Source organism: Periophthalmus magnuspinnatus, chromosome 12 (assembly GCF_009829125.3).
Source record: "Periophthalmus magnuspinnatus isolate fPerMag1 chromosome 12, fPerMag1.2.pri, whole genome shotgun sequence".
Lineage (NCBI taxonomy): Eukaryota > Metazoa > Chordata > Actinopteri > Gobiiformes > Gobiidae > Periophthalmus > Periophthalmus magnuspinnatus.
This window is the reverse complement of record NC_047137.1, coordinates 12,746,147-12,802,441: the sequence shown is the minus strand read 5'-3', so window position 1 is coordinate 12,802,441 and position 56,295 is coordinate 12,746,147. Positions and strand designations below refer to the sequence as shown.

Sequence of the window (56,295 nt, the reverse complement as noted above, 5' to 3'; positions counted from 1 at the left end):
CTACTGCTACTACAAACTACTACTATGACAACAAACTGCTAATATTACTACTACTGCTATTACAAACTACCCCTACTGGCCACATACTGATGTCTAAATCAGTTGTACTTTGTATTAGTTAGTACTTTTTCAGTATTACTTCTCTATAAGCACACTTTTCAAACCTTATTAAGATATTTCTTTATATACTGTGTACAATGGTATTCCTTGCTCATAATGCAGCACAAAAATTAAAGAGGCCTCTACTGCACCATAAATTTTTTAAAAAGGTGCATTACGTAGTTTTTCTGGCTCAGGGTACACTACCTGCTATTACTTTGACAAAATACATCAATTATAATTCATGTTTAGTGTCTTAATAAGTAACACAACAACCTATGGCAGTATGTCTTTACTCAGGCAGGGCTTAGACTGGGTAACTTCTGGTTGGTGGGCGAACACATAAACCACTACACCACACCACACCACTCTAATACCAAGTACCGTAACCACTCTGTACTTCTTTTTGTAATAGCAACTGCGTAATACAAGCTGAATTAACAGACCTACGTATTCCATTATGACATATTAAGTCATTAAGTCATTAAAACAATTATTTTTATGTCTTTTAAATGAGCCTGGGCCTGAAGAGCACACTGCATTCTTGCTTAAGACGCAGATGAGTAATCCAAATGAGTTAAATTAAATAGTAGTTATGAGTTTTAATAATGATGTGGGCGTATTTTTACCTTAAAAACCAAAATAAAGATGGCGTCAGGGATAAACATGAACAGCGCTGCTTTCGTCACGTCCTCATAAGAAAACTGGACCGACTGCATTCCCCTGTCAGCGCTGGTGTCCCGGAGAGGCAGCATTCCTCTAAATAAGACACAAATACATGAATACGCAACAAAATACCAGGGGTCAGCGCTTTAAAAGTCCTGTGGAAAGTAACAAAGTCAAAATGAAAAGCTTTTATGGCGTTTTGTGAAGCTGTTTTGGCCTTAACCTATTCACGAGTTCAGCTTCTTGATATACGTGACATTTTAAGGATTTTTCACCAAACGAAATATATACTACGGTATTTCATTATAAATTGTTAACTGCCATGGCAACAGTAACAGTTCTAATTCTGATCATTCTGCCAACCATGGATATGATTGACAATTGCTTCATAAATAAACGCTAGTGTCCCCTCCCTAATCGCTCTGAGTGAAATTGTACTGCGCATTTTCTGAATTTTACTCAGGCCCGATTAGAAAAAAGTACAAAATTAAGTGCACTTAAGGCCATGTGTAATGTGGATATGTGTAATGCCCTTTTCCAAGTTCTCATCAGTGTAACATTTTCAGTTCTGTACTTTGTATGAACTTTTGTTTCAACTCTTATTTTCATTTTGCCTCTGACGTCCAAGACAACTATACCCACATGGAGACAACAAAGGCTTATCTCATCTCATTTTACAATATATCACTACACTATTGTTGTCGCAACATTGGCTGATGCAATAATCACTATAGCAACAAACAATAAGACCAAAGTGCTCCATCTGAGAGAAATGTTCTGTTTTTTAATGAGGTGTGTTTTTAAATGAAAAATCCTAATCCTTAATCCTAATTTTGGTTTAATTTGATAAAATTTGATCTTTAATCTTTAATCTCGGTTTTGTCTATGTTAAGTTTTTATTTCTGGCAAAGTCTGATTTGTTAAACAATTCACAATAGTTTTGCGATACCTTGTGCAGTCCAATCACCAACAGCGTTCATTTCTGATTCATTCACAACGGCAGCACTGGATGATGCAATCGATGTCACAGCTGAATATTTCACAGTAACACCAAAGCTCTGACAGAAATGTGCAGTTTTTGAATAAAAACGTGTTTTTAATATAAAAAGGGAGATTTTATTTATTATTCTCCTTACTAATCTTGATTTTGTCTCAAACCTGAAATGATTATGTCAAAACTATACCTAAATATTGCATTCCTATCAAGATCACAGCACTTAACAGCCATATCACAATCTTTTCCAGTATCGTGCAGCCATAACTGATGCTGAAATGGTGAATAAAGGAGAATGGAGTTGTTTACGTACATAAGAGGACGGGGAAAGTGAGTGGAAAAGGTGCAGAGACTTTTAGACTGTTGTGCTCGTCTTTAAACATTTGGCCATTTTAAAGATTTAGTATTTACTGTTGAATTAATTTGATGAAGTAATGCTGAATGTTTAATCAGTTTGTCTATTATTTTGTCAAAACATGCAGATAATACAGTTTAAGTATTCAGTTTTATTGGTTAGATTAAAATAACAGTTTCATGGATAGTGATAGTTCATTAAGTCAGCATTTATCTCCACACTGAGGGATTGTAGTGGGTCTGTTTTTGGTACTTTCTTATCGGGATTCTTTTTCTGTGCGTCCAATCAAATGGTAAATGGTCAAAGGTCACATTTTTATATAACGCTTTTCCACCTTCAAGACACTCAAAGCACTTTACACCAACGAACCATTCACCCATTCACACACACATTCACACACCAGTGCACACAGACACTGGGGGCGAGAAGGGTTAAGTGTCTTGCCCAAGAACACAACTACAGCATTCATTTGTGGGAGCTGGAATCACACCGCCAGCCTGACTGCTCAACTCATGTTTACAATCGAGAGCGGGATTCAAACTGCCAACCTCCGGACCAGTGGACAAACCCTCTACTCTAAATACTGTAAAATGAAACTAAACACCTTGGGACATGCATTTCACATTTTCTAACTTAAAGCTGCACTATGTAACTTTTCGGTTGGAAGGTCCACCACCTACTTGACTCATGAAGATGTTACTGCATTGCCAGGTATGTTTCACAGTACGGCATTAAACTAATATATTTTGCATGTTGTTCTTATCTTCAAAAATATGACGCATTCTTACTGTGAGCGGTGACGTCTCTCCACAGATCTGACCTGTAATTTGGCTTAATGACATCACCGTCTTATCTTGTCTCTATGGAGAAAGATCAGTTTAATGTCTTAATGTGACAAAGTTCTAGAAAAGCAATAGGAGACAATAGGAGACCATCTGCTATAAAAAAAAAATACACAGTGAGCCTTTAAAATAATGTGGAAAATATATTTTAGAGAAGCGAAGACGACTTTGGATTAATGGATTAAAAAAACAAGCGTGAATGAAGCAAAAATACACCTCCAGGTATGTTTTTAATGAGGGGACAACAGTAGAACATGACTAAAAGCTCAAATTGTGACCGTTCAAACACAGTCCCAGCCAAAACTCCCTGAACAGGAACTGATCCTCCACAAGAAACACAAGTAAAACCAAAATACACAACATACTTTTAAAAATGCTTTACTAATGCGCTTTTAATTAACTTCACTCACGTTACTAGCAGTTATTTGCTTTCAAGTAAAAGTAGAAGTAGAGTTACATGGTTAAAAATGTACTGAAATGTTAATACTGCTGCCAGATTTGTACTTAAGTAAAAGTGTAAATACTACTCAAAGTACTAGTTACTTTTCATACCATTTTAATTGAGCTTTACCTCCTATGAGTTTATCTAATTACTATTACATGTCAGAATTATAGTCAAGTACAAGCACATGTTTAAAAATGTACTCAGTTGAAGTGACATAAGTATTTGTAATGTTGCGTTCCATCCTTGGTATCTGCTCTACCGGTCAAATGTTTGGACACACCTTCTCGTTTTTTTTAACATTTTAGATTCAGATTCCTCAAAGTAGTCACCCTTTGCTTTGTCTCCTCCTGGTTTTCACTTCAAAGCTGCAAACAGTGTACAAAGCAGTGAGCAAAGCCAAAGATTGGACATTTTTACGTAGTGGATTAGTCCCGGTTCAGACTCCAACAGTAAACATTCACATACTAGAAAACATGAGCGCGTCCGTGAAAAAAATCTGAAAAAAGCTGTGAAAGGGATTTGTCCAACAGATTGTCCAAAAGTGTGAGACTCTCCCTTGTACCTGGTGTGACAGACTGATTCAGATCGACCCTGGAGCAAATACAGAGCTCCAGTCCAGATAAGAGCTTTTAAAATGTCCTGTCCTCTTCAGACTTGTTTGTTCAGGCCTTCCTCACGATGCGACCGCTCTTCCTCAGCTCTCTGGCCCGGTCCGAGCGCTGTGATTGGCTGCTGGCTCTCCACACTCCTGGACACGCCCGCGCCCTGTACAAAACACGGACACACAGTTTTATTAAATGGTATGTGTTTAGATATTTCTAAAGCAAAATAGATACTTTTAGAACTCCATGAAATGTTTAACAAACTCAAATATTCTCTGACCATTAAAAATAAATTATAATTTTACTTAATAATCAATTTAACTCATTTTATTTGACAGGAGATTTCAGTTTTTGCCTTTACTTTACTTTACATATTTGAACTGTGGTCCATTCAGTTGTAATGGTTCAAACTCAATTAATACGTTTGTCTGATTTTAAAGCGGCACTACGTAATTTCTGATGTAGAGTCCGCTACCCGCTTGTCTTAAAAATGTTATTATTATGTCTGGAATATTCCACAGTACCGCTTTAAACATATCTATCTTGCATTATTCAACTGCAGGTCTTTTTATTCCCCAAAATGATCTTGAAAAAAGAGAATTCTTACTGAGAGCATTGTCACCTCTCCACAGATCTGACCTGTAACTTGTAGCTTTGGTGTTACCTGCTTGTTTCTATGGAGATATGGTTAATGCTGGGCGAGCAGGTGTGAGTCCCTTCACTAGAAAAAAGCTTTTAATGCCATTTAGACTCCAAAAAACACGGTCAATCACTAGGGAAAGACAGGAAATATTAGAAGGTGAGCTTTGCCTTCTTTTGTTGTCATTTTGGCTCCAGGCTCAACATTGATGTGACTAAGCGCTTAAACTCCTCCCACAATCACATTTCAAATCGAGCTGGGAGGGGGAGGAGGGGGGCGTGGTCTGGTTATATGAGGAACAGTGTGATTGGTCTAACAGGTATCCTCTCTTCAAACTTTGTCCCTGCAGCCAGTTGTTTGTAATCAGAAACACCTGGCAGTTCTGTGTGACGTCACATTGCACTTGAAATTATACTGGCGACAGACAGCACAGCACACACTAGGTTTCGACCAGAAAGCTAGTTTGAACTAAAATTGCTCAAACATGACTAAAAACATTAAATAGTGCTAGTAAAACAACATATACACAGTTTAGTTGATTTACAGTAACGTATTTCCACTAAGTAACACTTTTACAGCAGCAGGATGAGCTGGAGACGAGGTTCAAACCCCAGTTCAGCACATACTGTACACTGTTTTCTTTAGTTGCAGCGCCACACATGGAGCATTAGTGTAACTGCACCTTTAAACTGATCACACTGTACTGATTATGACAATAACATAACAGCTGGTCATTGTTTGGCTGCAGTGAGCACAATCTGATCAGATCATACAATCATGTGGTCACTGTTTCTATTTTTAAACTGAAAGGAAACAGGCATATAATGTTTTCCTTCTGGCTAAATAAGGTTTGTGGAGATGCAAGCCTGCTCAGAGTAAGAATGCACGTTTTTTTTAGTGTAATAAACGCAACCAAAATGCAAAAAACAAACAAACAAAACAAAAATATGTTCTTATTTTAGCCTATATTTGTGGACAAGAAAGTTACATAATGAGGATTTAATTAATACTCTAACCCCTTAATTAATCATTTGAATAAACTATATGTTCATTATGAATTAAGTCTTTGCTCATAGTTTATTAAAGGTCCTATATTACACAAAATTGACTTTTGTAAGCATTAAGCCATCTTATAATGTTGGTACCTCATCAAAAACATACCTGGCGTTGTGTTTTGTTTTTACACATGTTTGAATAACCCTTTATCATTAGTCTGTCTGTATCTCCAAAGCTCAAAATGCTCTGTTCCACCTTGTGATGTCATGAAGAGGTAGTTTTCAAGTTAGCATCTAGCTTTTACCTTTTGTTCTGTACATTTCAACCCTAGAAACCCAATTTCTATTGTTGAAATAATCCAAATGATTCTAGTGAAGGTGTATGGAGTTTAAAAACACACAGGAGTACTTCTTGTATTACGACATGACATCACAAGGTGGAATAGAGTGAGAAAAGAAACATGCAGGAGTTATTATAAAGTGGTACCAAAATTCCAAGTACATTTTTTTTGCAAATACGGTGGAAAATATGAGCTCTCACACTCTAACATCTCCATACATCCCCACACATTGTCCATTAACCCCTCACTGTTACCTGCTCCTGGGCGGGAGTCCGGTCCGTGCACGTGCCCTTCCGCTCTGCTTCCTGTACTGCACCCAGCCACACACCAGCTCGTGCGCGATCATCACATACAGGAGGAATATCAGCACCCCAGGGTCCATGTGCCAATCTGCCCCAGGGCGAGTCCAGCCACCGAGCAGAGTCACGACTCCTCTGCCTCTCCCTGTGTGCTCCGAGCTCTGGTCTCTGTGGCGAAAGATGAGAGAGACAGAGAGAAAGAGAGAGAGAGAGAGAGAGAGAGAGAGAGAGAGAGAGGGGAGAACATGTTGCCGTAGAGACGCCTCGGTTGCTAAGGGCGACTCCTCAGCATCTCCTGAACTGTGAAGGCGGCCAATCAAGAGACTCGAATCAAAGCTCATTGTTAAAAAAATCTATCTTTATCAGCTTTTTGTTGTCTATACTTGGGTTTCAGAATAATGAAAAATTTGGACTGTTGCCATAGCGATTGACAATAGCAAAGTATTATGTCTAAGCTGAAATGCATTAAACATGACACATGTTAGACACAGTGTACAATATCCATAAAACAAATGTATTAAATCTAAAATAACATTAGGTTTTTTTCTTTAAACTGCACCATTTGCCAGTTGTATGATGACTACCTAGATTTTTATGCCAGATGCCCTTCCGGTCGCAAATGGACAGTGTGTGTGAAGTGTCTTGCACAAGGACAGGATTTGAACCAACAAATTGCAAGTTTCCAGTTGGACGCTTGAACCATTGCTTCCCCAAAAGTCATTTATAAAAGACCTACCTTTGCAAATAAATTAAAAATAGCAAACGACGAAGTTTAAATCTGTCAACTGGACAAATCGTTGTATGAGTGAAGACGTTTTGCTGCTCATCCAAGCCGCTTCTTCAGTTCTGGTCAGATTGCTGGTGGCTACTGCCTTAAATCTATCTGAACCACACTGAAACTCTAAACAGCTTTTTGTTTCCAGTTTCAGCTGAAACTACCCTATTCAGCCCTTAACGACCCTGCTATTGTTCTCATTGTTCTGGGTCTGAGGATGGAGTTGTAGATCGGGGAGAGATTATGTCTCAGGCCCCCATTCCTGTTTAAGGAAGGATTCTCTTTCCTAACAAAAATAGCTTCCTTAACTCCTCTCTCAAACCATTTTTCTCTGGCTAAGATCTGAACTTCACTATCTTCAAAGGAGTGGTTAGTGGCTTTAAGATGGAGTAGCTGTTTAGTTTCTCCAGTGTAACGCTCACTGCACTCTTCACTACACTGAATGGAGTCGACTACATTACTTTGTTTATGGCTCGGGGTTTTGTCCTTAGGGTGAACCAATTTCTGCCTTAAAGTGTTTGTAAAAAACAGGAATCTCATACTGTCTGAAGATTCTCTGAAGTTTTTCAGACACACCCGCAGTGTAAGGGATGGTAACACCTCTCCTTCTGGGTTCAGATTCCCTGTTTTTTTTAGCTATCTTCGATTTATTGAAGGCCCATTTTGGATATCCACAAGCAGAGAGGGCTTTCTCCACATGCTGCTCCTCCTTTACTTTTCCCTCTGTGTTTGTAGGGACCACTTGAGCTCTGTGTTGTAATGTCCGGATCACTCTGAGTTTGTGCTGCAGTGGATGGTGTGAGTCAAACAACAAGTATTGGTCCGTGTGTGTAGGCTTCCTGTAAACTTCTAGCTGGAGTCGCCGGTCCTCTCCTATTGTTACTGCACAATCTAAAAAGGCCAGTTTGTTCTCCTTGGCTTCTTCCCGTGTGAACTTGATGTTTGGATCCACAGCATAAATATGTGCAGTAAAAGGCTCAAGATCCTGAATTTTGATTTTTGTCCAGTTGTCATCCACATATCGAAACCAATGTGTGGGCGGAGTACCTGGAAATGATGCCTGTAGAAGTTTCCTCTAAATTGGAAATATGTGGTATTAAGACAAATGTTTCTTAATACCACAAATTACATATACATACACACATTTAATTTAAAAAGTTTATTGATTTTAGTTTTATTATACAAGATATGATCATTTATAAGGGATAGGGTCTTGCACCTTTATATTGCACTTTACATCATTACTATTACTACTCATACTTTGCAGCTGATGTCATCAACATTCCCTGGGGATGTGTAGCTAACAGTAGGCACTGCTCTGTCTGAAGCTCTGTTACTCAAGTTAGAGTTTTAATCTGACCTTTGTTTTAACACAATCTGACCATAAAGAGTCGATTTAGCTGGAACTACAACAAGTGAGCTGATTTTGTGCTGTTTAATAAGTCCCTCTCAAATAACAGTCACAAGCTAGCTAGCATTAGCCGACGGTTTTTCAGTTAGTCACTCTCACTTTTTTGTTGAAAATCAAACACCTAAACATGACCATGAACGCTCACACTGATCACAGGCTACTAAATATGAAATGTGTTGTTTAAATCCATTTAGTCTTTTTCTGTATTTTAACTGCTGAACATTCCACCATAGACACACATGCGGTACACCCAGCTCCTTGAAGGATCCACTCCAAGTCTTGCCGACAGGGTTTCCGTAATACTCTCCTGGTTTACATGGCACAAGTAGTTCTGCTACTGTGGTACCACGTCCAGACCCACACACGGACCAGCTCAGACCAGCTCAGTCCACATTCCCCATGTCCCCATAGTCCTGCAACAAACCAGCAAGCATAAGTATAGAAAGAGAACCTTTAAAGAACAAGTTTTACACATAATTTATATTGTTATTGGCATTTAAACATGTTTGAGTATCTTTGCTTTTTCATTTCATGATTTACAACTTATAATCATGGTTAATTAAATAAAAGACATCACTTCATAGCTTCAGTGCTCTCCATACCCTGATCTGGTGCAGCCATCTGCTGGCAGCAGGGGAAATTACCACAGCAAAACAATTAAACTAGGTAATGAGGAACATGTCCAGACATGCTAATGCAAGTATGCAGCAGTAATGAGCTCGATTTCACAACAAAAATGCTTTGAATGAGTCTGGTGATGATTTATGAACTTAAAAAGAGAGCAGTGTCTCTATCTGTGCTGCAACAATCCAGGGAAAATTCAAGCCACGTGTTTGGTGACCGTTTAGAGGCAGGACTTTTTACAGAGGATTACTGAACTATTCTGGTTAAGTGTCTGCTACATGCTTGTCTCCATGGAGATGTTCCACAGTATGACAATAAATAACCTGTACCTGATTTTTCCTGATTTTGAGTAAAATGTGTCTTCCCTCAGTATTGTATAAGCAGCTCTTGGAATCAAAATAACCGTCTGCACCTTATTATAAAACGTTTTATAGTCTGAGAATCAGGAGGTGTGCTGTTAACACTCTTGTTGTTAAGCGAAACTCTTGTTAGTGAGTAAAAAGATGTTTGGAAAACATAAGGTAAGAGAGGAATAACTCTGAACCACTGCACCCCATTTAAAATAAACTGTTTTTCCACATTTTAAGACAGTAGAAATCAGGTACAGTGCCTTTAAACGTATCCATCTTGCATTTATTTATATTTTCTTGAAGACTGGTGGTCTCCATGGATAACTGTGTCTAGAATGCTCCACAGTATCAAACTTATTTATGTCTACGGAGACGAGCAGGAGATGCCATCAAGCCAAGTTAGATCTGAGGAGAGGCGATCCCACTCATGTTTTAAAGCAACACCAGTATTTGAATATATAAATAGAGAAGTATAATGCCAAACTGTAGAGCATTTCAGGAAAAGTAAGGAAATCTCCATGGAGACAAGTGGGTGATGGACCAGAAAAGTTACATAATGCACCTTTATAATTAATATATATTGTGAGTGGGCTTGCTTTTCCACAGATCTGAAACTTGGCCTGGTGGTGTCCATGGAAAAAGATCAATTCAATGTCATACTGTGTAACATTCCAGGCCAAGCGATAACATCTCCATGGAGATAAACAAGCTGGGTATCAATACATAAATATATACATCAAAATGTTTAATATCTGTGGGTCTGGGCAGACACTCACTGAGAAATGATTGAACCCAGCTGCCATCGGGTGGTTCTGAGCAGGAGGGACACTTATGTGATCCTCCTGCAAAGATACAAACATTTGAATAATGGTGTGTTTAAATATGGCTGTGAAATTAATTTAATTTTAATCAATTCAGTGAGTCTGTTCTAATGATCAGCTTGGGTCTTTTTAATGGAGAGGGCTACAGCCAATCCTCTGTCAGTGAAAGCACGTGGTTTGGAGCAGATGCAAGAATTTGGAGGAAACATGGAACAATTTTTTTGTGTTAAATGTCAGTTAATAAAATCTGTATTCTTTAAAAGTCCTACATTACACAAAACGGACTCATATGAGCTTTGAGCCATAAAGCTGTGACCTCCTCAAAACCATAGCCAGAGCTGTGTTTTGTTTCATTCACACATGTTTGAGTGATCCTGGATTATTAGACTGTCTACATTAAGTTGTTGCTTCTATTTTGGAATATTTTAATTTGACCTTTTGTACAGCTGAGCTTGTCAATGCCGCTGCACAGAGGAGTGAAGCAGTTTCAATGAGGCTAAAACAACAGCTGCAGCTCTAAAGTTAAGCAAATCCAGGGATGAAATGATCAAATGATTCTAGTGAAGGTGTATGGAGTTTAAAAACACATTGGAGCATTTTCTGTATCACCACATGATGACATCACAAGGTGGAACAAAGTGTTTTCCATTTGAGAGAAGAACACAGCCTAAATATGCAGAATGTGTGTGTTAAACAACATTATAGCACAGATCAGTAAATGCAATATGATTTTTGACATACTGCCCTATTTCAAAACTTGTCAAATTTTTATTATTTATCAATTCCATGGTGGTAGGATAGAACTGCATGGATTTTATTACATTTGCCTAAGAATATATCTGTGTAAACCTTCAGTCGTCCAGGTCTGATCCATATCTATTCGCTTGAGAAACATTTTGAATAAACTGTTGTGAAATGAGGTGAGGCGATATCTTCAAAATAACCATGAAACTGTAGTTTGGCTGATGTAGAAAATTTAAATATAGAATACAAATCTTAGGAAGTTTTGGCAAATGAAAATAGCAAGCGTTGTAAAGGTGCACTATGCGACATTTCTGGTGGAGGGGTTGTCATCTGTTCGTCTCCATGGAGATGTTATTGGACAAGACAGCTATAGCGTGAAATGAGGAGAGAGGGAAGAGACATTTTGCATTCAAGGCTGAGAAGCGAACCCACGACACAGAGGTGGTAACAACCTTAAAGACGGGGTATTAACTGTTGATACACATTTAGATCACCATGTTACCTTTTATTATTTTGAAAACAACTTATTAACATGTTTTATAATTTTCCGTTTCATTTTTGATGAGTCTCTGCTCCCATTGATCTCCACGCTAAGTTACTCCCCCTTCAGAGCTCCATCACAACACAATCAGAGTGCATCCCGCTAATGTTACTTCTGCACATTGCGTCAGGTTTGTGAAGTTGTAGCGTATTGTTTTGTTTCATGTTTTTGTATATTCATGGAGAATTGTGCTGCTAACCATAAGGAGGGTTTGAATAGGGACTCGGAGAGATCACTAAATTACTCAAGCATACATGGATGATATATAAAACCTCTTTGGGCATGTTTTTGATGAAGCAGATTTCGCATTATATTCCCATAATAATGCCACAATTACCCCATTATACCCCCTCTTTAAACCATTTTACCCATTTTACTTTTTAAACATAGCAACATTTATATTTGGGTTAATGTACTGTATCACTGACAGAGGAATGTTTTGTTTACTGGGATAAACTATGCCCTTCATATTGTGTGACTTATTGTCTCTACACTCACAGTAAGGTCAGACTCGTAGGACTGGTTGGCGAATCCCGTTGGCCCTGCAGGTGGAGACCTCTGCTGGCGTCTGGACCTCAGGTAGATGACCAGCAAAGCGATGAGAGTGGACACCAGGAGCAGAAACACTATGACAGAGGCCGCGATGCCTCCTGCGTCAGGCTGTCTTTTCTCTGCATACACACAGTTAAGTTAATTTTTTTGGTGAAGTTTATAATTTTACTTCCTGGTTGGACACAGGCAGAGGTAATTCTATGACTGTTACCTAGCAACCATAATATTAACAAGGCCCAAAACTAAATACACAATTAGACTACGGTAAATCATTATGTCTTTGAGGGTAAATTATCATTGTGTATTTTTGTACTTTTCAATTTTTTTCCACAAACCACCACAAACTTTACTGATATATTTTACTTCCTGGTTGGATATAGGCAGCAGATTTGACAGATGTTGTTACCTAGCAACCATAATATACGTCGCATGCAGTTTACAAAAGTAAGCTTAGAGATAAGAATGCACAAGTTTTGGGAAACCTGTTGGGAAGGAACATTTGAATTATAATTAGAAGTGAATGTAATTTGAACGATAAAACATTAATGTACAACATCTGGTATTTTAAAAAACACTGTATGCCCAATTATTAGTGGTGTTGTAGTTTTGAGGATTAATTTTGTTATTGTACAACTACAGTGCTCTTGGTCAATCCAAAGTGTTAACAAACCCTCAAACCTGAACATTTAAGCAGTAAAAGGGAAGTTTTGGATTTCTTAAGAGAATATCTACATGTACACCTTGATATAGAGTGTTGATCTCCTTAGGCCACATCCTCCCTCATTACACAAATACACATCACCTGATATGCATTAAATCCAACCAGCATTCAAGTTTACACAGCTTGGAGTTGGAAATTATAGATAAAATGATGATATGGTCAAAATAATCACTAATAATCGTGCACACGGTGTAATAGACAGAAAAAAACAACATAACACATAACATAAGGCTTTTGTCACTTGTAGACTTACTCGCAGTGGGAAGAGTAAGTGCAAGTTTTACTCAAGTAAGAATCGTGTTACTTCAGTAAAAATATTACTCAAGCAGGAGTAGAAAAGTACTCTGAAACGTACAATTTCTTTAAAAAGTTGCACAAGTAATCTACCTCTGTAAAGTAACATTTCTTGATTGTAATTCCAATTTTTTTCAATACAAAGCATACATTTGCACACCATTTCTACAGAGATTACACTGAGGATTTAGAGCCCCCTTGTGGTGTATAGACCCCTCTACATGTCCATAGATCAGGCACTGTGTGAATGAGATACAGATGGTTCTTACTATCGACAGGATCAGTTTGTGTCCCAGAGCAGTCCACTCCAACAGTGTACTCAATGTCGTCTAAAGCCAGGAACCCGGAGCTGCCTTTAATGCCCTCCAGGACAATCTGAAAAGAGAATTACACGTCATTAATCAATCACTATACATTTCCTTTTTACGCATTAATAAGTTTTTCTATACATTACCTATACTTTTGGACAGTTTGTATATGTATTTTTATGTATTTAATGTGTCAAAAGTTTGTAAATACATATTGTAGACATAAAATATATCAACCAAATGTATGGAATTTTATATTTTAGATATTTTGGATTCAGATTCCTCAAATTATCCGCCCTTTGCTTTGTTGAAAGCTCTGTAAATTCTTGGCGTTCTTTCAAAAAGTCTCCTCAAATACTTTTCACTTCATAGATGTGCCTTGACAGGGTTCATTAGTGGAATAAAAAGAGTGCAAGGCAAAGACTAAAGGCTGTTTTGAAGAATTTATACATATCTGATCTGTATCTGATCTTAAAACAACAAACTACAATAAGAACGAACATCTGATTTTTGACACAGACCTGATATTCTTTAGTGGAGGTGATATTCACATCAAAGCGTGTCCAGGACCCTCCGGTTTGACTGGTGCTTAGTAACTTTGTGTTCTTTTCTTCAGAGCGCAGCCACACCGTCAGCTCGCCCACCCCTAGAGGGCAGCGTAGAGGGGGGAAGAGTATTATAAATTGCAAAAAATAATACAAATAAATTAGTAAATCTTTGAAAAGCAAAGTGAAGGATACTTGGGAAGTGCCTGTTCGCATGGTAGTTATTGTTAGCTTTACTGCGCCAGAAAAACTAATCTGGTCTCTAAAAGCTGTGAAAAGTGCTTATAAACTCATACTGAATAATAATGAATAATTAGGATGCTCTGATTGCATAAGGTAAGTGAGGATTAACTTTGGACCACTGCAAACAGTTTTTCATGTTTTTAAGACAGTAAAATTCAGAGAACCTTTAAAATATGCAATGAGAGAAAACAAATAATTTTAAATATGTGTACGTATTATATTATCATAGTGAATCTTATTAATGAGGTGCGTGAACATACCTGAAAAAGGCATATTGGCCCAAAATTTCAAACAGGTGCCTTTGGTGGGGGGCAGGTGTGGGCTTAATAACCAAGCTTTCTGATTGGCTGCTGTCCTGTCGCTGCTGGGTAGAAACAGGAAGTGACCTGAGAATATAAAATACAATGATATCCACTTTGTTTACTGGTAGAAGATACAGAACAGCAAATAATAATAAAAGGGTTTAACAATCTAGTTTAGTTTCTAGTTTAGAATGATCTTGAGCTGTATCAGAAACAAAAACGTGCTTTCATCTTGGTTATGTTGTTGTTGTAGTATGATTGTAGTATGATTGTCCCTCACCTTTCTCGTGTCCTAGGGTGTGGTCAGCCTCAGGGACAGGGTAGTGTCTCTCTGCCTCCCTACTGCTCAGCTCCCAGTCCAATCGGTCTTTAAGCACGTCCTGGGTGTTAGTCCAGCTGCACAGGCTCTTCTCCAGAGAACATTTTGAATCTGGACGCACACATTTATGAATATTCAAGTTAATATCGGGAGAAAAGTATTGTACAAATTAGAGCTGCTCCGTTATGGTAAATAGTATGATCATGATTATTTGGTTCATAACTGAAATTAGAGATGGCCTAATATGGATTTTATTTTTTTTGCCAATGCCGATACCGGATTTTTGATTTGCTGCTGTGGCTGAAGACTGATATTTGCTGATATTTACTTTTAGCTTTTAAAATGTGATTAAACTTGTAAACTTCGCCCTCAAACACATTTCATTTCACATTTCAGCTTCTAAACTGAGAAACAGTGTGACTGGTCTAACAGGTATCCACACTTCACACTCCGCTCCTGCAGCCAGGTGTTTGTAATAAGTCCAGTATTTTGTGATGTCACCAACTACTTGAAACTGCAGAGGCCACTGAAGGCAGCACGCACTTAAATTTAGGCCTTTTTGACCAGAAAACTGCAAATCTACCTAGTTTTCACCAAAAAAGCAACAGCAAATAAGCCATTAAGACATCATATACACAGTTTAGTTGCAAAAACGTGGATTTGGTGTTTTAGTAGAACATATTTAAACTGTCCTTTCCACTATTGTAAGTTGATATTACGATACCCTCACACCCCGTCCTGCACTAACCTTGAGATTCACAGGCATGATTCAAAATGTGGACGTCATCAATGGCGACGTGACCGTTTTTGCCGCCTGCTCCGATCACCTCAAACTCCAGCTGCACAACAGAAAACACAACTGGTTATGAAGAGGGACCTTTTCTCCATCCTTACCCTGTGAACCAGTGTGTACCTGCCAGTCCACCAGGTCAGGGGAGATGTTACCGCTGCCATGACGCCACACCTCCCCCTGGTTCAGCCTGTCAGAGAAGATCTTCACTCGCTTCCCTTTCACTGGCTTCATGTAGACGGTGAGAGTGCCTTCAAAACACACAAGATCATGTTCAGCAGTTATAAACATGACCTATCTGGTGTTCTCCGATACGACCTAAACATGTTCAAATCTAATATAGCTTTTACTGATAACAATTCTAATACAGATATGTTTTAATTACAAAAAGATTAGACATGATAGCCATTTTTTGTTACAATTTGGTGTTTTGTCACTACCTAAACCCCAGCACCTGCAGCCAATCATTAACCAGTGCTAGTGCAGCCTTTGCAGCTCAGCGAGTGAATTCTGGAAGTTCTGAGCTTTCACATGAGGCCTGTCCATAAACTGAGAATGAGAAAAATTATCCGTGTCCTCTACCTGCAGGTTAAGTTGTGATACCTAGAGCAGGATACAAACTGTTCCTTTAAGACAAGGACAAGAAACTATTTTGTGGTCTATTTATTTTTGTATTTATTCAATATTTTACCAGGTAAGTCAACTGAGAACGAATTCTCCATTTCCTTCTGCCCACGACCAAAAACATTCATATGAGATAGGTCAAATTTCTTGGCCTCAGACGCTGCTAAACGTCTGGCAACAGAACTATTACTCTACCTACTGCTTTACTTTCATTTCTTTTGTATTCCCATTATGCATAATAATAATGTTTTAATAATAATGGATTTACACAACAACTTGATGATTTTCAGAGCATTCATTCACTCCCATACTTGAGTAGTAAAATTAGATCAGGCAAACTGTTGGTCATAGGGCAACTGCTCAACATCTTATTGCAATACTTCCACCGATACATATACGCTAATAATTCAATTTGGACAAGCTTAAGTGATCCAGAGTACAAGACACAGTGAAGTAGCATTTCCCCACCAGGTCTAGCTCCGCCCATGTGGTACCAGAACTGGAGACACTGGGTTTTGGACGTCCCGTAGATGAGAGGTGAGGTGAGGGTGGAGGTTGCCCCAGCCGGGAATATGTCCGAGTCGGTGTTCAGCAGCATGTAGTACCCTGGAGAGTAGATTACTTAGATTAGAAATATTGTACTTAAGAGTGGCCAAGTGTTTTTTTTTAAGTATTCTTATTTACTTCCTTGTTCCTTTACTTACAAGCTGGTGCCAAAAACTTTATTCTGGCATTAAATATCTTGCTCCTTGCCTTCAGACAGGACTTTTTATGGTCTGTCCTTTGGAAATTGTACATAGATTTTTTTTTTTTTGCATGACATTTTCTTACAGGCGAAATCCATTGCAACTTTATTATATATGTAAGGTAATATGTAAGTGTTAGAGTAAAATTTGTGTTGCTGCAGTACAGATTTATTGTATAAGAAGCTCCTGAGGTCAAAATAAGTCCGCTGTCCACATCTAAGAAAGTATTTTATTATCTGATAACCAGGAAGTGCACTGTTAGCATGCTATCGCTAGTAATTAGAATGCTAATTACTAGCTGCTTGCCCCTCTTCATCCAACCAGTGCCCAGTTTTGCCGGAGTCTGAGCGCTAAAGATAACTGATTCAATAAAGCTTACTAATACTTTTCTTTTGTGTCCGTCTTTCCAGGTTGAAATACATTGTACTTTGTCATTAAATATCTAAAAGGCACATGCACAAATGTTGACTGTGATCATTTGTATCACTGACTCTATCTTCTGACTATATGTGAGTGTTGTCTGACCCTGTGCGGTCTCCAGTGTGTGGTCCGTCTTGGGGTCTGAGGAGGAGTCTCCATTGATGTGGCGCCAGCGCAGGGCCCCAGAGCTGCTGTAGTCACATGGGCTGCCCTCGAAAGAGCACATCCTCGACACAGAAGTGCACTCTTTTTCCTTGAACCCCACATCGTCAATGGCAATGCGTCCATCAAAGCCCGAGCGCACCGCCTCAAACATCAGCTGGATCAATACAGAGGAAAACAAAGTGTAAGGTGTTTTAATAGCATTGTCTACGGTTCCTAGTCCTTTTTGGCAATTGTAGTGCAAACTAGGTAAATTAGCAGGTTTCTGGTCAGAAATGTCTAAAATTGAGTGTGTACTGCCTCCAGTGGCCACTGTTTTTCAAGTACTACATGACATCATACAAGACTGCCCTGATTATAGACAGGTGTTTCTGATTATAAACATTTAGCTGCAAGGGTGGAGTTTAAAGTGTGGATACCTGCCAATCACACTGTTCGTTTATACTCAGACTAATTTCTCCTCACTTTCCCCCTCATTCAGCTCATTTCAAATAGAGCTGCTAAACTGGGAAGTACCTGGAGGCCTAAAGAAGAGCAGTCCTGTGTGATGTCACAAAGTACTTGAAATTGCAGTAGCCACTGAAGGCAGCACACACTCAGTTTTTGACTGTTTTTGACCAGAAATCTTAAAATGTACCTAACATGCACTAAAATTGCCAAAAAGGATTAGGAACAGTAAACAATAGTGTTAAAATGTCATATACATGTTTAGAAGAGTAACTTTAACATAATGGTATATTTGCACATTGCATTTTTCATATATGTAATGGATGAAACTAGCTTTTTGGGATAACAGCTATAAATTCCAACCACTATCAAGTAAGGGCTGTGTTGGTGGGGTATAGTTCTTACCCTGTAGGGAGTATTCTGTTGGGGCACTGGACACTGAGCCTCATGCCACATGTTCCCATGAGCTCCAGTGCGAGACCACAGGGTCAGCTCATAGCCGCTTTCATCCAGCAGCTTCACATTCAGAGTCCCTGACGCACACAAAGAGTTAGAGGATTGTTATAATGTATTTTGCTTGTAAATGACCATCTCCGTACCTGTGTTTGGTCCATAGAGCTTGTAGAAGAAAGAGAGGCATGTCCCTGTGGTGGAGGAGGGCCGTGGGTATGACAGAAGACGTCCGAAGGCACCACGGAGAGACGGGTCCCACATGTCCACTACCAGACTCCTGCCTGAACGTAACACACTACTGTACAATCTACTCAACACAACATGCTCCACATTAAGTTACAAGTTATATAGAGGTTTTGAAATGATTGTTGTTCACTTCACCCAATCTGCCAGTGTGAGTGAGTGTAGGAGGAAAATCAATGATGTAATGTGAAAAGGCATATAGACTGTAATGATTTGTTTTACCAATACTGATGGTGTGGTCCATTCCGTCCAGCAGACTCCAGTCAAAATTATCATTGTTATCCTGGTACCATTCACAGAGTCCGTCCTCAAAATTACACGACACTCCTGGAACAAAGCCCAAAATATCAACAACCAAGTGGAAGAACACGTCATATAAAAGTGCAATGATTTTATACATAACACAAACAGCTGATTTTTTACTTGTAAAAAAACAGAACTACCGTACTTCATTTTAAATGGTTCGCAGTGGTCCAATGTTATTCCTCACTTAGCTTATTAATTCCAAACATCTTAATTATTCACCAAAATAAGGTTATAAGCACTTTTCACAACTCTGAGACCAATGCAGTTTTTGGAAAAGCTAACAACAACTAGAACAGCACACTTCCTGATTATCAAACAATAAAACTTTTTGTAATTTGATGCAGACAATACCCAGCAGACATATTTTAACCCCAAGAGCTGCTCATAAAATATATCTGTACTAGGGCCAGACAATGTTGCTGAAATTGCCTACTATATAGTTATGATCTATCTACCTGTGGACACATCACATTTTAAATCTTACTATTCTTCTAAAACAACTTAATATTAGAAACAAGTCCACTGGCTTTTGTCACGGTGCTCAGTAGAAGCTGACATTGCCGTAAATGTCATCGCAACAAAGAGCTGCGTAGCTGTCGCCCCCCCCCCATGGATGGCTGCACATCACACAGCGAGTAGCACATTTTTTTTTCAGTTGTACCAAAATGATTAGACAACGCTGCATAATCCTACCCGTATCACCAATTAAGAATGTAAAACTGTGGATACAGAGCAGTGGACATATGCCGGCGGTGGTGAAAACGGGATATAAATAGCAATATAGTGATTAAATATTGCTCAAACATGCACAAATCACTCCAAAAACTACTTGAGGTGAGTAAATGATGAAGGGAAACAAGTATAACATGATTAAGTGCTCTGAAAACTCTATTTTGCATAACAGGTCTGCTTTAAATTACCGTGCCTATATGGTGTATGATTTTATAAAATGACTTACCAGTTGGAGTATGGGGGTAGTACTTTTGATGACAGTTGTGGAAGGAAATGTTTGTGACTTTGATTTCGGCCATAGTATTTAACTCAGCCACTTGTCCTTCAAATGCCAGCTAGTGCCACATAAATTAAGATACATTTAAATACATGACAAAAAAAACGCACTATTAAAAGCTTTATGTTGATAAGAAGAAGCACCTGGAAGCGCGATCTCCTCTGCCCGATGTATACGTTTGTGTGGTTCCACGATTCCCCATCTGTTCCTGTTTTCCCTGCAAATTCCCAGATTTTGGGCAGCGGTCCGAGCACACTGTCCATCACACGCACAGACAGCTCCCCTGCACAAGAGATATAACATAACATATACCATAACACTGTCTGAAATATGAAACTACAGGCAGCAACAGGACTAACCTCATACTAGGATTGTCAAAAGTATCAAAAATCAGACACTAACCCATAGGAAAACCAGACACTCATTTCAGCAGGTACTAAAAATACTAAAAAGGCACATGCAGATAGACAGAAATAAACCTTTCTTGAATAACATTAGAATGATTGTGAGTATTGTGACAACATAAAACACTCGGTTTAAAGGACTTAAAGGGATTTTCAGCCATGATAAAGGAATAAACTTCTGAGGATTGTCATAGGCAGATGTGTCTATACAGTTCAGAAAATGCCTTTTATCAATGCATAGGCAATGTCATTGAATCTATTTTTTTTCTGCCTGAAGTTGAAGGTGTTTACCGATATGGCCTGGGCTGCCGGTGAGCGCATAGTCAAAGCTCATGGTGCAGATTGGTCCTGAGGGGCCCAGCAGAGGGGTCTTCATCTGGGCCGGGGTCCTCTGGTGCCCTGCTGACTCTGCCACGTACAGGACCACCTCTGCACTCAGAGAACAACCAATACTGACTCAGGGCTAATGCTGCATGGTTTTCTGGTAACTGAGCAAAAGCATTTCTATTGAGTTCTGTTTTACACCAAAAGTGCAACAGATCAGTCAGGTGTACAAGATGGACTCTTGTATGATTCCTGTGTGTGAAAATCCTTCATCCTTCTCCATAAATATGTTGTTATGGCTTTGCCTGAAATGTTCCACAGAATGCCATAAAACGTCAATCTCTATGAAGAAAAAAAGGTGAGTCCATCAAGTATTTTTTGGCAATAAAAATCCTGTGATTAAATAAATCAAAGATACATAAGATATGTTTATACCATACGGTAGAAGCTTCCAGACAACGCAATAACATCATTATGAGACAAGAAGGTGATGGACTCTCAGAGCAAGTTACACAGAGCACCTTTAACACCTGCCCTTGGACACTCAGAAAAACTACCCTTTGTCTTACTCTGGCTTATTTAAACACATGATTACTGATAAGCATTGCCACTGAAATACAAACAAAAACTGCTAAAGTCACAGAAATGCACCTTTGGATGTGGCGTTCCTGATCCAGCCCTGACTCCCCACACTAGAGTCTATCCAGCCCTCATGGCCCTCTGAGTATGCAAAGTCACCTGCAACACAACAACAAAGCACATGAACCGGAAATGCCTTTTGATATTACAAAGGCTTTTATGTACTTTTCATGTTATAGCATCCTTTGGTGGATTTTGGCATTCCACAAAATCTCTTTAAAATGTCTTCACTGCTAATGGTGAGAAAAGGTTTACTTTATTGTCTCTGAAGAGAAATCTCTCCAGAGGAAACCTACCCAAACACAGGGAAAAATAACTTTAAAAGAGCAGTCTAAGGCGGCATGTGATGTCAGCCTGGGACCTTCTTGTAGTGAGGCACTAGTGCCAGCCACAGCCACTGGATACAGTGTAGTGTTTTAATTCATGAGCTACATTAAGGCTGTGACCACTGTGAGGTCAGCTGGTGTAGATTCACTACAGACACAAATACATTTATAGTATTATATTATATTGTATTTGATCAAATCTAAATGAAGAATGCTTTAAAGGAACTATATGAAATTTTAAATCAAAATCTTACATAAAGATGACCTGACTGTGTCTCCAGATACAAGGTAAACATGTTCAAATCAAATATTCCTCTTACTGATAATAATTTTATTGCTGATTTATTCTTAATTACAAAAACATTGGATGTGATGACCAAGTTGTAATTTGATGCTTTGGTTTAGTACGGAACCATCTCCCCCTTTTCTCTTTCATTTACAAACTTTTGCAAGAAACACAGAAACACCGCAAGCATATAGCACTACCCTCAGATAAATAAAATCATGCAGTAGACACCAGGCTTAAGAGCACAGCCTACATACAGGTCCTTTAATGCAGTATAAGTATTGACTGTCATCTGACCACACATGTCCTCGTCCTTCGCTGCTTCACAGTCCACCTGGAAGTCGCACATCTTCTCTGGGGAGGTGCAGGGGTGGGGAGGGGGTTTGGGGAAGGCAGCCAGGGTCTTGTTTTCTGCCCAGCACAACACACAGCATTAGAATATGTACATTTGAGATATGAATGAGAGTGTGTTTTACCTATGGATAGCTGGCACCCAGGAGACAACACGATGCTGTCGACACCGATGCCTCCGTATTTAAAGTCTCTGATGGCAGCCATGAACATGATCTGAAATCAAAACCCACAAAACTAAACAATCACTCATTCACACATCAGATGGATTTAAAGGCAAGGTGCTTCAGCCCAAGGGTAAAGCAACAATATGCACTGATCTGAGCTGGGACTGAACCACCAACCTTTAGATTTTTAGGTTAATAGTCGACCCAATGAGCCACTGCTGCCACAAACGTGTGAAAACAAAAGTAGTTACAGTGGAATGAAAGGAACTTGAATATTTCCTGGGCTCACTGGAGACAACATGGGGAAGGTGAAGCAGTTTAAATGAGGCTGAAAACAACACTGCAAACAAGAAAAAGTTCTGACTACTTAAGATTTATTTACTTAATGAGCCTAAATATTACTTGGTTCAAGATGTTTTGGACTTGTTTTAATACATAGCCTTGTCTTTCATGCCAAATTACTCTTGTTTTCATCCCATAAATACAATACATTTCTTTTACCAAGCTTAAAAGTGCACTGTGTAACTTTTCTGTAGACAAGGAGACCATGGACACAAGGTTCCAGACAAACTTACGAGTCAAATCTGTGGAGATCAAGCCCACTCCTAATAAGCTATACATGTAATTATGCAAAATAGATAAGTTAAATGCCATACTGAAGAACTTTCAAGACGTTTCCATGGAGACAAGACCAGATTATTATGCTCATTTATTACTGAATTTCATACAGACAAGATGTGATTTTTTTTTTCCAGTGTTGCTACTCTAGTTGAAGCTGGTGAACGCATTGTGAACAAACCTGACCTGGAAAGTGGAGTTGCTGTGGACGTCCACCTCGGCCCGCACCCACAAGTCTCCCAGAGCTCCGCCCCTCTCCCACACGGGGTAAATCTTCTGGTCTGCCACAAGCACCGTGAGCCCACCGGAGCGTGGCCCAAACTGGTGCGTGTACATCACCATCTGCAACATGGAAGAGACAGTAGAATCATATTAAAGAAGTATATGAAAAGTCTTATCAAATCAATCACAGTCTTTTAGTGGGACAATGGAGCTCAACAGTCCCGCCCACTTCGAAGTCCGCTCTAGTTCGGGAAGCAAAATGGCTCATTCGTTTTCCCGTAAACTCTTCAAAAAATTTAAACATTAAGAGTTTAAAGAAATAACATTGGCTAACCAGTAACTAATATATAGAGCAAGGTCGTTTTAAGTTCAAAAAGCAAGATTCTGAAAAATGTTAACAATATAATATAAGTTTATAAAGTTTGAGAAACAGGTTTTAAATAAAATACAGGTCTTTTCGCTTTTAGCAAAACATAGCTGATTTATTTTTATGCATTATTTTCACTAAAACCTGCACACAGTGGTACCGTGATGTTTTTTTTTGCCACCTGCCGCCATATTGGTTCAGGTGGTTAATGTAAATAAATGTAAACTCCAAAGGAAACATGTCTTAACTGGGCAAATATCAGTATTAAACCAGTTTTCAGCTTCCCGTTGTTAGATTAAAAAGCCTCTCTTCTTGTTAAAAGTCAGTGAAAAGCCATAATTTTGATATTTTTGAACCAATATGGCGCCGACTATCATAATATCCATGTGTAATCTGCCCTGCGTGACGTTAGTTGGCAAAAACGATTATGATATCTGCACTTGTCAATTGTCTAATATAATGTATTGTTAATCTTGGTAGTCTCAATCATATAAAGGCACTCTCTCTTCCCTTCTTTAGAATAGTTTGGATTTGTGCGTGTTACATTCATCATATATTTTTTTTAATATAATTTGTAATGGGACATACACAATGCCCCTAATATACTTTTTCCCTCCTCAGCATGTCCATCTCCTCCTCTTCATCAGACGAGGAACACCCAGTATATCTCCATTAGAACTGTATGATACTGGGAGAGTAGTACCTTGCAGGAGGTGTTGCCGTCAGTTGGATCCAGGACTTTAGTTTGAAAAGCCGCCCAGTCTTTCTTCAGCCCAGACTCAGGGACAGTCACGTACAGGAAGTGACCTGCGACAAATAATACAACATTTAAAGATGATATTTAAAACCACGTCTGTGCACAACAACCTCACTGTTAGCGTCACTACTTTCTGTCCAGTTGTATCTCTATGAGGTTCTTGCGCATGATAAAAGGAATAAATATTTAAAAATCAGGCAGTGAACAGGGAGCTGCGGGAGGATGTCACTGAAAACATGTTAAAACTACACAAATAAAATGAATATGTCACCAGAGGACACAAAAGATCTATTTGTGATTCTTCTGACAAGCATCGCGACTCATTAGATTTGCAATTTACATTTTAACTTCCTGAGACCCGAGCTCTTGCATGACAGGCTTTATTCATTTCTCTTTGTTTTGGAAAATAATGATGATGTAAAATGATGTAAATCGAATGTCCTCATATGTGGACATTTTAATCATTTTGATAAAACATTTGAATAATAATTTGCAAAAACTATTTATTAAGACCCTGAACACAGCAACTTTTGTCCTGAATGTAAAAACAAAATGAGAAACAACAATTGTGCCTCTTGGAACAATGTGTCTCATGTGAAGAGCTGCTGACAGGAGCAGGAAGGACATGTGCCTTTACAAAAAAATACGTATATATATTCTAAACTGTTAAAAAAAAATTCTAAATTGAACATGCTTTGTTGCTGTTCTTATTGCTCTTATTCTTCTTCTAAAAATTTGCATTGTGGCCTAGACAACCCAAAATGTGTTGTCCACATATGAGGACGCCAGGTCTCAGGAGGTTAACAATAGTATTTTGTTCAAAGTTCACATTTTAATTTAAAATTTTGCAGAACTGACAAAAAGACAGAAATATGAACTGACAAACAAATCACATTTCAGAGCATGTTCATAGAGATCTGCAGGGTAAACTGCAGGGTTTGCCATTTATATGCAAAATAGCAGAGGAGATTAAGTTACTTGAAGAATTGCAGCCTTTGTGATTTGCTAAGTGCGTCTATTCAAATTCAGATTTTGATTCGACTGCGTTCATATTGTTGCAATATTTAAAAGGATCAAACTACAGAATGCACTATTCTGGCTTTTGGACATCTTTGCCTTGATATTTTGCATTTTATAAATCCAACATTGTGTGCACCCTCTGCTGCTAATGGAAGACTACGCTGCCACTGAAGTGTAGTGTTCCTTCTAAAAGTGACTTCAGCATTTTACAGAAAAAAAAAAAAAATCACTATTTGTCAGTTACATATTTTAGCAAATTTGTGATGAATTGATCAAAGAAGGTATGAGTGTTATCACCTGAAAATAATGCAAAAAAGTCTTTTCCATTCTATTTTTTCCCCTTTCCGTTTACTTTACAAATACATATTGAAGACATCAAATATACGTAGCATGATGTATGGAATTATGTAGCAAAGACAATCTAATTAAGTTCTGATTCTCTGCTGTAGCCACCCTCTGCTTTGTCGACAGCGCTGCAAACCCTTGACCTTCTCCCAGTGAGCTTTATGTTATGAAGTCTGAAATGTTCACTTTAGTCGTAAGGACTGACGGAGGGACCAAAGAGACAGACTCGGGAAACAGTTCAGAGTTTATCTGCAGATGCAGGAATGTGGATGAAGGTAGACAGAACAGACAGTTGGGAGCGGTGTTATAGGCAGTCGTCTTGGGGCAGGTCGTGGGTCGCAGGGTCAGAGGCTGGGGTGTTCGTACCGGTTGTGGAGAGCTGGGTTGGAGACGGAGGTGCAGTGTGGTTCAAGGGTGCGGGATCGTGGTGGATACACGAACAAATAAACTGGCGCATGACATGAAGAACGACTAGTGGAAATACCGGGAAATGACAAGAATATGGGAAGGTGACAAGACGATCTGGCCTTGGAGTTTTGGGTAAGTCTTTTTATCCTCACAGGTGCAGCTTGATTGATACTGGGTTGCAGGTGTGTGTGGGAGGAGCCAGAATCTCCACCCGGCTCCAGGCTCAACCACAGAAGGGAGGGGGGAAAACTGCACAGAACACGCCCAAAAAAACCCAAATCCTGACAACTTCACAGCTGTGCCTTGTCAGGATTTATACAAGTGTGCAAAGCAATGATCAAAGCAAAGGGTAAAGCTATTTTGAAGAATTTAAAACAAAATGTAACATGTTTTTGGTTATTTTACACTTTTTGTTTAGTAAATTCCATATGTATTCACTCATAGTTTTGATGCTTTCAGTGAGAATCTACAATGTAAATAGTCATTAAAAAGCCTAAATAGACGTGTAGGTGTTTTGAAGTACCTGTAGCAGTGTTGTTGGAGTGGTCCCGGCCCGGTCCTCTCATTGGGTCAGTGGTGGAGATGTTCCGCTGGTTTGTTCTGACCCATTTGAGAGAAGAGAGAGACCTGAGATCCCATATGTCACACAGACCCTCGTCGAAGTCACAGCGTTTGTATCCCTCTGCACGCAAACCAAATGGAACACGTTAGCACACAAAAGTACATTTCACATTTCATATACACTTTCTGAAGCCTCAATTTTAAACTTTGTAGGTTCCTTAGAATAATGGGACGTGAATGTAACACTAAAAGGTTTATACTGTGCCGGTCAGCTGAGTTTTACAGTCTTAAAAAAGAAATAAATACATAAATATACATAAATAAACTAGTTAATTTTAAAGGGTTTGCATTGTTTCAAAGTTATTCCTCACTTACCTTATGCATTCTGAGCATCTTAATTACTCACGGTGATGAGTTTATAAGTCTCAGAGGCCACTGCTGAGTTTAATGTTAACAACAACTGGCATGTTAACACACACTTCCTGATTATCGGACAATAAAATGCTTTCTAATAAGATGCAGATGACCTCAAGAGCTGCTTTTACAATATATTTGTACTGGTGCAAGACACATTTTGATCAAACATATGGGGAAAAAAGATCTTTGTTTTCCAGTGCTTCTTAATACTTAATGTTTATTGGAGTATAGATGTATTTGCCGCCTCACCACAGTCCTGCTCGTCGCTCCCGTCCCCACAGTCGTCAGTCCCGTCACAGCTCAGCCTCTGCTCCACACAGGCCTGGTTGCTGCACAGGAACATGCCAGGGCCACAGCCACCTTCAGGGGGCGCTGCACACACAGTAGTTTCATATTGCCTTAGTTATTTTCTGATACTAAAATGTGACAGTTTGATCTAATGTTTTAGAGTGGAATATTGTCTAAGTTTTTCTGGCACTGCTCCATTCTGTGCATTGTATGTGTCCGTCCCAGTTTGTTCTCAATGCATCAGATTTGTCTTTTTGAAGTAAAAATGGAAATAGAGAAGTGCTATATATCTGTATGCTTACACAAATATAAACATGAAACTACCCCAAAGTTAATTGAAAAGTTAATTTGCTTTACTTCAACTTAAGATGCATTTGTGGGTCTTGCTATAGACTAAAAAAGATTACATTTATTGGCCACAGCAGCAGGACAAATATCAGATATCAGCCCAGATTACAGGAAATTACACATATTTTATCAAAAAATTATCTACACAAGAAAAATAGTGCCCTCTTTTGTAGTAGAGGACTTGTCCCTCAGACCCTTTATTTTCATAAACTATTTGTATTTGCAATTTCTCTGAAAATGTTGAATATATACACTCCCAGTAAAAAGTCTGGATACACCCTCTTATTCATTTAAAAAAAAAAAGCTTACTACTGTCTACATTTTATACACATAAAACAGACATCAAATACGTGAACCAATATGTGGAATTATGTAGCAAAGAAAAAAAGTAAAAAAAAACCTCAACTAAATATTTTTTATAGTTTATAGTGAAATCATCAAAGTGTTCACCCTTTGCTTTGTCGACAGGTGCAAACTCTTGGGCTTCTCTCAGTGAGTTTCATGGTGAAGTCTCCTGAAAAGGTTTTCACTTCACAGCTGTGTCATGTCAGGGTAAAGAAATACCAAAGGTCAAAGCAAATGGTGTTTTTAAAAAAAATCTAAAAAAAGTCTTAAGTTATTTAGAGTTTTTTTGTTTCGTTTTTGTTTACTACATTCCATTCGTGTTCATAGTTTTCATTCGTTCAGTGAGAATCTAAAATGTAAATAATCATGAAAATAGGGTAGAAACATAACTGAAAAAGTGTCTCCAAACTTTTGACTGGTAGAGTAAATTCAACAGCTAAATGTCACCATGGTAACAATATTAACTTGTCTGTTCATAAATAATAGTAGTATGTACCAGGCAGAGCGCAGTGCTGGAAGTGCAGCTGGTCCAGTGCTACGTCAGCGCTCTGGCCGTGTCCTCTCTCAGAGTAAAACACCAGCCTGAAGGTGGAGGAGATCCTGCCCACAAACACAGTGGCCTCCCTCCACCCGCGCACGCTGCTGGGCTCGGGACGCCACAGCACTGCCTCCTCCTCGCCGCCAGGGTAACGCACTGAAGCCCAAAGAGGGGCGTTGCCTAGACCCGTCAAACCTGAGGACACAAGAGTAAAAAGAGACGGGTGAGTGTGAGGCAATGCAATTATGATGGAAAGTAGTAGTATTTTAAAAGCAGTGTACCTCCCAGTAATAAGTAAAAAGTACAGATTATCCTGACAACTCCTTATATTTACTCTGCATTATTAAATAGCTATGGTAGCCTTTTGTAATACTGGATTGGACTTTCTTTCCCGCATCTGTTTTCCTTCAGTGCACACATTATTTCTGTCCTTTGTGGATCCATAATTAAAAGTAAATGAACTACTTAACAACACAATTTGTGAGAGCCATAGACATAGTGTGTACCTGAGTCATAGATGAAGTAGCGGAGACTGACTTGACATGTAGGAGCAGACTGTCTCATCTCTGGGGAGACTAGGACAGCTCGACTGACTCCCTCCAGCGTCACTGCAGTCACAGCCATGAACCAGCCTGGAACACAAGAGCACACATTTACTCTGGCCACACTACATATCCCACGGCTTTTATGGGATATGAGACACTAAGGGGGAGACAGGAGTAAAAAACACGTCCCTCGCAACTACGAACTTCATTTTAAATTTGCCCGAATATAGACTGATTTTATTAGTGCAAAAAAATTACATTTAAAAAAAAAAATGTGGAGCTGTCTCTCTAACATCTTAATGCTTGGATAAGGTGTCTGACGCCCTCTGCTGGTAACAGGGGGTATTGAATTTTGAAACTGAAACCAAATTAAGCCTTTGTCAGCTTAATGCTAAAAGATATGCTTTGTCCTAAAAGCTATTAAAATTATTACAGGATGCAAAACTGCAACATTAAAACATGATAAACTTTAACTTTAAAGATGCACTATGTAACTTTTATGGCGGGGGACCTTCCGCTGGTTTGTCTCTATAAAAATTATACATGTATTTATTCACGTACAGTTTCTTTTATTGCCCAAAGCCAAAACAGAACATCATTAAGAAAAGTTACATAGTGCTGCTTTAGAGGTGCACTTTGTGACTTTGTCTGTTACTGGCTTGCCTCCACGGAGATGTCATTGCTTTGCATAGAATGTTCCACAATATGGCATTATAAGACAAATATATATCTTGCACTTACTCAATCAGAGTCGTGCGGCCTTTCAAGTCACACAAAGCATTTTACAGAACATTATTCATTCACTCCACACTCCACACTGGTGGTAAGGCTGCTATTGTAGCCACAGCTGCCCAGGGCCAAACTGACGAGGCGAACAATCTGCACCGTCGGCCCCTAGCGCCCCCGTGGCACCTGGTATTTGCAGCAATCTTCTGTCCAAGTATTAACCAGGTCCAGCCTTGTTTCACTTCTGAGATCTGACGAGTTCAGGCTTTGACAAGATGGCAGTGTGGAACTTTCCAGGCAAAGCAAGAACATCTCAAAGTAAAAACAATGACATAGTGTTCCTTTAACACAGCGGAGAAGCAAACATGAGTATGAAAATAGGTCAAGTGTCTCACCTGTGCCAGTTCCTATGGTGTAGTCTGAGGACGGCCCGTTGTCCGTGAAGGCGTCTTCTCTCTGTCGTCTCTCCCATCTGTACAGTGCATCCCCGGACCCGACAGTCCACCCACAATCCCCCTGCTCAAAGTCACACGCAAACTGCTCCCCCGTGTAACCTTCAGGAACAACAGGAAAAGAATCATTTTAGTTTGAACAGAAGTTGAGGTAATGAGTGCCACAGCAACAGCGTGAACCTGGGCAAGATTTGAACTGGGTACTCTCTGTGACAGTGATGGAAAGAGTACTTAAAATGAATACTCAAGAAAAAAAAAACAAGTATATGGCTAAAATACAATACAATGCAATACAATCCACTACCTTTAATACTTAGGTAAAAGTAAAAAGTACACATAAGAAATACTACTCAAAGTGGGCTCCTTTTTGCAGTACTCAGTAACTCCTTTGAACTAATTACATGTTAAAAGTATACTCAATTACAAGTACAAGTATAATTACTCCCAAAATCTATTCATTTACAGAAACATAGTAATTATTATTAGGTCACTTTCCACCCCTGCTTTGTGATTCCTATGGTTACTCCACTAAACTACTACAACCCCAAAATATTGCCTTTTTAAAAAACGATTAACTGATGCATGAATAAGAGTTATACTTGTTAGGAGGTAGTAATCTGTTAGCATTACTATCTACTATAATTTTGTCCATTTGTTATCTCAGCTTTCCTTTCTACTCACCACAGTTCAGCTCATCCTCACACTCAGCGCAGTCACACACAAAGTCACACTTCCGCTCTGGAGCCTGGCAGCACTGGGTCCCTGCTGTAATCGCTGCAACATAAAAAACACGAAGGAATAAACTCGATACTCAACACCGTTTCCGATGCCGATACCACAATGATAATAAAAAACACTCTTTAATTGGACGATAGAACGTGATTTTCAATATTAAATCGTAGTACTTTCTTTTATATTACCACATGGCCTTATATCTGTGTAATCCCTCCGTCGTCCAGCTGTATCAGAACAAATATAAAACCACACAGACTAGTACACGGATCACTCTGGAACCTACCTGAAAGTCATTCTAAGGCTTGTGCTAGTATCTAGAATCAGCTAGTTTTCGTATCGATTAGTATCTTTCCTCTGGTTTCCCCCCGTCAACGCAAAACATGCACCATAAAAATCCATCAAATCCACCAGCTTCGGTATTCCTGACCATGCCGAGGACAAATTTCCCTACAGGGAGAATAAAGACGGCCTTATCCTTATCCACGGAGCCACTGCCATCTGAGGTTTAGGTCATATCAAGTATCTAAACTGCATTAATCATGATGTAAAAAGCCCAGAGGAAAACATTTAAATGACATCAGCCAAGTTAGAATGAGACTGTGTAGTTGAACAGGCAGCCATGTCTCCTTCAGTCTGCCCCGGGGCAGCTTTTCAGCACCAGCGTACATGAGGTTTGACTAAATAAAGCATCTATGAGCAACTTTGAGAGCACCAAAAGGCCAATTCAGTGGTACTTTCTATAACAACTGTTTCTAAACCTTCCCAAATCCGGCAAAATTAAGTCCAGATCTAGTTTAAAGCTGGACTATGTAACTTTTCTGGTTGGTGGTCCAGAATTTGTTAGTCTCCATGGGGATGTTATTGCTTTTTGTGGAATTTCCCCGCTATATGGCATTAATATCCTGCATATTCACACACAGGAGTTTCTATTGCTGTATTTATGGAGATAGATAAGCTTTATGTTATACTGAGGAATATTCCAGGAAAAGCAATCACATCTCCATGGAGACAACGCGACGTGCCTTACACAGCGCACCTTTACGGACGTGTATGTGCAAAATAAAACTTATACTTTAGTAGATGGATGTGATGTGACCTTTGTCGTACTGCGATAGCTTCAGATAAATGATTTGAAGTTGGGTCATATCCGGGGTTTTATAAGGCAGAACAGTTTAGACTACGGCAATCCTAAACAGCTCTATCAATTTTAATATGAAGTCGCTGGGTGGAGAGGGAGGGGGAGAGTAGACCAATAAACTGTAAACATTGTGCAGAGTTTTCCAATCAGGTCGATGACGCTGGCTGCCCTTTTGAACACAGACTTACTCATATCTATTATTATTATTCATACGCTATCGATATGACAGTGTAATGCATTGTTTTTGTTGTAATATTTTGAGCTACTATGTACATTTCGATACTAAGGCGTTGACTCAATACTCAATACCAATTCCAATACCACGACGTACTTTCTTTTATATTCCCATGTGGCCTTATATCTGTGTAATCCCTCAGTCGTCCAAGTAGGGTGTATATGAGTCTATGTGTCTTATACTTGTTCTGATACAGCTCAAAATCTTTCTAAATCGATTCAGAAAAGGTTCATTTCTGTCCTGCGAGTGTGAAATTTTAGTATCGATACCTGCCCAAATGAGTATCTTGTTTCGATACTAGATTTAGTATCAATTAGTATCTGATTTTTGATTCTTCTGACAATCCTGTGTATAGATAATTTCCCTTGTGGATGTATAAAGTTAATAAATTCATATGACAGGTTAGACTTCCAATTTCTGATTATATTTAAGATTTTATTCGTGAAGTTTATAATTTTACTTGCTGGTTAGACACATCCATAGAGGTAACTACATAACGGTTACCTAGCAACCATTATGTTAACAAGTGTCTAAATTGCACAATAGGTATGATTAGACTAATAAAAATAAATGACAACAAATTTATTTTGTTAAATGAGGGTTTAAAATGAAAAAAAAAAAGCCTTCCTTGCTCGTAAATTATCCCTGTCGATGTTGTACAGATTCTGTTTTAAAATTCACCACCACGCCCTGTATTTTTGTACTTTTCTTCTCAACTTCTTTCACAAACTGCCACTTAACTGATGTAAAACTATGATAAATATTTAGCGCAGGTACTATTCCACCAAAAAAACCCATAAAAACCTGTCACACACACTTTAAGTCTCATCAATGACCAATCTAATACAAAATATATGTTCAGATACTAATATTACTTACATCATTTCTACTATTAATTGTATACATTTCTAATTTACAGTGAGAAAAAAAGCTGATAAAAAATAAACATAATATCTGGCTAAATCCACAGATTTTTTTTTTTTTTTTATGTCAAATTTATGAAAATATTGACCACATTATAGATTAAAAAAATAAAAATAATCGAAATACTTACGCAACACTATTTGCTAATAATTTGTTGAATGGGCAGGACATAAAATAAATACACTAAAATACTACATGCTACAAGATTATGTCATCTCACGGGTTTTCTAACAAATGAGTTCCATGTTTCCATCTAAAGCAGTATATAAGTATATAATTGAGTCTTACCCCAGAGAGTAAACAGCAGACTGAAGTGGATCCTCATCTTTGCTCCACTCCTCCATGAAGCACCTGTGTCTCTGGGTCTGGAGATAAGGCCTGGACTTTAGGTTTACCCACAATGCACCTGCAATAAGCCATAAACACATTTCCTCACAGCGGTACGTAGACATGCTCTGATAAAGGCTGAGGTGATGTAAGGTGCAGGACGTTATAAAATATTGGGACAAGGTTTAAATCAGGCTCTTTGACGTGGGACTAAATGCTACATCGACTTCTGTGCTATTAACTTGTGTTCGTGGTGTTTTAATCGCATTGTCTGCTGTTCCCAGTGCTTTTTGGCCAGTTCACTGCAAACTAGGTCAATTTGCAACTGTGTAAAACTGAGAGTCACATCTGAAAAGTTCTGGTGTCTCCTTTTCCCTCCAGAACATGCAGCTTCAGTTAAAGTGCTGATGTATCTCCCGATCTAAAATTGGTAAAAAGGGCAGAATAAAAAACATCTTAAAAATTTTTGTTTGCAGCTGTCTTCGTTATATTTTATTATCCAAGGCGCTACCCAGTTGACAAATTTTTTTGGGACAAGCACATTAGATACAAATATTAGATACACAAATAATGAACACAAACGTTTAAAACTCTGAAGTGAGTCTTTTCTTACATTTAGGTTGTTATACAAACCAAAATTTTCTACTAAAATAGGGATCTTATACATTAACTGAAACTTAAAAAATGCCATTTACTCCATATTGAGTGATTCTGCAACAATAATGCTAATTTTGCCCAAAGCGGGGATGATGGAAGGAAATAACAGTACAATTGATAAATACAGCCAGGAAATATATGAAATATGCCTCTAATTATAGAATCGTACATTTAGTCAACATCTGAGACAAGTGTTAGCTTTTTCATGTGTACAATTTAATATATAATTTTTTTTAAAAGTGCCATTCAAACTAAATTTACTTGCTTCTTACTTTTAGTGATCAACACTTAGTTTTCAAAAGTTGATGGGACAATGAACTGGATAACTGGGTGAAGATATCTCTAAAACTGCCTGTGGTACATAGAAAGTTCAGTGGTAATGCAGTAGACGTGGCCCCCTAATGTCCCATCACAAAACCAAGTTACTTAAGCCCAAATACCTAGTGCTGGTGAAGATGAACTGTATATGAACATGTGCTTCAAAGTAACCAGGTCCTGTAATGTGTAATGAGTAACGATACAGAGTAGACATTTTTAAAGCGGCTTCAGACACACTTGAATAAAATGAAAAAGTTGATCCAATAAACTGACATGATAGAAAACTTTAGATTTTGAAGTACACACATTTTAATTTCTCATCAAAATGGTTCTGGTCAATAACTCTATAACAAGTCACCATCAGAATCACAGTGATATATAGTGCACTGACATGAGTTTGGTTATATCCCACTTGTGTTTGGAGCTTACAATGAGCTCTAACAACTGCCAAAATATTAGGGATAGTTGAGTCTTTAATCGTTTGTAATAAGACTATTTACAGAATTGTTTGGGCCTAGAACATCTCATAATGTTTGTTTAAATTTTGATGTCAGTATCAGAACTGAAAAAGCTGGATGGCTGCCTCCCTACAAAACATAACACAAATATCAACAATCATGTTAAAGTAAATGATTAAAAAACACATTCCCACTTCTTACACTAAGATTTATCAATGCCAAGTGATTTATTTGAACAATTACACTACTATGACATAGAACATTGGTACTCTATTTATCCTATGTATTTTGTCCTTGACATTATTCAGCTAAACAACTTAAATTTTCATTTTATTAAAAACAAAAGTTTTTCTGTGTTACATTTTCAATTAAAGTTCATCTTTCACTTAAGCTGTCTTGTTATTTTGGCAGTTGTAATGGTCAGTACTGTGGATGAGTACTGTGTGAGGCCATTATGAAGTTTGTCCCCTACAGGCTTCAGTATCCTTCGTTGGACCAGGTCACCTCGTAGTCAGGATACCGCTCCTTCAGCTTCTCTGTGGTGACTGCGTGGTTCGCCCTGCCGTATCCCTGAGGGCAGAAAGAAACATCAATTTACAGTTTTAAAATGCTACACAATACAGTGTGTTTTAAAGGCAAGAGACACAAAAATTTACTCAAAACAGTTTTGTTGAGACAAAAAATGGTACTGTATGACGGTGTACCAGTACCAGTGTGTATGGAGTTCTTAACCAAAGAAGCTTTAATACAAATTACATTGTTGCTTTCAGTTAGGCTTATATTTGGAGATGAGCGTACATGGTTGGATTGGACTGAAATAATGTCAGACAGTTCCTTCCTAGTTATTTACATTATTTGTGATGTAATAGACCTATATAACCTGTATAGACAGCAGGTATCGATACTGAACAATTACACACACACAGGTAAAATGTGGACATTTTTGTTTTTTCTGAATGGGTTTAATGTACAGAGAAAACGATCCTATGTGTGCTCTTAACAGCATATCTGGTTCAGCTCTGTACCATGGAGTATCCATAGACGTGGATCTTCTTGGCCTCTGGTTCATGTCTGATGCGTCCTCCTCCGATGCACTCACAGTCCAGAACACTGCCCTTCTCCAGCTCCTCTGACACCTTCTCGTAGATGTCCGCTGCAGAGTAGACAGCTTATCAGTCAATACTAAATGCCACAACATACCCAGTTTTGTAATTGTTATTAGCAGTTCTCCACATCCATTACAAAAATGAAAGTCAAAAACTGAAAGACGGAGGATCTCATTTGGCCAAAACAACTTCCAAACATTATCTTTGAATTCATGTTTTAGAGTGTAGAACAATACACCGTAGTATGGTAACCAACTGAGATCAGGCTATTCAAATGTGGCTGTACAAAGCCTAATTAAAGATGCACTAAGTCTTTTTTCTGGCAGAGGGTCTGTCACATGGCTTGTTTCCATTGAGACGTCATTGCTTTGCCTAAAATGTTACACACGCGGGTATTACACATGCTCATCCTGATTCATTCAAGAACATGAATGAACTGGTGATGCACTGGAGACAAGCAGGTAGCAAACCCCACACCAGAAAACTTACACAGAGCACCTTTAATCTGTAGACAAACTTTTCTTCGGATGAAATGCTGAATTTGCAGCATTACAGATGGCAGTAGAATCACATATTTTAAATGAATTCTGCTCTACAGATCACATTTGCTCTGATTAGTATGAGTAGTTTATCATTGACTGTAGGACTGACCGTGGTACTCTGCCCAGGCGTACCCCCGCACGATGTCTATCTCAGAGTCATCGCCCTCCTCCCGGCTGTGCACCCGGATCAGCACATACTTGAACACCCCGGACGGGTCGATGTCAGCCCGCGGGATGTTGGCCATGAGAGCCGCTGCTTTAGTCTGCGTGCACATCTCCAGACGACCCTCCACAAAAGCAGCGAGCAGACAGGCGAGGAAGAAAAGTACCGGGGAAGTTTGCAGGGGCTCCGTGTTTGTTTTACGAGGAAAGTGAAATTTTACGACTTCAATAAACAGTGAGATTACGTTTTTCATTCAACACGCGGCGCAAGACTTGACACTTCCGGCAATAACAAGAGAACTTCCGGTAAAATTTGACCTTCAACATAAAAGCATGGAAATTATTGCGTTTTTTATATTTTATGTGTTTTTTTTTTATATATATATATATATAATTGACAGAACGTTAAGGCATTACGTTTATAGTTTACCTAAATTACTCAAATAAATAAATACTTTTCTCACTATCATTCATATGTTGCCTGACAGTATCATGCCTCCATTTAATTATATTTAAAGTGAATCTGACAGGTCAGACTACTAATTCAGACTACTAATTCAGGGAAAATGCCACTAGTTGTTGCTAAATAAAACTTTTCAAATATATAAGACACAGGAATAAACTTGAATTACAAATTGATAATAATGAATGTTAACCAACTGGAAAATCCTTTACATTCATCAAGAATGCCCACGAAAAATGTATTTATGCATTCCTTCTCTGAATGTAGGAACTCTTTAAGTGGATATATTCACCCTGGGACCATGCATGAAACACCCTTTACCCTTATTACCATTCTTCCATTTTAAGATACGCAAAGGTTGGTTTAAGTTGTATTTAAATGATTGAAATGAGTATCCACAGTGAGTCACTGTAGATACAGAAAGATTGTGAAATTTGATGTGAAATAGTTGTTTCAGCTTTCAGGTTTGATTCAAAAACAACATGAAGGGGAAATAGAAATGAATTATTGAATTAATTTCTTCTTTTTATTCACCAGGTTTAATTAGTAGGCCGATGTATAAACACATATTTACTTTATTTACAGTGCACAATCATTATCACAGTCAGTAGCACAGACTTGCTTTGCTGCCTTGATTTGATATACCACAGTTTTCTAAAATACAAGTTTCAGTGTCAAATAACATTATCCATATATAACAACGAGGCCTCATAAAAAAGTCATACGAAAAGTCTATAACAGTTGGTTGGTCAGGTTCTTCACATTGTTAGTTTACATAAAAAGCCATTTTAAAGCAATAAATATGAGATATTATTTAAAAACATGATATAAACTCTAACACAGTGGTTCTCAAAGTGGGGATCCCTGGCCCATGTGTCAGGGGTCACTATTAATCATTACTTAAATACTACAGTTTCTTACAATATATAATCCCACACAATAAGGAGTATGAGGAATTAGACTTTCATCCAAATTTGGTAATAAACATTAGAACTTCTGAATTTTATTGCAGTGCAGAGGATAATATAGGGTTCTGGGGATATTTTCATACCAATAAGGGTTCTCTAGCCTGCTCTAACAGTAAAAACTGAAGTTCAAATACTATGGAACTTCTAAATGTAAAAAAAAACAGTACATTGTTTTTTAGTGCAATCTCTTTTCTTATAAAATGCCTGTCCATTCCAGTTTAGTTAAGTGCTGTGTCTCAGATGGTGCTCTCGGTGCTGCTCTCCTTCTTCCCTCCACAGGCTCGCACCACCACACACCCCAGAGCCAGCGTCAGGACCAGGACCACCAGGAAGAGCAGGGTTCCCCAGGCCGCGGGTGTAAGGGCCTTTCTCAGAGGGGGGCTCTCAGCGGGCAGCAGGTTACTCAGAGTCAGCATGTAGCCCAGAGCCCAGCCCACCGACGTGCCGCCAGCCTGCACGCATGATCAACACCAATTGCTAACACCGTAGTCTACACTTTATATTATCAGTAACATGTTAGTAATTGTGCTTTTGAGATACTACAATGTGATGATGTGATACACCCAGATGGAGGCAGAAGACAGATTTTTCTATTGATAACATTGTACTTGTACACCATGAAATATCCAAAAGGTAAATTCACAGATGTTGAACCCGATCATTATGGACTGGACCCAAGAACTCACTGTATTACAATGGCAATCTGCATTTTAATAACAATTTTAGCTGACAGAGGTGGATCTTCATGGTTCTCAAACTGTGGTACACAAGGACCTCACCAGTTCTAGTATTTAATTATTTTACACACTCCTCTACTGGTTAAGTTCTTGTTTAAAACTACTTGGCAATGCAATGCTGTAGTCAAATTTTAGACCTGGTTCAGTCTCAATTTACTCCTGGAATAGTCTTGCACTAGACCTGATTAAGATCTAGTGGTACCTGGAGAGTCACATTTTCCTTGGGTGGTATTTGGAGTAAAAAGTTGAACTGAGAACTTGTAAAAACTGAACTATGATTTAACCATCTCCGCAGATTGTGGTCAGATCACAAATCAAAAGGTCATTCCAGGGCCGGACAATTCATTGAAAGATAAAGAGATGTTGAAGCGGTCATGGAATGGAGGAGGTTTTTGAATCAAGAGGTCCACAGCAAATCCTCAATAAAAGCATGTGGTTTAAAGCAGAGTTCAAGTTCTGGAGGATTTTTATTTATTCATTTTTTCTAATTTTTTAGGTTAGATGGCACTGATTAAACATCTGCATTATTTATGTTCATGAAGTCAATACTAAGAGCCATTCTAATTAAAAAAGACTAAATAAAATAAAACTGAGATCAATCAATGTCAGGAAAAAAAAAAAAAAAAATCCCATATTGCCAGCCTTGGATCATATTTAATCATGTTAATAATACAAAGTACCTTCTTCTGGAATGAAACTTGTGGAAAAGACATTTGATCGAAGCCGTATCCTCGGAGCAGCAGCACCTGCATAAATACAGCGGAGGCGCAGTAATCCTGCAGACGGGACTTCTGCTCTGGGGCCAGGGCAAGCAGCTGGAACACACAGAAATGCAAATGACGGTATTATGTGTATATTATTATGTATAACAATTATGCACAATATGCGAAAATGAAAAAATGTACTGCTTTATATTTGCTCAAACATATTTCCTTAGCATTCATACAATGTCAGCCTACTGTACCTCTAATGAGTTTTAAATCAATAAGAGGTCAGATGAACATTTGATCAGCCTTTCTTCTGCAGGATGTGCTAGTGCATGATTTAAATACAGTGGATTCATTCTGATCAAGTCATGACGTAAGAAGCATCAATCTGTTTTCTGTCTGTATTTGTTCTACAGAGTGATATCAGGCTGGTCACCACGCCCTCCACTGCATCTCAGGCCTGGTTAAACGTGATCGTACAGTCAGATTTGTTTATTTCATTGAAGCATGTGAAGTGAAAGAGCTTGTTGGTCACCTATTATTTACAAAAAAACAGTAAATATTTTTCAACCCCCCCATGATTTTTTTTGGCTTTATTTTTTTTTAAACATGCACACCCATCTGAACTCGGGGAGATTCACCGTTGCACAGACTCACATATTCATTAAGTATTGAAGAAGTGTGTATTCTAGATGTAATTTCAACATTTCAACATGCTCCTTGGCCTATTATAACCAGCAGAGGCCAGAAGCAACATAACATACTTAATCAAGCTTCAACAAGAAACTCACACCATAAAGTATTTTCCATTCATGGGGTTTAATTCTTCACTATCATCATTAAGCTGCAAAATGTGAAGTAAAACCCCATAGCTAAGTTAAAATGTTACATGTATCGTGTGCTGCTGTAAACACATTGATAGTGTAGGAGGAGGAGGAGCCTACTTGGTTAAAATTCAGGCCGCAGATCTGCTTGGTGGCTTCTTCCAGTTGTGAAGGCGTTGTCACGGTAACACCAGTCACTTTTTGCAGGAACGAGTGAGTGTAGAAGAAAGCAGAGAATGCCTAAAATGGAAGAAACATAAATGAAAATGTCAGTATCAAAAATATGTTTTTATGTATTAAGGATTGTATTCTTGACAAAAAAAACTCTTGGTAAATGAGTAATATGTAACGACTGTAATTACTGCACTGTACAAAGATGCGGGAAAAATGTAGCTAAATGATGCTAACAGAGGCACAAAATTATGAAATACAAAATAAAAATACCAGGATCATGTAGTGCGGGTTAATAAGAACATTTTAAGGCTTAAATGACGAGCCTGACAACAGCAGTTACAGACAGAGGGGCGACAGTTTTTCAATAGAAAGTGAACTGGAGCCAGAAGCGCACCTATGCTCACTTCCTGTTTGGAGTGTGGCAGCTAGCGGATTAACTGTGACCATTTATATATACACTCTATGGTTATACAGTGCTGAGCAGAAGTATACACTGTACAGCATATTGTTGGAAGTATTGTTTGCCCTTTGCTTTAAATGAATAACCTTCTGTAGTTCTACCCCAGTCTACAGACTCATGTGAGCGGCGCTGGCCCTAGAAGAGCCAAAGAATCATGAGGTCTGATATCCCATTGTGTCACTGACCATGAAGTTGCCGCTGACATTGGGCTGGAAGACTCCATCGAATGAACAGCGAGAGAAAGAGCACTGGTCGAACGAGAAGATCTGATTAATGATTCCCACACAGTTCCCGTAGTGGCCAGTGCCCTGGACGGTCAGCTCAACCTGGGGGTCAGTCTTGGGGTCAGTCTTGGGGTCAGAGGATGCTGGTCTGGATGAGGAGGTGCAGGGGGAGTTGAAGATGCTGTTCAGAGAGACCCTTTGACTGTGGCCAGAGGGGTAACACGGGTGACTGATGGGCCCCAATGTTCCCTGTGTCTGAAAAAAGAAAACAATCAAATAAAAAAAAATACTAAGTAATAGCTAACAGGATACATACAGCTGTATCTTATGTGCTTCTGTATTTATTTTAGTTGTACAATGTACGTCTGAAGCATGATCATATGAATCAGCTTTAACTTTCAATGGCAATAGTAAAAATGCGTACACATGATTATGATTTTTAACAAAGTCAGAACAGTGACTGTTCTTTCAAACAGGGAAAGGTCTTTACATTTTTATTCTTATCATCTGCTGTTATTTAAGAAATTGTAGACTTGTTTCATAATAATCTTCAATTTCGTGATTTTGCAATTTAAAAACAATCTTTATCAAACAAATGAATTAATAGAATTATATAAAATGAAAATGCTTTTGTATATAATGAACATGTTGTTTTATGTAAACATTGAACTTTATAATGTATACATATAAATACATTTCATTTAAAAATAACTTGTCCCTAAAAAAGTGATCAAAGGTATCAATATAATGTGCTTGTGTTTGCTCTAAAGTTGTAGTCTATGACTTTTTTTTTTGTTTTTTTTGTTGACGCTTTAGTTACTGTATAAAAGAAAACATAAATTGTGATAAAATTGAAATTGTGATCTGGCTCTAAAAAAATCGTGATATGATTTTTTTTGGCATATCGCTCACCCATAAATTCTTACAACAAGCTCGGTTAGCTTTAGTGTCACGTACTGATACTACTGATGCTGTACCTTGACCAACTGAGCGAGGATCCTCTTGAGCACCTGGTCGCGGCCGTAGCAGAGGAAGCTGTGGGTGTACAGGGTGTAGTGCTGACCGTACAGCTGCAGTCTGACCCTGTCCCTCTCATCCTCCACCCGGTCCTCTGTGGCAAACGTGATCTGAGTGGACGCTCCGCCGAAGTCTAGAGCCCCCACAGTGCCCCTGCCTGGACTCAGCCAGTGGCCCACGAAACTGTACTGGAACAGCACAACACAGGGTTTAATGGTGACTAGATCATCGCAAAAAAACATTTGTTCAGTATGAAGCCTGCCAATGGTTATGGCTATAGACCTGGTTTCTTTTGTCAAATTAGAAATGTTAGAAATGTCTTCAGATCACATATCTGTAATCTGTGCACTGCCTTTGTGACATGTGATGTGAAACATAATAAATAGCTGTCATATCCCCTCAGTGCCACTAGATGTCCTCAGCTGTTCTCCAGAATGAACCCCGTCCCACAGTTGACAGCCTGCACTGTCCCAGAGCAGTACCTTGATGAAGTTTTCCAGCAGATAGTTGACAGTGACCCAGCCGTACGCCCCCTCCTCCTCCCCACTCAAAATGGCCGCCCCCCTGAAGTCAAAGGGGTACGACCTCAGCTTCTGCTCCACCTCCTGCAGGATCTGAGTCGACTGCTGACTACTGAAGATACTGGTGCACACAAGGAGAATGGAAACACAGGAGTTAAGCCCAAGAATAATCATGAAACATTAAAGGCATCGCACCAAATTTTTACTGTATTAAAAACATGAAAAACAGAACCAGCTCATTTTGAACAGCTTGCAGTTGTTCCTCGCTTACCTTTTGCACTTCATCCTAATTTATTAACAAGATGAGTTTGTAAGCACTTTTCATAACTCTTTTCAATGACCAGTGCATAATTTTGCTGTGACGGTAAAAACATCCACCTCTTGATTATCGGACAATAAAATGCTTATACAGTGGACTTATTTTGGGGCAAGACACATTTTGCTATTACAGCTCCTTTAAAGAGGGAAGTATTATGGAAAATTGACTTTGTGGAGCTTTCTATCATGATATAACATTTTTCCCTCATTAAAAACATGTCTGAAGAGGTTAGATGTCATCCATGCGCTCACAGTCAGCAGTAAGATTGTCCATTGCTCCGCCCACAAGCCTATGCCATCCATGCTCCCACAATTCTCCATAAATATACAAAATGAATACACAAAACTATACACAACAACTTCACAGACCTGATGTAATGTGTAGTAGTTTCATTAGTGGGATGCAAACTGATTGTGTTGTGATAGCGCTCTGAAGGGGGAGTGACTTAACACAGGGAGCAAAAGATACTTATTAATAATACCATGAATAAAAAAAAAAAAAAGTGTGGCTATGTATCTGCCTAACCTTCTGAAGTATCTATACAGTTAACTATTACAGGGTCAGATTTTAGTTACACAATATGGGAATCATGTCTTACTTTAGAACAAAATGACAGTGTGTTCTTTGGGAGATACTTGAACTTTTGGCCTGTTACACCGCTACTGCGATAAATGATAATATTGAAACTACTTTATACCACTGACGCAATAGAAATAAAGCAAGATAATCCCAATTAACCATTTTTTAGTAGACAACCCCCTGCAGCAGCAAAAATAACAAAAATCTCCCTTATACTGCAAAAAATATATACCCACGATAAATATTGAGCTAAAAATATATTGCTCCAGCTTTCATATATTGAACGATGAGTCGATATAGTAATTATCAAGACTCAGATTCACAACCATGAGTCATTTGCGTCCTCAGATACGAGGTTCAAATCAAATAGAGCACTTACTGATAACAACTGTACTGCTGTTTTGATCTTAATTACAAAAACACAAAAACACTGGCCAAGTTGATATGTTATAATTGGCTCTCTAGATAATTGTCCAATCAGAAAGCAGAATGAGCCTCACACGAGTCTCTCATTTGGGTTGCCAGTTTCGACGCTGAAATCTTGCTGGTTTAAACCTCAAAGGACTTTCTAATCTGAATCCCAGTGTAATGGCAGTTTCATGTATTTACACAGGCATTTCTTATTTGATCCATGTTTTATGTCATGATAACCTAACTTTAATCCCGTTCCAGCTCAGAGAATGCTCCTCCTTTGCTCATTGGGCCAATACTCCCAACGTTCCTGTTCTTCTCTCTACTCCCATGATCTTGTTATCTTTCTTTTATGTCTAGATCAAGGATGTGTGAGGGTTTAAAGGCAGTGTCATGTCACGAGATCAAATTTTGAAATGGGGTATTTTACTGAAGATACACGATAATATTGAAACTGACACAATAACCTTAAAGCAGAAATATCCCCAAGAAACGATTCTAAATGTGCAATACCAGTCAAACACACGTAGGACACACGTATTTCAACAGTGGTGGAAGAAGTACTCAGTTTTGTTATTTAAGTAAAAGTACAGATACCAGAGCAAATAAATACTCAAGTAAAAGACGAAGTACAGTATTACATGAAAAATTCTACTTAAAAAAACGGCTGTAAAATGTACGTAAAGAGAAAAAAGTAAAAGTATTTCATGCAGGTTTTTTTGTAGTCTCTACAGCTCAAATCTAAGCGTAGTACAAAAAAATAACTTCCCCACTAGTACTATGAAAAAGTGCCATGAAAAATATTAACCCCCAAAACTACTGTTCTACTGTTCCATCGATTATGTATAGAACGATTAGTCAATACAGTAATTATTACAGTAATTACAGTAATTATCCTGACAGGCCTACGGAGCTGTAACTTCTTTCCTTATCTTTGCAAGAATACTGAAACACCATAAAAACAACTCACAACTCTTATTTCCTCTTCATGTACAAGAATTTACATTACACCAGCACCTGCAGCCTCATGAATCAGTGCTAGTGCAACACCTACAGCTCAGTGAGTGAATTCTGGAGGTTCTGAGCTTTCACATGAGGCCTGTCCATAAACTGAGAATGAGAAAAACTTGTATGTGTCCTCTATCTGCAAGTGACTGTAATACCTTTTTCAACCAGTCAGAGTGCAGTCTACACACACTTCCTTAGTTTTCATGATAAATAACAACATCACTATTTTTTTTTAGCTTTCTAATATGTTATAACACTGTTCCCCCCTCAAAAATATGCCTGAAGAGGTTTTAGATGTCATCCATGTCTGTTTCACTAATTCTGCAATCTCCCCTGTGCCATTTGAACCCTTACAGTTCGCTCATAACATGAAACGTATAAAACATGTTAATATGTTGTTTTCGGTGAATATAACACTTTCAATACAATAAAAGGTAACACAGTGATCTAAATATGGTAAGTGTTAGCAGTTAATTCCCCACAGAAGTAAAATACCCCCTCTTTAACACATTTGTGCTGCTGAGAGTTCATCCTTCACTGTGATTGGTTAAATCCACATGTCACTCACAGACGCTGACCAATGGGTTTTAGGAAAGAAGCAAGAAACTGACAATCACTGAATTACAATGTGCTGACATGTATATAATGGCACATCGTCATAAGGATTGTTAGCTCTTCGTTGACACTCACTGCAGCAGCCTCATGCCCGCGGTGGCCCCCAGGTACACGGGGGTGGAGGGGTGTCTCTCTTTGGGCACGTCCTGCATCGCCTGGTTCAGACAGGGCTCCAGACTCCGAGCTGCTCCTCCACGCTCCCCGGCATAACTCGAGATGCCCCCACCTGCACGCAAAGGTGAAATCGTTAAATATCACAGGGAGAAAAAGTCCCCTAGGTGTTTTTGCAGTGCCTTGTGCTTTTGTTGTCTGGTGGATTTAGTGTGCCCATCGCTCGCACACTTGTAGGAGGCATTAAACTGATCTGACGAGTTTCCAGTGTTCCACAGTGAGGAGGAGGAGGAGGAGGAGGAGAGTTTAACAGTGATAAACTCTAACAAGAACATTTGGAAACTCTTAGAAATATAGTCAGAAAAAAAAAAGTAATAGCAGAATACATAACTGTCATTGGGATCAGAATAATTTACATACATTGCATTTGGATTATTCTGTACTTTGGAGATCTAACCGACCTTTTGTTAATCTCGGTTGTAAATCTAAACTGCTGCAAGTGAATCATACGGGTGGTTTATACTCGAGGCAAGTTTTTTTTCTGCTGAGGGCTGGCGTTTTCTCACAGATCAGGATCAGAGTTTACACAGAGGACAATAAACACGTTAGGCTGTGTCACGGAGCTTTTTGATTGGCTGTCAGGTGCGTCAAGGATCTTTGATTGGTTCGTCAGGTGCACCACAGAACTACGCAGCAGACTCTTGTGGATTTGACGCTCGATTATAAACCAGCCTTTATTGTTTAACTAACAAACTAGGACGTAAATGCATCCGTTTACATGTTTGATCATTTTAACAAACAGAACTACATACTACTGTTGTACCTTTCCGCAAGACACTTCATCCAAACATGTATCTGTGCAACTGTGAGAATATTGTTGGTGATTGGCTCTTGTTGGATTAATGCTTTTTTAAATACAATTACCATGTTTATTTTCTCCTACCTATTCGTGAGCACATTTTACAGAGCACTTTAGCCTCACTGCATATCCAAACCCGATCCTATAGTTTCATTGCACATTTTTAATAGAAGGATAATCTATCACAGCGTTTACATAATGTCCCGCCCTGTCACTCGTTCCCCTGTACAAGACTGTGTTGACTTGTGTGAATGTAAAGGCATACGCGGCACCGGTCGGGTTTATGTACCGAGCATGTTTGAAGAGCGCACTCGAGGCGCACAGGTCAAAGTTCACAGAGAAGATGTGGATGAGTCAGTGGATCATAACAGTTTGTGTAATAGAGGTCTGAGTCAGGCTGCACGGCTCACTCACGGCTGTCAAGAGCTGGGACACACATGCCGCTCTATAGGCCGACATGACAGCAGTGCTCAGTGTTCAGTTCAAGCGATAACAATGTTTTTAGGCATATTTTTATAATGTCAGTGTCAGTTATGGCCTGGGATAACTATTGCACCATTCCTGTGATATTTTTTTTGGTGATATTGTGATTCAGTGCTACTCTTTTGCCTACGCTCAAACACACTCAGCCTCTGCACAGTTCTGAACAAATGAAAAGTGGATTTAACGACTTACAGTGAAGTTTGAACTAATAAAATAAGCAAGTGACTTTACCTCTTAAAGCCAATATAAAGGCACATGAATTATGATCAAATCTAAATTATGATCCATGAAAATCGTGATCTTTCTTGGATATTGCACACCCCTTTTGTCATTTTAATGCTGAATCCACTGACGAATACCAGTATGATTGCCTGGGAGTCAGAACACACACTTCTTCCAACACTAGCCTCCCTCGGCCTGTCAGATCCTCTCAGTCTCTCAGTCTGTAGTGCAGTTTAAGACCAGACTAAAAACCCACCTCTTCTCCCTGGCATTATGTTTTAGCTAGGCAGGATGTCTTGGTGTTTTATTGTGTGCGTCATATTTTATGTATATCTGTTTTTGTTGAATTTGTGTGAAGCACTTTGGGCAGCTTAAGTTGTGTTTTAAATGTGCTATATAAATAAAATTGAAAAAACTTTACAAAGATGTGAGTCTGGTCTCCTGTGAATCTCTCCAGATGATGAGCGTGATTGACAGGTGGGTTAGCCAATCAGAGACACACATGGTTCATCCGTATCAAAACAAATATGTCTGAAGGAAAGGAACTAATATCACAATAAACACTGTTAATCTGAGGTGAAATACATTTGACTTTGTTTATAAATGACAGGCAACCAATGAGCTCCTTCATTTCACATGTGTCACTGAAATAAACAAATCTGATTGGATGAACATGTTTGGTTCTGGCTCGAGGTGTGACAGAGGGAGTGGTTGCCTGGTAAATACAGACTGATATCTGTCAGGTTTTTTTTTATACAGGAGGATATCAGTCCATCAACCAGGTAAACACTATGAATCAAACTATGTCAACACTGAGTCTCTAGACCAGGACCAGCACAATATTAAAGGACTAAATGAAGCACTTTATGGCTAAAACAAACCATTTAAAACGTATTTTCCTGTTTTATTAGGTGATCGGTGCTGCCCAAAGCACAAACAGGCTTAACTCCTTATTACATGTGAATTCTGAAGATGATTTTTGCATATCCGAGGGTTAATAATTACTATCAAGAAACAATCTTGTAATTATTAGGATGTATTCAATGATTTTCTCAGTATTCCAGGTAAGAGAAAACGTTACCTTTGACGTGACACTCGCTGTGCTGGGTGACGATGCCGGTGCCGTTCTGCTTGTCTGCTCTCCACTTGTACACGTACAGAGCAGTGTGAGAGGAGCCTGCATCCAGCACGATCCCATACTGCAACACACAGCACAGCACACGCTCACTGCAGATAACAGGGACAACTCTTCTCTTTTAATGTTAATTTTACGATGATTATTTACATTTAGATTTGTTTGTATTGTGATTTTAATGTCTTTCTTATTCGGTAAAGTGCTCAGATTGTGCTATACAAATAAACTTGCCTTGCTTTATCTAAATCAACCGGTTATATTTATTGTAAGTGAAAGGAAGCACAAAGAGGGCCAGGTCAAAGGTCAAGCTTCTAGGTGTGTAAGGAGCGGCTTTGCACAGTTCAAAGATGTCATGAGCTTCACTCTATGTCCAATATGAATAAAAGTCGATCAGCAATTTCCAGACTGTGTTGCTTGCTACTCGGGTTGTCAAAAGTATCAAAAATCAGATACCATTTGATAATAAAACTAGTATTTAGCAGGTATAAGAGCACATATACCTGGACGATTGAGGGATTACACAGATATAAGGCCACATGGGAATATAAAAGAAAGTACTACTATTTAATGTTGCTTTTTATTATCGTGGTATCCAAATCGGTATTGAGTGTCGAGTTTATTCCTCAGCTCAGTTTCACAAAAGCATAAATTCCTGGCTCTTAATCGACTACCGTTAATGGCCTTCTACTATAATCTTGACAACATTCCAAGGTAAAGATGCTGTAAATCAGGCTTTTTTTAATCTAACTGCTCAATAAATAACTAATAAATAAGTCTATAATACTAATGAGCAAGATTTTTAAACTTTAGTGTCAAGGCAGAATTGTACACTGCCAAATGAAAAGTAGATAGAAGCACCACTCCAGCACACGTCCCCTGTATCCTCATCGTCCCGTGCTCATTACTCTCTGTTAAAGACTCTCTTGGGGATTTGCCAGCAGCTAACACAAGTGCTAATGATGCGTCTGTCCACTTAAGTCTGCGTGTGGTCTTTGTGTGGCCCCTAGCGCAGTTTAGTGCACTACTGAATTTCACAAGTAACCACGGGATATGAGCCTGTGAATGCAGGAACTACAGCGGGGGAAGAGGGACAAACCTGAGCGGAATATAAAACACAGGGTTACAAAAGTGTACAAACCCGCGGGCTTACAGTAATCATGTATTAGACAAGGGATAGGAGGCCGATTTGGGATTTTACATGTGAAGTATTGAAAATCAGATACTCATCAATATTAAATCTAGATATCGAGCAGGTATTGATAAAAAAATAAAGTCACATACACAAAATATAAATGAACCTTTCCTGAATAGCTTTAGAATGATCTTGAGTTGTATCCGCCCATGGACCACTATGGAAGAAAGTACTATGATTTTGTGTTTTATTATCAGAAACAGTATCAGAATCAGTATCAGAATTGGTATTGAGTATCAAGTCCATTTCTTACTACTGAAATCGAGTTTGAAATAGCTAAATAAACTGTCACTTCTGATGATGAACAAGAGTGATCTTCTATTTCATTCCCAAACTTGAGTTGAAGCTAAACTCTGTCATGTGGAAAAGTCAAGTATTTACCTTGGCTTCAGTAAGATTAATGAGGGGTTTGGTCTACATTGTTTGAGCTTGAGACAGACAAATATTCATGTATTTATTTAGTCTATTTATTAGCATATTTAATTTCACACAGAGCATGCTCCATTGTGTTACCAGGGCAACTGACACGTTTGAGTTTGACACATTTTCCAGTTTTGTGTGTAATCCCTCAGCCTCCAGGATGATCCATAGTAAAAGCAAAAACTAATGTCATAATTACTGTTTTGTGCTGATGCATTCCACAGCAAAAAATACTGACTACATGTTTGAGCGGCTGATTTGGTCCTTTCTGGAGCAGCCTCTGGTCCATGATCAGACTCTTATTGATTATCAGTCTTTCATAAAGCTCTATGTCCTGTCGTGTTTATCGTCTCTCCCTCGTCCCCTCCTCAGTCCCAGTCCCGGTGTCTCCTGTCAGTCTGTCCCAGGTCTCACCATGAAGCCGGGCGCCTCGGGCACGTCCCTCGTGGGCAGCGTGAGCAGGAGGATGGCCACGAGCCCGAAGAGCAGCAGCGCGAGAGGCACGAGCGCGCAGCGGCGAGGGGATTCACGCGCCATCGGTCCTCAGCTGCACCGAGACCGGAGTCCACGGCTCTCGGCACGGACACACGGACTCACGGACATACGAGACGGACACGGAGAGAGAGGGCATGTCCCGCCTCTTTTGGCCGCCTCAGCTTCACCTGACACTGCTGCTTTACATAAAGTGACGACGGAGCGACAGTATCTGCCTCTCCTGTGTCCTGAACCTGTCTCCTGAACCTGTCTCATAAACCTGTCCTCTGAACCTGTCCTCTGAACCTGTGTCCTGAACCTGTCTCCTGAACCTGTCCTCAGGGACTAGAGGCAGTAGGAGTCCGTGTCATATACTTCATGGCGCACGTGTGTCGTATAAACGCCTAAATGACTTTTGGACGTGTAAATATTGTAATTAATAATAGAGTACAGCTGAGTCTCTCAACGTGGAACAATGTGGACACCTCAAACACTGGAGTGTTTTTAATGAGGCAAATTTAGTAAGAAAATAGAAAAACTCTGCTGCCCCATAGACTGCGCCGGGAAGTATCTGAGTACAGAGTAACTGTGCTCAGGTGCAGTTAGGGTACTTTTTCATTTGGCAGTATTTAGAATATTACTTTTCTAAAATCAAAGGAATACATGGTGGTACTTGATCACACATTTAGTCTTCAAACTGCACATAATCAGAAAAACAATAAACACTGCTCCTGTGAGGCGTGTGTGATTTATCCTTCTACAGTTAGTGTTAGGAAATGCTTAACAAATAGTGAAACAAACTTGAAGCTGTTTTTAATCCTATGTTGTGTTTCAACGCTATAATTTAAATGCAACTCTGCAGGAAAGTATTCTAAGTCCTCAGAATACAGTACTCTGATCAGTCACAAAATACATTACAAAATACATTTTAATTCAGGTATTCAGTATTCTGTAACTAAATACATTTTCAAAGTATTTTTTCCATCACTGTGTATAGCTACTAAAGTAAATCAAAGCAGGCACCACCGCTGTTCAAAAGTAGGTCTTGGACTATATCTTAGCAGGTGGCTATAGGCCTACTATAAGCTTTTACTTAACCTGCAGCCTTTATTAGGACTATGTATATGGCATAGATGAAACATGTTGCCATAAATAACACGATTTTAACAGAAAAGTGATATAAAAATGTGGTAATCTGTGCATTTACAAATAGAGAGGCTCTGTGTAATGAATAAAATGTCGGGCTGATTCTTTGACATTCAGGCAGGTCACTAGGGTCCAGAGTGCTGTGGGGCTGCAGCCTGCCTGCCCCTGCAGGACACAGGTGAGTGTGGCCCAGACGCTGCTCTTGTTTTAGGGCAGGATTTGCATGTGAAGAGCAGCAGTTGACTGTCTTCAGTCCTCATTTGACTGAGAAGTGACAGGGACTATTGTGCTCAGGCTATTTTTGCCCTGAACTGGAAGTCTTTAGCAAATGAATCACTCAGTGGTGTCTTCAACATCAATCAGCATTTGTACTAATTGACTAAATAAATTATGATTGTAAGGATTTGACGACAGCAGAAACGAGAAGGCATTGCTCAATATGTGGTAGTGAATGAGTTTATTCTGTTATTTTACAGACAAATACACACAAACCTTTCTCTATAAATGCTGTTGTTGGCGCCTGTGCTCTTCTGCTACAGTTTGGGTCAGATACATGATCAGGTCAAGGAGGTATTGAGCCTGGGATCCAGAGTACACACTTCTTCAATACTTTTTGAAGATTTTTTTTTCTCCGTGTTATCTTGGTGAGAAATCGTCGTTCCCAAAAGCACTGACGTTAGAATCCTTGTAGAAGTGTACTCTCGAAACATTAGGTCAAAAATATTATTTTCGTCAGTTCTCTACAGACATCTCTTGAAACATTTCAAAGGGCAAACACAGAGCTTTGGTACATGATTTAAAAGTTTAGTTAAAGGCAAACGATCCAGGGCTTGACTGGTGAGACGCTGTATATTGGGCTGGATGGAGTTTGTGTTGAGATTGGAGTGAGTTTAACAGTTGGACACAGTGGCCAGAGGGCTCGGGGTAGCACTTTAAGAAACAATTTATATCCAGAACACATTAAAGTGATGTTCCTCCTGTGCTTTAGCGGGGTCAGCTTTAACAGTAAATAGTCATTGTCATCGAGTGGTCGTTCATATGGATACTGGAAAATCACATGACTTATCGTTTAATTTGTGTTGTAATGAAAATGGCCCAAACAGGCGACGCATATACAAATAGAGGCAAGACTTTACATTTATACAGGCACAAAAGTAGATCCTTATGATTAACACAGAGGGATAGTCTCTGCAAACGTGATCCCAAGTGCATATGTTCATGGACCATCTCAACTGGACAGTTCATGAATCTAATATCAATATTTGATGGCTGTGTCTTGGTTTTCCTGGGATTTAACGTCATCCCCCGCACTTGTACTGACTGAGCAATGCCAGAGAGATCATTGTTTACTTTCTCAGTTAGAGTGAGCTGCCGAGATGCAACAAAGGGTAGTGTCGTCAACGTACAACAGGTAGACATTGATGACTGACGATTGAATAGCATCATTTGGGATAGATCATTCATGAACAATATAAATAAGGTGGGGGCTAGAGTGCTTCCCTGAGGTACACCTGAACAGACTGGGCACATCTCTGATATTGTGTCATTAATTGTGACAGCTTGTTGTCTGTCAGTTAAATAGTTTACAATCCACTGTCACGAATCAAAGGCCGCACTAGAAGTCTGCCTGTGTTGGCGCTAATCGAGATGGGTCGGTAGTTCTGGGGATCTGATCTGCTACCCTTAGCTTTTGGGATTATTCCGGATTTGATTGACTATTTAAACAGAATGTTGAGTGGTAGTGAGAGGGATTCATGGCAGTTTCTCAGGATCGAGTTGGTTATTCCATCTGGCCCTGTAGATTTGGAGGTGTCTCGTGTAGCCAAAGGTTTGACGAGGTGAGTCTCATCACCGTTGAATCTCTCCGAGTTCAGGTGGGCATGATTGACCGGTGGATTAGCCAATTAGAGACAGGAATGGTTTGTCACAAGGGACCGAAAAACATCACGGATTTCTTTCTCACAGAGGCAAGTCATACTAGCACTATGAGTTACAATACAAATTTTCAAACTCAAATTTGATACTAAGGACTAAATACTCAATACCGATACTGATACTTGTGGCCTAATATCTGTGTAATCCCTCAGTCGTCCAGGTAGGTTCCATAGGGGTCCATAGGCGGCTACGAGTCTATATCGTCTCATACTTGTCCTGATACAGCTCAAGATCATTCTAAAGTGAAAATGACTTTTTAGTATCAATACCTGCACAAATGAGTATCTAGTTTCGACAGGTATCTGATTTTCGATACTTTTGAGAGCCCTTAGCCCTATATACCACTAAATATATATCAATACATGTGTAACCTCTTTGTAAAGTAACGTAGTAATGAAAAATGCTCAGTGCCGTCAGTTAAATATGAGTATAATCTGTCTATCTAGTGCAGAAAATATCGAAAACCATTAGTGAGTGTCAGAGCAGTTGTAAGTTCGCTTTCACTTGTACAGATTTTGTTTTTCCCAAGGCTTAAACCCCACTTTGCAAAACAAATGAGCTGTGACTGTGGTTTTACTGAGAAGAGAGGAGAGAAAAATAACAAAAGTGAGACCCCTGCTGGTCACTTGGTAGTTACATCTGAGTAACTTTTTAAATAAATTATACTTTTAAGAGTACTTTTCTAGCAGCGTATTTTGAGTTTTGGTTACTCCTCCCACTGTGAGTACAAGTGAAGCTTTATTTTGACAATATGAAATTATTTGAAGACTTGTGCAAAGCTTTTTCAGATATGGTTTAGTTTTGTATTGTTTTTTTGGTCTCTATCCTTTGAAAATACTCACACTTTTTTTTCCCCCTACTTGAATAATACTTTTCCCAAATACTTTTACATACTTGAGTCATTTCTTTGACCACTACATTATGCTTCTACTTGACTAATATTATTTTGAATCTGGTGCAGAACATCTCTGTTTTTTATGAGCATAATGTTTCACAGTTTCTTCAAATAAAGACTAAACTAAACTTACTAATGTTATTTTTACTTACAAGTACAGTTGGCTCCCGACCTCTGTCGCTGGGTTGGTGTTAACAGTGTCAGAGAGGGCAGTAGTATTCTGGATTATGTACTCCCTTTTTAACATGATATTAGTGCTGACTTTAGCTTTAAATGTATTCACAGACGTTCTTGAAGTGCTTTTGATGTCGGACCATTTACCATGTGTCACCATTTTCGTATTTATTTTATTCCGTCATTACATTCAACATTAAACTTTATTCAACTTGTATAACGTTGTACATAACATTTCTATCATGACTGAAAGGGTTTAGGCTGAAGTAAAAAAAATACTTATAATGCCTAACCCATTTTAATAAGTAAGTTAGCAAATAAAGAGGAGGTGTTATGGGAAATGGAGTTTTTGGAGCTGTCTGTTATAACATGCCCTCTTCAAAAACGTGCCTTTTATATGTCACGTGTGTTTGAGTCATCTTGAGGTCACTATTTGAACCCTCTACATCCCTCTTCAAGACTACATAACCCGGAAGCTCTCTCTGCAGCAGTCCAGCCCATGTCCCGCACGGCCATTTTCCATAAAAACACAAGCAGACATGAGCAAACACAAACATGAGCAGTTGTCCAAATTTATATGACTGGCTGAAATAAAACTTTCTTGATTTAAAATTGTGCGGAATGAGCAGGTCGTCGTTATAAACAGCTCTCTTGCCCTTCCATCGTCCAACAGATGTCCCTATGTCAAAAAACCTTGGAGTCACAGTTAACAGCTCTATTTAATTAGATAAGCAAATGAGCACAGTGGTAAAAACAAGCTTTTTTCAGCTTAGACGCAGAGCTAAAGTGAAGTCATACCTGCCGTCAGACCAGCTGGAGGGAGCAATCCATATGTTCGTCGCTACACAATTGGACTATTGTAACTCACTGTACTGTGGATGTGATGCCGACGCCTACAGCTGGTACAGAACACAGCTGGACACCTCCTGATTGGCAAAAAACAGGGACGGCGTGAGACATTTTTGTTTGGAGGAGCTCAGGAGGTGCTAAAGTCTTCAATGTGTGTGATCACTTAACATGTTTAGAGCTTGATTTTTGCCTCAAACATTGAAAGTTCGAAGTCTGAAAACTCAACTTGTTTGCGCTGACTTTAACACCAGATGATGTGTTTTTTACCTCTTATTTTCTTGTTTTCTTA

General features: G+C 39.0%; 3 protein-coding genes across 5 annotated transcripts; all 3 read right to left on the bottom strand.

Annotated features, from left to right (window-relative positions):
* Positions 1-8,244: 8,244 nt before the first annotated feature.
* mamdc4 (MAM domain containing 4) lies at positions 8,245-33,872 on the bottom strand. 2 transcript variants are annotated; one of them, XM_033975926.2, is made up of 29 exons: positions 33,803-33,872; positions 31,164-31,256; positions 30,426-30,584; positions 29,266-29,391; positions 28,718-28,954; positions 27,490-27,612; positions 26,786-26,944; positions 24,436-24,539; positions 23,330-23,485; positions 22,484-22,574; positions 22,305-22,418; positions 21,408-21,494; positions 20,724-20,861; positions 20,172-20,311; positions 19,978-20,086; positions 18,936-19,040; positions 18,617-18,751; positions 18,423-18,550; positions 17,514-17,727; positions 16,711-16,848; positions 15,742-15,869; positions 15,577-15,667; positions 14,790-14,939; positions 14,468-14,593; positions 13,941-14,065; positions 13,381-13,486; positions 12,043-12,215; positions 10,215-10,280; positions 8,251-8,877 (listed from the first exon to the last, which is right to left on the bottom strand). In XM_033975926.2, exons 1-29 carry the CDS (start codon positions 33,837-33,839, stop codon positions 8,848-8,850), a joined length of 3,588 nt encoding a protein of 1,195 aa, XP_033831817.1. In that variant the 5' UTR covers positions 33,840-33,872; the 3' UTR covers positions 8,251-8,847. The 2 variants fall into 2 exon arrangements, with proteins under 2 accessions (XP_033831819.1, XP_033831817.1); XM_033975928.2 differs by lacking the exon at positions 10,215-10,280 and having other exon boundaries at positions 8,245-8,877.
* A 441-nt stretch (positions 33,873-34,313) lies between these two features.
* phpt1 (phosphohistidine phosphatase 1) lies at positions 34,314-37,385 on the bottom strand. Its single transcript, XM_033976101.2, has 3 exons — positions 37,032-37,385; positions 36,300-36,427; positions 34,314-35,844 (listed from the first exon to the last, which is right to left on the bottom strand). The coding sequence occupies exons 1-3, from the start codon at positions 37,336-37,338 to the stop codon at positions 35,752-35,754; spliced, it is 528 nt and encodes a 175-aa protein (XP_033831992.1). The 5' UTR covers positions 37,339-37,385; the 3' UTR covers positions 34,314-35,751.
* Positions 37,386-38,056: 671 nt separating this feature from the next.
* entpd2b (ectonucleoside triphosphate diphosphohydrolase 2b) lies at positions 38,057-51,220 on the bottom strand. Of its 2 annotated transcripts, XR_004542084.2 has the most exons (10): positions 50,948-51,220; positions 48,868-48,985; positions 46,187-46,337; positions 43,141-43,300; positions 42,619-42,846; positions 41,603-41,896; positions 40,904-41,023; positions 39,933-40,067; positions 38,456-38,967; positions 38,057-38,411 (listed from the first exon to the last, which is right to left on the bottom strand). XR_004542084.2 is itself a non-coding variant. In XM_033976230.2 (9 exons), exons 1-9 carry the CDS (start codon positions 51,068-51,070, stop codon positions 38,752-38,754), a joined length of 1,545 nt encoding a protein of 514 aa, XP_033832121.1. In that variant the 5' UTR covers positions 51,071-51,147; the 3' UTR covers positions 38,057-38,751. The 2 variants fall into 2 exon arrangements, 1 of the variants encoding a protein (XP_033832121.1); XM_033976230.2 differs by having other exon boundaries at positions 38,057-38,967; positions 50,948-51,147.
* Positions 51,221-56,295: the final 5,075 nt, after the last annotated feature.

What these genes read in the sequence shown, in the direction of transcription:
- mamdc4 (XM_033975926.2), bottom strand. Translation starts at nt 33,839, where the DNA reads ATGAGGATCCACTTCAGTCTGCTGTTTACTCTCTGGG. An exon ending in TCTGCTGTTTACTCTCTGGG is followed by an intron (nt 31,257 to 33,802) that starts GTAAGACTCAAT and finishes TTTATGTTGCAG; the next exon opens with CGATTACAGCAGGGACCCAG. An exon ending in AACAGAATACTCCCTACAGG is followed by an intron (nt 17,728 to 18,422) that starts GTAAGAACTATA and finishes GTATTGATCCAG; the next exon opens with CTGATGTTTGAGGCGGTGCG.
- phpt1 (XM_033976101.2), bottom strand. Translation starts at nt 37,338, where the DNA reads ATGAAAAACGTAATCTCACTGTTTATTGAAGTCGTAAAATTTCACTTT. An exon ending in CGCCTGGGCAGAGTACCACG is followed by an intron (nt 36,428 to 37,031) that starts GTCAGTCCTACA and finishes TCTACTCTGCAG; the next exon opens with CGGACATCTACGAGAAGGTG. An exon ending in ACGTCTATGGATACTCCATG is followed by an intron (nt 35,845 to 36,299) that starts GTACAGAGCTGA and finishes TTCTGCCCTCAG; the next exon opens with GGATACGGCAGGGCGAACCA.
- entpd2b (XM_033976230.2), bottom strand. Translation starts at nt 51,070, where the DNA reads ATGGCGCGTGAATCCCCTCGCCGCTGCGCGCTCGTGCCTCTCGCGCTG. An exon ending in ATGTCAGCGGCAACTTCATG is followed by an intron (nt 41,024 to 41,602) that starts GTCAGTGACACA and finishes CTTCCATTTTAG; the next exon opens with GCATTCTCTGCTTTCTTCTA. An exon ending in GCGGCCTGAATTTTAACCAA is followed by an intron (nt 40,068 to 40,903) that starts GTAGGCTCCTCC and finishes TGTGTGTTCCAG; the next exon opens with CTGCTTGCCCTGGCCCCAGA.